At 37.7% G+C, this 72,089-nt stretch overlaps 1 long non-coding RNA gene across 1 annotated transcript; it reads right to left on the minus strand.

Annotated features, from left to right (window-relative positions):
* Nucleotides 1-27,355: 27,355 nt before the first annotated feature.
* LOC143883623 (uncharacterized) lies at nt 27,356-42,951 on the minus strand. Its single transcript, XR_013252445.1, has 3 exons — nt 42,408-42,951; nt 28,192-28,274; nt 27,356-27,596 (listed from the first exon to the last, which is right to left on the minus strand). It is a non-coding gene; the product is annotated as an uncharacterized LOC143883623 (long non-coding RNA).
* Between the last annotated feature and the right edge of the window lie 29,138 nt (nt 42,952-72,089).

The raw sequence follows: 72,089 nt of genomic DNA on the forward strand, positions 1-72,089 counted from the left end.
TCACTAAGGGGTTTTGTAAAGATATCCGCTAATTGTTCTTCAGTGTTGATATATTTTAAGCAAATATCCCCTTTTTGTGAGTGATCTCTGATGAAGTGGTGCCTAATCTCAATGTGTTTTGTTCTTGAGTATTGTATGGGGTTCTTTGTTAAGCTTATAGCACTAGTATTGTCACATTGGATGAGAATATTTTCCATTTTGATTGCATAGTCCATCAATGTGCTTTTCATCCATAGGACTTGAGCACAGCAAGCTCCAGCTGCCACATATTCTGCTTCTGTTGTGGACAGAGCTACTGAATTTTGCTTCTTGCTAAACCATGAAACAAGTGATTTACCCAAGAATTGGCAATTCCCACTAGTGCTTTTCCTATCTACTCTACATCCAGCAAAGTCTGCATCTGAATATCCGATGAGAGTGAAGGAAGATGATCTTTCATACCACAGTCCTAGACTTTGGGTTCCTTTTAAGTACTTGAAGATCTTCTTAACTGCCGATAGGTGAGATTCTTTAGGATCCGATTGAAATCGAGCACAGAGACAGACAGTAAACATAATGTCTGGTCTGCTGGCTGTCAAATAGAGCAAACTACCTATCATACCCCTATACAATTTCTGATCCACAGATTTGCCAAATTCATCTTTTTCTAGCTTAGCAGTAGTACTCATGGGAATTCTTGATGTCTTACTGCTATCCATGCCATACTTCTTTAATAACTCCTTTGTATATTTTTCTTGATTTAAAAATATTCCATTTTTGTATTGTTTAATTTGGAGTCCTAAGAAGTAGGTTAACTCTCCCATCATGCTCATTTCAAATTCATTTTTCATTAAGGTTGCAAATTCATCACACAATTTTTGATTAGTTGAGCCACAGATGGTATCATCCACATAGATTTGGACAAGGAGGATATCATGATTTTCTCTTTTGATAAATAAGGTTTTATCCACCTTTCCCATCTCGAATCCCTTTTCAACTAAGAAAGTGCAAAGCCTCTCATACCAAGCTCTAGGAGCTTGCTTTAATCCATATAAAGCTTTATCAAGCCTGAAGACATGATTTGGATGTTTGAAGTCTTCAAAACCTGGAGGTTGCTCAACATACACTTCCTCTTGGATATAGCCATTTAGGAAGGCACTTTTGACATCCATTTGATATAGTTTAAATCCTTTATGAGATGCATATGCCAAAAGTATCCTAATAGCCTCCATACGGGCAACAGGAGCAAATGTCTCATCATAATCTATCCCTTCCTCCTGATTGTACCCTTGGGCTACAAGCCTAGCTTTATTCCTAGTGATAATTCCATTTTCATCCAATTTATTTCTATACACCCATCTCGTGCCAATGACTGGATGATCACTAGGTCTAGGTACTAGCCTCCATACCTTGTTCCTTTCGAATTGACTCAACTCTTCTTGCATGGCCATCAACCAATATTCATCCTTTTCTGCTTCCTTGATGGATTTTGGTTCTAATTCGGATAGGAATGCCAAATTATTGCTCACACTACGATAGTATGATCTAGTTCTTACTGGCAATGTGGCATCACCTAAGATTTGGGATTCAGGATGATCAACCAATGTTCTCCTATCCCTAGGTAATGAGGCATCATCTTCATTTTCTACTTCCTCACTAGGTGGTGTATGACTAGTAGATGCATGAGGAGGAGCACTCAATTTTGGAAAAAGATGTTCAACGGGTTCATCCTCATCATGTGGCATTTCTTGAGGTGTTGGCTCTCTTTCATCAAATGTCACATGCATGGATTCTTCTACTACTAGGGTTCTCCTATTAAATACTCTATATGCTTTGCTATGAGAAGAATACCCTAAGAATATTCCATCATCCGACTTCTTATCAAATTTATGTAAATTATCTCTAATGTTCAAAATGAAGCATTTACATCCAAACACTCTAAAATAGCTTATATTTGGTTTCAAGTTTTTCCAAAGCTCATAAGGTGTTTTCTTAGAGATTGGCCTTAAGTATACCCTGTTTATGATATAGCAAGCGGTGCTAACCGCTTCCGCCCAAAAATATCTAGGGAGATCATTTTCATGCAACATTGTTCTAGCCATTTCTTGGAGAGTTCGATTCTTTCTTTCTACTACTCCATTTTGTTGAGGTGCTCTAGGTGCGGAAAAATTATGTTTAATGCCATGTTCATTACAGTAAGTGTCAAAGTGTACATTTTCAAATTCCGTTCCATGATCACTTCTAATGTGGGAGATGGCAACACCTTTTTCATTTTGAATTTGATTGCATAATGTTAGGAAGTTTTCATAAGTTTCATCTTTATGTCCTAGAAATATGACCCATGTGAATCGTGAGTAGTCATCAACAACTACAAACACGTACCTCTTTCCACCTAGGCTACTAGTCTTCATTGGTCCAAAAAGATCCATATGAAGTAGCTCCAAAGGGTAGGAAGTTGAAATCATATTTTTAGGTGCAAAAGAGCTTTTCAATTGTTTTCCTAATTGACAAGTTCTACAAATGTGATCCTTGATGAATTTGAACTTAGGCAATCCTCTAACACTTTCTTTTGAGGAGAGGGTCGAAATGAGATCCATTCCGGCATGACCCAACCTCCTATGCCATAGCCAAGAATCCTCACTAATGGCATTTAGACAAGTCACTTTTTGGAGTCTAAGATCATCTAGTCCAATTGTATAAATGTTATTGTCTCTAGACCCTATGAATTTTACTTCTCCATTTATCTTATTTTTAACAATGCATTTGTCGGGATTGAAGACAACTTCAAAACCATTATCACATAATTGACTAATGCTAATAAGATTATGGGACAAGCCATCAACAAAGAGTACATCATGTATGGGAGAGGTAGAGTTACCTATGGTGCCTTCACCTTTGACTTTTCCTTTCTTGTCATCTCCAAAGGTAACTTCTCCACCATCCTTGAGTGATAGGGATGCGAATTGAGTGAGATCTCCGGTCATGTGTCTAGAGCATCCACTATCAAGGTACTATGTGTTCCTCTTGTTGTGGCTTTTAAGGCATACCTATATAGGAATAGGCAAGTGAGATCCCTTAGGTACCCAAATCTTCCTAATCTTGCTATGTTCATTTGTTTTCACTTTAGAGTTCAATTTGATCTTATCTTGTTTAGCATGCAAGCAAGCAACTTTATAATGACCTAACAATCCACAATAAAAGCAAATTTTGGTACTACTAGAGGAGGTCTTTTCAAGTTTGTTTTTATAGTTAGATATTGTGGTATTCCATCTATGTCCAAGTCCACTTTTGTCACTTGACATTCTTTGAAGATTTACAAGTTTATCCAATTTTAATGAACTATTTTCAAATTTTTCAAAGAGTTTCTTGAGTTCATCATATTTAAAAGATAGTTTACCGTTTTCATGCTTTAGTTTGTTATTTTCAATAGAAAGATTTTGTCGATTTTCATTCAAAGTCTTAATGATAGCATTTAGCTCATGAATCTCTACTTTGCATTTTTCATTTTCATTATCTAAGAATTCATGATCCTTTTTTAACCAACCAAATTCTTTTGTCATGTTAGCAAGAGAATTTTCAAGTGATGCAATTTTATCAAATTGAATTTCAAGTTCATCATTTGCACTTTGTAAGGAATCTAAAACTTCTTGTAAGATAATGACATCATTTAAAGTGTTTACCTCATTGTTGTCATTTGTTGAGGCCATGAAGCACACATTTCTTGCTAATAGGCAATCTTCCCCATCATTTTGTTCGCCTTCGCTTTCAATCTCCTCATCCCATGTGGCGGACATTCCTTTCTTGCCTTCTCTTCTCTTGAAGCGGTTGTTTGAAGTAGGTTCATTGTTGAGTGGACAATCCGGGCGAATGTGTCCAAGCTTCTTGCAACCGTAACATCGGGGTTGAGAAGATCCATCACCAACTTCTTCTTTCTTCTTGAATGGAGGATTGATCCTTCTATTTCTCATGCCTCCCATGTTTCTTTGCAAGAACTTGATCCTTCTTGTTAGGAGAGCTACTTCATCCTCGATGTCTTCCTTTGCATCTTCACTTTCACCTACATTACAAGCAAAAGCAATTCCTTTTCCTTTTTCGATTTTAGTTTCGATTTCGGGTGCTTTTGTTTTGAAAATCATTTCATGTGTGATCAAGGACCCTATAAGTTCATCTAGGTTCAAAGTGTTCATGTCCTTGGCTTCGGTGATTGCGGAGGTTTTGGATTCCCAAGACAAAGGTAGGGACCTAAGAATTTTAGTTACTAAATCTCTATTGGAAAATTGTTTTCCAAGTCCCCTTAATCCATTTACAAGGTTGGTGAATCTAGTGTACATGTCGGCAATTGTTTCATCGGGTGTCATTTGAAAAAGTTCGTATTGCCGAAAAATATGGTTCATTTTAGATTCTTTAACTTGATTGGTTCCTTCATGGGTGACTTCTAGAGTGTCCCAAATTTCCTTAGCCGAATTCAAATTTGATACTCTATTGAATTCTCCGGGAGATAGAGCACAAATGAGAGAATTCATGGCTTTGGCATTATAATTCGAAGCTTGTTGTTCGGCTTCGGTCCAATCATTTAAATTTCTTGTGGGTAGGATATATTCATTATTAATTGCTCTCCACATTTGATAGTCTTGAGTTAAAAAGATTTTCATTTTAGTTTTCCAAAAACCATAATTTGTACCATCAAAATAGGGTGGCCTAGTGTTTGAATAACCTTCATGATGTTGAGGGTAGTTTGCCATTTTTGAATCTTTACTCTAAACCGGTTAGGGTTTTCAAAAAAAATAGAGACGAGGCTCTGATACCAATTGAAATACTCAAGAGGGGGGGTGAATTGAATTTAACTCAATATTAGGCCTTTTGAAAATTATCTATAAACCCTAATTGGAATTTTTCTTCACTTAAATAAATATTTGGTTAGTGCAAATATAATTGAAAGAACAAAGTGAAATGCCAAACCAAAACAATAATGGAAATGCAAGAGTGAGAAATTGACACACCGATATATAGTGGTTCGGCCAACGGCCTACTCCACTCTACTCAAGGTCGCACTTGAGGGATTCCACTATAGGAGACCTCCACGATGCCCGGCTCCGAGGCGGTTACAAATCCAAGGGATATTAAACAAGGATGCCCTTACACCTTTACAAAGACTCTCCTTCTCCGCCGAGTTCTAAGCGGTTGCTCTCTAGGGAATTAAAAAGGGAATGCCCTAGCCACCTACACTAGATTTGAAAGAGAATAGCTTGGCTTCTTCTTGAAAGCTTGATGCTCTTTGTAGACCCTTGATTGCTCTTCAAAGATGGTGATTTGCAAGTGAAAGCACTACTATATCCAAACTCAAAAGATTCACAAGTGAAAGGCAAGTTTGGGATGAAAAACAAAAACTCAAGCTAAAATGGATTGCAAATGTTTTTGATGCTTAAGGATGTTTTTCAAAGATCAAGAGAGAGTGAAAAACTTCTCTACATGTTGTATATATAACCACACCAAAGAATATGACCGTTTGGGGGTGGACATATCAAAAACCAACAATTAATTTGAATCCCAACGGCTATTTTTTAGTCTGTCGCGAGGTTCTCGGAGTTCCGAGAACCATTCTCGGAGTTCCGAGAAATATTCTCGGAGTTCCGAGACAACGGCCAGAAGAAATAAAATTTCTATTGGACCATTTCTCGGAGTTCCGAGAAATTGTCTCGGAGTTCCGAGAAAGTGTCCAGATGCTACTGGACCTTTTCTCGGAGTTCCGAGGGAACTCTCGGAGTTCCGAGCTCGGAGCTCCGAGAAAAATTCTCGGAGTTCCGAGAAGCCTAAAAATCCGCACTTTTTGATTTTTATTGCAAATTTGATTTTTAGCTTTTGGAACTCAACTCCTATGGTTATTTTGGAATGTTTATGAGGGTCCCAACATGTTGGTCCACCACATAACCATTCACTAATGCATTTTAAGTTCTTAAGTGTTCTTTGAAAAACAAGTTGAAAACACTTTGCCTTGACTTGGAAATCTAAAGAGAAAGGATGTACAATGATACCTATGCAATCTTCAACTTCTCTTTAGTCTTGGTCTTCAATTGATCTTCCATCTTGTGTATGCTTTGCTTGAGAGATGAGGTGAGCTTCACTTAGCTCCTTTGACTCTTGTATGGGATATCTCCAAGCATGACCATGTTGTGTGTTGGTTTCTTCAATGATCAATCCTATCTTAAACACAACACTTCAAAGCAAATTGATTAGTATTCAAAAACACAATCAATTATGTTTAGAATCATCAAAACAAGATAGGAGAGTAGACCCTTGGGCTTACAATATCCTACCCATTTGTGTCTAGATTAGGCTGTAGTCCATCTTCCAATGGCTACGATCGGTCCTTAGATACACGAACAAAGTCATGAGTCGAGATTCTCTCTCCACTCCGATAGATTAGGATTAGGGTTGATGCTTTCAGGTAACACTGTTAAAATGTGCGAAGATTAAAAAACTTTCCCTTTGGGGTTAGGATATAAATCCCATCATTTCCAAAGATCTCATAGGATTAGTCATTCATGATCTATCCGTTGAAAGCAATCTGATGCTATCTCATCTCATCTCTTGATCGTACGTCTGCCAATCTTCCATCATGTGATTCGATCATGTATTCATACTTTCTTTTACTGGCAGGAACTTATCCCAATCTCGTGTTCATATAACCCTGATCATTCTTGTATCCTTTCTCTTGGCTTACGGGCATAATGTCTACTCGTACAATTCTTGATTGGATCCGTGGTACATTAAGAGAATCTCACATCTATGCCATAAGTGAGCAAGAGAAGAATCCCTTCGGCTACGTGGCAACCATCAAGCTCGATTGGGGATTACTCTATGCCGCATCAGAGTGTTGGGATCCCGATCATCATGTCTTCCATTTTGGCAACCTAGAAATGTGTCCCACCTTTGAAGAATGGTGTGCCTTATTGGAATATCCTGTGGAAGGCCCTCTAGTGAAGCCATCCTGTGTTCCAGATTATCATCCTTTGTTCCTTCGCTTAATGAATAATCCAGATGAATCCATGAACTCTTTCATGAAAGGCCAAGAAGTGTCCATGCAACATCTGATTGACATTTACCCTCCTATTGGACACATTGGTGCTGTTGATATTCAAAAAGCCCGACGGCGCGCTTTGAGATTCTGCTCCTTTGCTAGGTTCCTCACAGTCCAGCCCTCTCGCTTTGCGTCAGCTGTTCTTCTGGACCTCGTCGATCAAATGGATCGTGGCGCCAATCCAATTCCTACTATGCTTGCAGAAACCTTCAATGGATTGGATGACATGGCTCGTCTTCGTGCCAGCTCAGGTCCAGGCTCATATGTTCGCTCCTTCGTTGGTTATTTCTCAGGATGTCCTGCTTTACTTCAGGTGTGGTTGTGCCACAAGCTAAAAATCGCAGCTCCTGTGCATTTCGATCATACGTTATACACCTTCAGTGAATGGCGTCATGATGTTTCTTTCGATCACAAAAACAATTGAGTTGAATGGTTAAATTCTCGCCAAGAAGATCCGATTTATTGGCAAATCCCTGGAATCCAAGAAGCCGTCTTCAACACTGGAGAAGCTAACTACGTTCGCCTTCTTGGTCTCAAAAAGACTTCCTTTTATGTTCCTGCTAGGATCCTGCGTCAGTATGGAAGGGAGCAATCTATTGTGCCTCCTCTTCGTCATTTTTATCTGCCCGAGGATCTCAAGCCCAAGATTGTCAAAGCCGTTTCATCTGCTTGGGATGTCAGGATCATCAAACCTCTAAAAGAGTCAGCTGAGCAAGATTGTCGTACAAAGAAGAAATCTAAAAAAAATGCTTAGTTCCATGTTTAATCTTATCCGTTTATCTTTGAAAGAATGAATCATGTACTCAAGCTTTAATGATTAATCAATAAAGTCCATCTTTCTCTTTCATTATCTTCGTCTATGTGTGTATCATCGTCTGTTCTTCTCTGTGATCTTAAAATATGTTTTTCAAATATTACAGGGCAGTAAACACCATAGCTAACCCCACTGCTCCTTGGGTTCAGGTCTCTTCACGATTGGAGAGGAATTCTGTCTCTCCACCACCCTCTCTGAGAACCCCAGCATCTCCTTCTTTCTCATCCTCACCAATGGCAGATAACCAAGATGGCCTTCCACCTGCTGCTATTACCGATGCTCTTACCTTGATTCTCCAGCAGCTTCAAGAACTCAAAGAAGAGAACCGAGTGATCAAGGCTCAGCTTTCTGAAAAGTTGGGACCGTCGTTGTCCAAGGATAAAGGGCCTATGCACCAAGCAGCTACTTCAGCAGCACCTGCCCAACCAGTGTTCATCAATATCCCTGATAAAGCCGAAGAAGACTTAGAAAAAGAGCAGTACAGCGAGGATCGCAGTAGGCCTTCTCAGTTCATGGTTGATAAGTCTGTTATGGGGAAATTAGAGACTCTTACCAGGAAAGTTCAAGACATTCAGTTTCAAGACCAGGGTAGTTTCAATCCCAGTGATCTTACTCTATTTCCCGAAATCCGCCTTCCTGCCAATTTTCAAATGCCCGATTTCGACAAATATGATGGTGTGGGTTGTCCAATCACACATTTGCAAATGTTCACCATCATGTGTCAGCCTCAAGGCTTATCTCCTGAGCAAATGGCTCAATTGTTCCCAGTTTCCCTAACCAAGGTTGCTAGGAGATGGTTCATGGTCTTGGACAAGACTCGTTACAGGACATGGAAGGATATCGGCGAGCAATTCATCAGGCAGTTCAAATATGATGATGGGACCGAAGTCACTAGGAAGGATCTTGAGAGAACCAAGCAGGACTCAAAAGAGTCATTCTTAACTTTCGTCAAGAGATGGAGAAGGTTAGCGGCTCAAATGATGCAGCGTCCCTCAGAAGAGGAGCAAGTCTAGATGATTATGAAGAATATATCCTCTCAGCTCCAATATTACATGTCTCTTCAGTATTATCCAGATTTTAAACACTTCATTAATGCGGGTATGGAAATTGAGGAAGCAATGGCACAAGGAGTTTACAATAGAGGAAACCCCAATTCAAAAGAAGTTAAGACACAAACTCTAGCTAAGATCTCTGAGGTTGATAATGTATCAATGGCTAACCCGTCATGGAACTCTATGGTATTCAAATATACTCAATCAGGGATTGCAGCTCAGCAAAAGCCTAATAGGGAATTCACCCCTCTCCTGTTTCCACCATCTGTCATATTGTAGCAAGGATTGGAATCCGGCGATATCTACTTGCCTCGCATTAAGGAACCTCCTAATCCGCTCCCCAGGACATGGAGAGCGGAAGAGCACTGCGATTTTCATCGAGGATCGGGGCATAGTACTGATCAGTGCATAACTCTGAGGCATGTGATCCAGAAGTTGATCGATGAGCGCAAGCTACCATTTCAGCAAGCGCCAAATATTGCTGATAGTCCTATACAAAACCAGGTTGTACCGCCGCTGGATGATGTTTAGGCACTTGGGGTTTGAGAAGCTCAGGTTCAGTTGCAGTGATAGAGAAGAACCAGAAGTTAAAAGGCACTTGTTATGATGATGATTCAGTTTTCGCCGAGCCTCTAAAGCCAGACAGTTGCAGCAGTCTTAGTCCTTTTGTTATTTTAATTAAGTCATGTCAGGATGTCGACTCCAGTCATTAAGTGCAGTCTTCTAAAAGTTTGAATAAATTTCTAGTCAGTTGAGTCGTTTCTTACTTTTATTTTTTGAGTCAAGAGTGTGAATTCTGAGTCTGTTCAGAATAAGTCTTATCAGATGTGGTTTTTTTTTTTTCAATTCAATGAAATTTGCTTTTTCTATACATTCCAGTGTGTGCTTCTAACTTTAATAACCAATAAGAATAATGCTCCCTCCTCAAATGAGGAAGAAGATGCCGACGAAACTCCTCTTGAGTTGCAGCCTATGCTCAAACAAGAGAAGGAGCGCCGAGCCCAGCTTCTAAAAGAGGAAATTGAAATGATAAACATTGGCACTGAAACTTTGATCCAGTAAATGGCTGTTGGAAACACATTGCCCTCTGAAGAGTGTGAAGAATTGGTAAACTCATTTGGAGGATAAAGAGATGGTCCAGTAAGCGCTACCATTAATGCCAAGAGAAAGACCCAGATAGAAGGTTCAAGAAAGAATAAAGTGAATATCACATGCTATATAAGGGGCATGGATTCGAAACAACTTCCATATCTCCAGTCAATGGCCACGGTCACAGGTTTCACCGGTGACAATGTAAAGCCATCAATTCCAATATGAAAAGTGCAAGAGCAATCATCACAGAGCGATCATCAAAATATCAAGGGCCACCGATTCAAGGATGAAATGATGTCCAAAAACCAGTATGCACCCTCAAAGTCAAATTACTTATCAATATCCAGAAGGAAGAAGAATCATTATCTCTTACCGGGAAATGCCGTCAAACTCCGTGAAAAAAAAAAAGCAAAAAAATAATCAGTACCAGAGGGACTCTAGTAACCTATATCGATTCCCAATCTGAACATCGGAAGGCCTCCTTTGGCCGAATAAACCCCAAAATCAGAACCCAACGTCAAAAGAATACCGGTTTGCAAACCCTTCGAGCCTGAATGAAATTTTCTTGAAAACCCATCAAACTAGGGGCATCCCCCCGAACTACGAGAGACCTGATCCCTACACTATGATACGTAGGCAGCTCGGTTAAACCAAGTTCAGCCGATTCAAAAAAAAAAGAAGAAGAAGAAAAGAAATTCAATCGTTTAAAAAAAAGAGACAAGTTCCAAAAGAAGAGAAGTCAATCATTCCAGAAAGAAAAGAAAAAAAGAAAAATCAATTAACCTTCAAACAATTTATCTTCAAACTAGGGGCATTCGCCCTGAACTACACACGACCTGATTCCTACATGGGGATATGGAGGCAACCTGTTCACAGGTTCGGTCGAAATCTTTGTTGAGCCTTAAGCCATTCTTTGAAAAGTCCTATCCTACCTATAAAGTCTTTCCGGTGTTCAGAACTAATGATCTAGGTCCCGAAACACAAAAAGTGAAAAAAATGATGAATAAGAAAAAGAACGGAGTTTGAAGATCTGCTAGACTGAAAACCTGAAAGGGCGGTCTAGGCAAAATTTAAGATCATTCCCCTGCTAAGTTGAAAACCCGAAAGGGCGGCTTAGGCAAAAGCTAAGGGGATAGCCTGCTGAATCGAAAACCTAGAAAGGCGGTTCAGGCAAAAGTTAAGGCTAGCACGGTCCGCCAAGTTAAAAACTCCGAAGAGGTGACTTGGTCACGGTAAGAGAATCATTATAAGAAGGCTACAGCCGGTATCAAGACTGAAGATCAACTGAAGTTCAAACAAATTCAAGTGACATCCTCAAAACTGGGGGCATTGAAGCTAAGCAATCTTAGGGGTCGTAATTAAATCCTTGAGGCATTACTGTTTTAAGGAAAAGGTCCAGTGTTTACCAATTGAAAAAAAAAAAAACATTCCTCGAAAGGATAGACTTACCAAATAAAGCGTTGACTAAGTCAGAAGCATTACTGTGTCTGTCAGTGTAGTTAGTCAATCTTTGTCATTCTATGTTCACTCCCTCAGAGCTCCTCAATCCTTTGAGTAGTGCATTTTATCTAAGTTTTCTCTTTAGAAAGAGTCAATCGTCGTCCTTGTGTCCAAATGATGCAACTGTCTCGGTGAAGGAGGCCCAGCCTCGTCAGCTCCCTCGATTGTACCTGAAAAAGCTCGAGAATCTAGTCAAACAGCTTCATTTCAAAGAAGATCAGCTCGGGAGAATTCAGGAGTATAAACATCAGAAAGCCCGGTTCTCGTAAGAAGATCATACCCAAGGAAGGCACCTTGAGCTTGGAAGAGCCTTAGATGCAATGGTGGTTGAGCCAGTTTCTCATAAAGATGAACCATTAAAAATCAGAATCTCCTTCCAGTCAGTTGAATATTTGTTTGAATGCTCGTCAAAAGAAGAATCCTCTGTACCAGTGTCCGAATATTCCGAGATCCCAGTTTATATCCCCAGTAAAGAAGATCTTAATCTAAGAAATTTCAAGCCCTGTGAGACTTTCATCCCCAGTAAACAATTCAAAATGCGAATAAACTTGTGTAAAAAACCAGTTTACTAGTTCATCAATTACCAATTCCTGATTTTCCAGTTCCAGTATCCAGTATTCCAGTTCCAGTTCCATTATCCAGTACTCCAGTTCCAGTTCCAGTTCCATTATCCAGTACTCCAGTTCCAGTTCCAGTATCCAGTATCCCAATATTCCAGTATCCAGTATTCCAGTATTCCAATATTCCAGTTCCAATATCCAGTATTCGAATATTCCAGTTCCAGTATCCAGTATTCTAGTATTCCAGTTCCAGTGTCCATTATTCAGTTTCAATTCCAGTATTCCAGTTCCAACGTCCAGTATTCAGTTTCAATTCCAGTATTCCAGTTCCAGCATCCTGTATCCAGTTTCAATTCCAGTATTCCAGTGTGTCACTATGCTAGTTCTAGTCTCCAGTTCCAATATCCAATATTCCAGTATCATAGTTCTAGTGTCCAGTATCTCTATCACCAATATTCCAGTGTTCCATTTTCCAGTACTTGTATTCCTGTTCCCAGTATTTCGGCACTCCAATTCCAACATCCAGCTCCAGTGTCCGAAAATTCAGTGTTTCAGTACTCTAATTCTAGTATCCGGTATGTCTTCGTTCTAGAGTTCCGGTTCCCGATGTCTAGATTAAGATTCCAGTCTCCAGTTTTCAGTCCTAACATCCAGTGATCAAATTCCAATCCCAAGTGAATCAATCAAAATGTCAATCTAATCTAATCCCCAGTTTACCAATTATCAAGTTTTGACTCTCCAGTTTTCCAGTAATTAAGTTCTACAATTCCCAAGTGAACTGGCTCCTTAACTCCTCAGTTCTTTGATTCTCCGGTTATCTGACTATTGAATCTCTTAATCATCCAGTTCTCCAAATTTTTAGCTCTGTAAATATCCAGTCCCTAAATTTTCTACTTCTCCAGTTTTCCAATTCTTCAGTTCATCCAATCTTCAATTCTCCAGTTCCAAGTCATCTAGTATTCCAATTCTCCGGTCCACCCATTGTTTGATTATTCAGCTCTTCAGTTCTCAAGTCCTTAAGCCTCTAATCCTCCGATAATCGATTCCTCCAGTGGTTTAGAATAAAAGATTTTGATATATGTTCAAGTTCTAGGGTTTCATCTAAGGTCTTTCATTATATTAAGTTGCATTGTGTCTAGAGAGTCCTTTGTTGATTAAAGCCACGCAAAATGGTTCTGTCATTTTTGCTTTGATATTCGATGACTACGTAATCTCTACCAAAGAGGGGCATCTGTAGACACCCCATTTTGCTCTGCTGTAATCAATAAAGAAGTTAGTGTTCTTGTTATTAGTCTTCTTCAGTATTTCCCATTCTCGTGTCCGTCCCTTATGCTTTCTCAATCTTTCCGATCATTTCCGCAATGTTCCGTATTTTTCTTTTCGCTAAGTGTTGAGAATGGTTATGCAGAAGAATCCAAGCCAGGGGAGAATTCGGACCCATTCGGTGGGCCCGTATTGAGCATTTATTGAATTTGGACTCATGGGTAGGCCCGCATTGAACATTTGTTTAAATTCGGATCAATCAGGAGGCCCGCGTATGGTTTTAATGAAAAATGAGTTTTGAGCCTGCTTCGATCTAATGAATAAAGATGTCCATCAAGGGAGCGGTCAGGATCTCAGCGACGTCGTTTTAACAACCAATGTTATTACGATCATCAAGTTAAGTTATTCGGATAAGCCTACAGAAATGATTTAGAGGGGCGTAGCCAATCTACATTATGTTGCATCAAATGAACAGTTCAGACTATTCCATGGAAGTGATTTTGGGCGCGCAATCTATTTGGGTCGTGACCCATAAATCGGACGGCTGAGATCATCCAATGCTAGTAATTGGGGTGCAATTTCTGTGGGCCCTTCATTCGAACGGTTTTGATCATCGTATGAAAATGACTTCATGAGGGGAGATAATCCATACATGCGCCCAATAATTGGAGGATCCTGATCATCTCATGAAAATAATGTATGAGATATAACTCGTTTGGGCCGTGACCACTTCATTGGATGGTTCCTATCCATTTCCATTCTCCCTTCCAGGTTGGTAACTTCCAATTGTATGTGAATTTGGTTGCTGTGTCTTCTCATTCTTAAATTCTAGTAATCGAGTGCTCCCATGGATTTAGAAATTTCACTTTTTACCATTTGCATGAATAGCAACTTGCTAGAACGTATGGCATTTGGGCGTACTGTCGCTCAAATTAGAGGACACTCAAATTGGAAAATCAATATGGTCAATATGGTATGTAGAAAGATTTTGTTTTATTGGTTCAATGGATCGAGTATATACGGTAGCTAAGATATTCTATTCTTAGTACAATTCCAAATCAATCGAACGTATGCATGGAAACCTTCCAAGACAACAATTTTCTTTGGACAATGAAAAAGGAAGATGAGAAGATTGCTTAAAAAAAAAGAAAAAAACAAGGAGGGGAGGGGATAAAAAAGGAGAAATCGATACTACAAGGGGGGGATGATTTTCTTCCTCAGTGGAGAGCTAAAAGCGGCAGACTTGAAAGGGAAACAGCCCTCATCTCTACAGAGAAGGTGATAAAGCTCGGACCTCACCCTCCTACTCTCTTCGATCCCTCCCCACTCTCTCAAGCTTAACAGCTCCCTCACGATCTCCCTCAACCTCTCCTTGCTGAAGCAATCTATCGATCTCTCCCAGATCAGAAGCTCTCTCTCACTCTCTGTTCTTTCCGCTCTCACCACCATCTTCTCTCCCAACAACGATCCCTCTCACAGCAGCCTCATCTCACCACAACTCTCTCACCCTCTAAAATCTCTCGGCCATCTCTCACTCTCCTCTCTCCACACTCCCCACAGCCCACGTCCATCTCCCATATACCCTTTCCCTCAACACCCCGTGTAAAAAAAGAAAAGAAAAGAAGAAAAACTGTAAAAACAGAGTAACGCATTTACGTGTTTTTCTTACTCTCTGTTTTTTTTTTGTTTTCTTTTTCTCTGCAAATCTCTCTCTCTCCACCACCTCCCTACGTCCCTCTGTTTTTTTATCTCCTATCATCTCTCCCTTGGTTTCCCTCCCTACGTCCCTCTGTTTTCCATCTCCTCTCACTCTCTTGTTTTTTTTTAATTCCCTTCTTCCGCTCATCTATTTTTCTCTCCCTCTATCTCTCTCTCAACTACTCCCCTCATCTATTTCTCTCACTCTCATCTCTCTCGATCCATAAAAAAAATATATATAAATAAAAACAGAGCATCTTGGATACCCCCCCCCCCATGGTTCTCTGTTTTCAGTTTGCCTCCTCCTCCTACCCTCTGTTACTCTCTATATCTCTCCCTTCCCCTCTATCTCTCTCTCTCACTCTCTGCAAATCTCTCTCACTCTCTCTCTCGTTCTCTATTCATCTCCCCCACTCTCTCAATTGAGAAAAATAAAAGAAAAAAAAAACAAACAAAAAGAGAAGAAGGAAACAAAGCGGATCGAGCGGCGGCGCGATTTTTCAAATTTTTCGGCTTTTGGATTCGGCGAGGATCTCCATCACAGGTTAGTACATTATTCTCGGATTTTTTCAGAATTATTTGGTATATTTTTAGATTTTTGCATGATTTTTAAGCATTTAAATGAATTTAATTCAATATTAAATGTGTGTACTTAAAATCCTGATCTGCACGAGTGTTTCAAATCCGTTTCGTCCCGAAATTTAATACAATGTTCTACTTAAATAGACTAAAATAACTATCGGATCGGATCGGACATTGGATCAAAGGTTGTCGAAAATTTGAGTGAAGAGTGGTATTTTATTTAAAATATTGGCTGAGTAATTACAAAATTCGAAAAAATAGCCATCTCAGGATGACCTATTTTTTGGAATTTTAAAATTTTCTTGTGTTCATCATATCAGAACAAGATTAAAGGATGTTTTCCGGAGTCGTAATTTTCTCGGAAATCGTGTTTTAAAAATAGAAAACTCTTCAAAAATATCTTTTTGACGAAGAAAAATAAAATATATACTAAATAAATTCCAAAATTAATGACATTTAGTGGGAAACTAATATGACACTGATACCTTCTACCATGAATTTTTGAGAATTTTTAGAATCTGTTTGGTATATCATTTTATGCTTTCTTTGAAAATTATCAGATTTTGGGAGACTTTTTACAGACATCAGATCACAGATAAAATTCCCAAAATTTTTACATTAGTCTTATATTCCGTATTTCTAGTTTCTGTAAACTTTTCAAGTGATTGAGATCTTTTTTCATATGGGATGTAGTGTTAATTCATAATCTGGTCTAAAAATTGAAAAATCCGAAATTGATAGTAAATAGTTTCTACAATTCATGAAAATCTCACAGCATGCTATTTTTACTCATACCTTACTACTGTAGAAATGTGATTGAATTTAGATTTCTATTTCTAGTAGTTTCTGTGTTATTTTTGCAATCTGGTCTTATTGTTATTAAATCAAAATTAAATATGAGCTTAATGTAAAAATCTGTAAAACTCTTTTAATAAGCTATATCTCATCATATATTGCTGTTGTAGAAGTTTAAACTCATTTCGAATTCGTTTGCAACAGTTTCACTTGTAAAATCACTCATATGTTTAAAATTGATAAAATTCATTAAAAATCCGAAATTAATTGAAAATCATCTGAAAATCTCTAAAGAACCTTAAATCTCTGTCACATATTAACTCCTTAATCCATTGAAACAGAAATCTTAGGATCTTTAGATTTCCCTGGAAAAATGGCCAGCGCATCCATAATCGTATCCCTATTGCACTCGATCTTTGACAATTTGAATATTTAAGCTATAGCACGTTGTTGGCTCCGAGGTTACTGTCCACGGAAATCCTGAGATATGCCAGGCAATAAGGTGCTATAACCTAAGTATTAAATTGCGCAAGGAAAGAGCGCACGATTCCCTTCCTTGGATGCTATTCTGGGCCGAAATTGGGGAACCCTAGAACCATTGGTAATCCTTGAATGTCCAGAAACTGAAAATCCTTGAAATCTGAAATTCATTAACCTCGAGAATTTAAATCGATTTGTCTTGTGTCTTTCAGAACCATTGGATCGCGGTTTCCGTCGTAAGAACCATTAGAGCCCAATTTAGGAACACTGGTGTCAGGTCGTGTCCTAGGTTTTAGGGAGTCCTAGAGTTAGGAGTCCAGCCTCATCACGTACGTTTGCTATAGATAGCAACCGTACCATAGGTCTAGTTACACTAGTCACCCAATCTTTCCCTAGGACAAGCCTAGTGAACTAGGATGTAGGCTAACCTGCATTAGTCTAAGGAACAACTTGCATTTAGATAAGAATCATATAGCATCTTAGATGAAATCCTAGGATAATAAAATCTTCAACTTCAATTAAATAACTTCTCCTAAAACTGTTGAAACAGTCAATCCCGTCTAGGTCGGTGTCTTAGTTGAGTTAGGCATAAGTAGCTTAGCTTAGGTGCACCGAACTACGTCGACTCTGATCCCAGTGAGGCTTGGGTACGTAGGCAGCTTGGATGTCTGATGGCATACCAACCGCGAGTCGGCACTACAACAAATTGTGGTGTTTTGTATATTAATTTTCTTGTAAATGCTTAATCAAATCACTTAGGATTTTCCATGAAATTAGAATTTTAGGAGAACTTTCACTTAGATTGAATCCAGACAAATTAAGAAATCAAGATACACATTTAGGATTCACATTGAAATTAGATCATAAGATGCATGTCCCATAGTTAGTACATTAACAGAGAGTTGAATGAGCCATTTAAAATAAATTTAAAAGAGTTAGCTTTTGGAATCGAAGACCGATTATCGGACAGGAATGGTGCATGTGGTGGATAAATCCCCATACCTTCCATTCTTGTAACCAGGTAGCGAGTCTAGATTTCTGGTTAATTATGAGTCCTAGATCTCACATCTAGGTGGCGACTCTGTCACTATCTTTTGTGTGGAATTCGGATTGCCTTAGTGATCCAAAGTTCACATAAAAGACGAATAAAACTCAATAAAAAAAGAGCACACGCCAATCGCGTGGGTACGAGAGAACAAGAGAGAGTGTGGCGGCTCGCGCCCCACCCCTCTCTCGGGATCGGGTCCCACAGCAGCCCTTTTCAACACCCTCATCTTTTTAAAAGATAAAGCCAAGCAAATTTTGTGAGAAATTTAAAAAGAGTTTTGAGATGGATTGAAATGTCGTAGGTGCTAACGAATAACTTTTCTAAAAGCTTGATAGAGGGGATTAATATGACACGTGAAGGGGTGTCAGAACATGCATGCACAAAATTTTGGATGTCGTCAAGAAGATATACCCATATCATATATTGGACTCCCCATTAGGAAGGATATGGTATTCCCAAAGCTCATCTTTAGGAGCCGATGGTGGAGAGGATTGAAAGAAAGCTAGCAGCACGGAAGTACCTTTTACTGTTGGTGGTCGTAGTGGTGGTGGGGGGCAATGTTACTGGGATCGCCCTCCCACCCTCCGATCCGCGATCCGGGGTCGCCGACCCCAAACATGGATCGTTTTTTACCCAGATCACTAAAAATGGGAACTCGGGTGACCCACGGGAAAGGGAGAGGTGCATAGAGAGAGAGGGAGGAAGGGGGGAAGAGAACAAAAAAATAACTCTCATTTATAGCTTTAATTTAATCATAACTTATTGAAGGTCAGAAAAAAGAAAAAAAGAAGAAACTTAGAAGAGGTAAAGAGACTAACTTGAAATAGATGTTGTTCTGATAGAGACTTCCACTGCAGATCGCCAATCGAAATACAATCCATGTGCAGTATTGTAAAACTTCATTCCCTGCTTCCTTGATTTTGCAGAGAGGGGGGTTTTCAAATGGCATAAGAGAGGAGGGATAAGGGAAATCGTGGAAGGCATGCGGCTCCTAAAACATCCTAAACAACCATAAGCCTACTGATTGGCACCACAAATTTTAACCTCTTTTTTAAATAGTTGTCAAATGTTATTACCTTTCTGAACAACTGATATTGGCACCACAAGTTTTAATCTCCTTTTTAAATAGTTGTCAAATGTGGTTACCTTTCCCAAAAACCGTCTGTAGCCACCTGTTGATATGCTTGACCGTCATATTTAAGATGAGGCCTAACAATGCTTAAAGCATTGTTAGAAATGGACTAGGTTTAAAGAGAGGAAGAGGAAGAGGAAGAGGAAGAGGAGGAGAGACGGATGGATAGTCTCCACTAGGTTATGAATATGATGTATATATAGTTCCATCTAGGGCAACATAAGCACAAAGACAATAATACCCTCTATCTTAGATGTAATGACTAAACTACCCCTAATACATGTTATTCAACACTCCCCATCAAGCTAGACTAAATCTGCTATGGAACTCCAGCTTGGTACAAAAAAAACTATAACAACGATGACAAATAACAAAAATTACATAATCTCATACACACATCCAACTTGGTATAACACTCATCCTCAAGTTAGGTGGTGAATACATAATGAAAGAATAATAATAAAAAGGACAGCATCGGCCACAGTAAATCGCATCGAGATCAATGGCCATAACAAAGAGTATCTCTCCTGAAGTAGCGCAATAGCGAGAGTGATCAAACATGGCCTCCCCCTGAATGAGAGCACGACAAACAGATCCGCATATCACGACCAATGGAGGCGCCATGGCAGGAACTACGATCCAGCAAGCAAAAGGGGCACACCAACGGTGTGCACAATAAATATCAATGAAGCAGTACAATGCTAAGTGAAGAGGACGACAACCAATGGGGAAATCATCGGAGACAAGGTCGACGGGGAAACGTGTTAGCCCAAGGTTCCCCATGGGTTCAACTAATCACCTTTTCCTTGTTGTTTTAATGCTAGCAAACCCAAATTGATTAGTTATTATGGATTAATGTGTTGCTTTGTAGTATTGTGCCTTAGATAGGAAAGTCATATGCCAATCCAAAATTAGCACATTAGCACAATACAATACAACACATGGCTTGAGGATCAACATGCACAAATGAACAAAGTGAGCTTGCACACAATGGTGATATCGTCCTTGGAAGATGTCAAATCAAGAGCTCAAATTGAAGATCCCACAAGCATGCAATTACATAATCCCAAGAGGAGCTTAAACATGAACAAGCATTGGTGACCTACTCATTCATCCAAAGTGAAGATCCAGTCAAAAGAGAGCGTCACATGGTCCAAAGCAATTTAAGGGTTCACTTCCAAGCCCAAGAGCCCAAGGAAGACCTTTGAAGCCAATACGATCAATGTGCTTAGTAGTATTACTCTTTAGATTGTATTGGAGATCTTTTTCATGTGGTTTTGCATTTCAAAGAGTTTTTCATACGTTTTTCAAAACCGTCATTGAGACCCAATTGTATTTCATGAAAAACCATTTTCAAAATTCCTAAACAATCTTAAAACACAAGGCCATAGCCTAAGAACCAAAGCCTAAGTACCAAGTTGAGAAATGACATCAAATTGGCACTTGAATTGTGGACCATAGAACTGATATTGGCACCACAAGTTTTAATCTTCTTTTTAAATAGCTGTCAAATGTGGTTACCTTTCCCAAAAACTGTCCGTAGCCACTTGTTGATATGCTTGACCGTCATATTTAAGATGAGGCCTAATAATGCTAAAGCATTGTTAGAAATGGACTAGGTTTAAAGAGAGGAAGAGGAGAGTAGGATGGATAGTCTCCACTAGGGAGCTCCTCATGAATATGATGTGTATATAGTTCCATCTAGGGCAACATGAGTACAAAGACGATAATACCCTCTATCTTAGAGGTAATGACTAAACTACCCCTAATACATGTTATTCAACACCCCCATCAAGCTAGACTAAATATGCTATGGAACTCCAGCTTGGTACAAATAAAACTATAACAACGACAACAAATAACAAAAAATACATAATCTCATACACACAGCTAGCTTGGTATAACACTCATCCTCAAGTTGGGTGGTGAATACATAATGAAAGAACAATACTAAAAAGGACATCATCGGCCACAGTAAATCGCATCGAGATCAATGGCCATAAAAAGAGTAGCTCCTCTGAAGTAGCACAACAGCGAGAGTGATCAAACATGGCCTCCCCCTGAATGAGAGCACAGCGAACAGATCCACATATCACGAGTCATGGAGGCGCCATGGTATGAACTACTACGATCGAGCAAGCAAAAGGGGCACACCAAAGGTGTGCACAACGAGTATCAACCAAGCGGCACAATGCTAAGTGAAGAGGATAACAACCAATTGGAAAACCATAGGAGACAAGTTCAACGGGGAAACCTGTTAGCCCATGGTTCCCCATGGGTTCAACTGATCACCTTTTTCTTGTTGTTTTGATGCTAGCAAACCTAAATTAATTAGTTATTATGGACTAATGTGTTGCCTTGTAGTATTGTGCCGTAGACAGGAAAGTCATATGTCAATCCAAAGTTAGCACATTAGCACAACACAACACAACACATGGCTTGAGGATCAACATGCACAAATGAACAAAGTGAGCTTGCACACAATGGTGACATCGTCCTTGGAAGATGTCAAATCAATAGCTCAAATTGAAGATCCCGCAAGCATGCAATTACATAATCCCAAGAGGAGCTTGAACATGAACAAGCATTGGTGACCTACTCATGCATCCAAAGTGAAGATCCATTCAACTAGTCACATGGTCCAAAGCAATTTAAGTGTTCACTTCCATGCCCAAGATCCCAAGGAAGACCTTTGAAGCCATTACGATCAAGGTGCTAAGTAGTATTACTCTTTAGATTGTATTGGAGATCTTTTTCTTGTGGTTTCGTATTTCAAAGAGTTTTCATACGTTTTTCAAAACCGTCCTTGCGACCCAATTGTATTTCATGAAAAGCCATTTTCAAAGGTCCTAAACAAAGTTAAAACACAAGGCCATAGCCTAAGAACCAAAGCCTAAGTACCAAGTTGAGAAATGACATCAAATTGGCACTTGAATTATGGACCATACACCTTATTTCCACGTTAATAGGTCCAAAAAATTTTCAAATATTTTTGAAAATATTTTAATCATATTCCTCTCGTTCTTCTAATATCCATAAAAAACAAGAACATCAAAATCCAACGAGAAACAAGTGAGATATGAATTTTACAAAGCGGGCTGAAAAACTATCTTTTGCAGGCCCGGTCGTCCAAACCTGTCTCGGTCGACCTCCACACTAAAAAAATCTATTTTTGAAAATTCCAGCAGCCCTACGGCGAGCAACCTAGCCACAACGGGCTACTGGCTCTGCAAGAAAAACTAGCCATTGGGGCATAACTGCTAGTTGATTTTTTGACCCATTTTTTATCTTTTCTTGCCCAAATTACCCCCAAACAGTCATGAATTATTGTGGGCTAAAAATATGATGTTTTCTCATGGATTTAAAGTCTTTTGGACAAATTGAAAACCTTATTTTGAGCTTCAACCTTCAAATCCATTAGTTTTCTTCAAATGCTTTGAACTTGCAAATCATTTGTCATTGTGATCTTTTGGAGAGATCAAGAGTTATCATCTTTGTATCAAGCCGAATCAAGAGGCTAAGAAAGTTTCTCATTCTTCTTCTTCATTGTAATCAAGGGTCTCCGATTTGGCCCATAAAGAAAGGTGAATTTGTTTTGTATTACAAATAGGGTTTATTCCCTCGGAGGTGGAGAAGGCGATTGTATGGCTTGAGGATTCGCCTATAATGGAATCCCACATTAGCGAAGAAAATCACAAGGAAAGACCAAGCACTTGGGTAGTGGAGTAGGTCCTCGAGGTTAAGGGACCGAACCACTCTACATCGTTGCGTCGTCTCCTATCTCTCTCTCTCTCTATCCTTATACACCTGGGTGCTTGGTAACATCTATCTCTTTATTTTCTTTGAGTTTAATTGAACAAAGGTTAGATTTAACTAGGATAATTTTCAAACCCCCTTGAATCTAGGTAAAAATTTTTAGTTATCCAATTCATCCCCCCTCTTGGGTTGCCCTTTAGGATTTCAATTGGCATCAGATCTAAAGGCTCTTATATAGGTTTTCACTTGAAAGTCTCTGAGAGAAAAGATCTTTGGCAAGCAATGGCATCTAGACTCCCTTTCTTTGATGGTACCGACTATGGATCTTGGTCGATCAGTATGAAGTCCTACCTAGAGGGTCTAGATAATGAAGATAATTGAAAAAGGTTTTGTGTTAATCTCTAAATCCAAAAGAAATTAGTGATTATGATAGAAAGATGTTTTATTTGAATTCCATAACTATGATAGTGTTGTGTTGTTCATTGCCACCCTACATGTTTGACACTGCTTCTTCAAGTAAAAATGCTAAAGAAATATGGGATTCAATTGAAAACTAACATAGAAAATGTCTATCTTTCAACCAATGCATTACAACATGTTATGATGCTATTGAAATATAAAATATGTCTTATGAAAAGTTATTTGAGAATTGTGAAAAATGCATGATACCTTAATGGAAAAAGTTTCTAAAAATATTAAACTAACAAAGGAAATGGAAAGATTGAAAAATGAATTTGACACACTTCTAACCAAAGAAGAAAATCTATTTGAAGAAAAAGAAAAAGTAGAAAAGACAAAAATGAACTTCTTAAAAAATATAGAATGTTAAGTGAAGAAGAAGAAGAACTAAGATCTAGAACAACTCATCAAATAAACTATTTGGAAGATACAGTAGAAGAGATGAAACTAGAAAAAGGAAAACTTTTATTGGAAAATCACACCCTACAACAAAATGTTAAACTTTTTTCAATCATAAACATTCTTGTAGTTTATCTTGTTGTTCACTTACCTACTTTTATGATCATGTGACTACAGTGGTAGAGTTGGACATTACAAGTCTAAATATAGATTTAGATTTGTATAGAGTAGTAGGGTTGTTTGGATTAGAAATGACTCATTACACAGAACAACCTCCTTTGGAACCAAATTAGTTTGGGTTCCAAAGACCCCTGCTTGATTCATATCTAATCTATATTAGATTTAGGGGTGTGCTTCACTGTTATATTATTTATATGCTACTAGATACCTTGCACTTAATGGTGATGAAAAATCTTGTATCCAGTCACTTTGTGTTTGATTGTTTATATTTCTTATAATCTTGCATACTGATGCTATATCCCTAAGATAGATTGAATCCCTTGCATGTAGTTGTTTGTGCTTCAATGTTTAAATCATTTAAAAATGAATTGATACATGTGCATATTCGTTATTATCTTTTTGTATCCATATTATGCTTAAAAGTTATATCTTTTGATCTTGTTTCCTAGATACTATGTACTTAATCATGATATAAAGAAAGTCATTGTGTCTAGTGAATTGTGCCTAACTTGGTAAAATTATATGAACTCATTTAGATACACATGTTGATCTTGCTTAATCTTTATGTATCTGTAATGTAGTGTTCATACCATTTTGTGACATGATACACTATCTTTGATTAATCTTATAAACTCATGTCATTGTACCTAGAAGATTACCGTCACTTATAATGCTATGACCATTTACTTAGGTCTTAGTGTTTTGTATCTCACTTGAAACTTATTCATACACTTAGTACCCTTATTGACCCATAGGATCAGTCTAGATGGTTCAAGATATGATTCTAAGTTTAGATATCTTTGAAACTTAAATCTAAATAGGTTAGATTTAGTGTTTGCTAGATCCTAGGATGTTCACCTAGTTTATCATACTTTGTCTAGCAAAACCGAAACAAATATATGGAATTTGAAAATTAGGCTCCTACTAAATCATTTTTAAAATCCCTAAAGAACAAAATATTTTTGAGCTAAAATAAGAGAATTTAGATAAATAAGATGAAAACTGTAAACATGTAAATTGAAATATTAAACTACTCTTCTTAAAAATCTAGATAAAAGAAGTTGGGTCTTAATAATTTTCATAACATTGGGTTAAAATCATAAAGATATTCATAAGCTAAAAATGAATTGATTCATTTTCTCATGGACTAACTCCCCAATGGTAATTTTTCAAGATCCTTGGCTTTTAAGAATATCTCTTTAAACTTATAGAGTATAATTATTAAGGGAAGTTGCAAATGTATCCTTACGCTTGAAAGAAAATTACTTGTTGTAAAGAACTCTAAAATGAACATAAAACATTCAAACAAGTGAAAATGAACTCATTAGTGTATGTGAAGTGATAAGAACCTTTAATCATCTTAAAACCCTTCACAATAAACCTATGTACACTAGAAAAATGAAAATCTAGTTAAATTCTACATAAGTGTACACATTGGAATGCATTGTCACTATGGAATGCCATAGATGTTTGAACATCTATATCATCCATAAAATTCGATAAGTTCACAAGAATTACTTGAAAGACACAAATGGTTGTGAACTTCAAACTTAAGAGGGTCCATTAATTGTAATAATCATTGAAACTCTTTAATTAAAGGCATTTGATTTGAATTGATATGTGTTGGGCCTATTATATACATGTGATATATGTACATCAATATTTAAATATTCTCAAGATAGATCACTATAAGAGTTTGAGCAACTTGAAATTATGAAGAGTCTAAAACGCTCAAAATTGTATCTCATCAGATGAAATTTAAAGTTTTTATGAGAGTGTGTGCATATCTTAGATTTAGGGCTATACATTATTTGGTGCTAACCGAATTAACCGACCGAACCAAACCAAATTTCGGTTTAGTTCTCTAACGGTTCGGTTTTGGTTTTAATACCATTGAAATTTCGGTTTCCGGTTTCGGTTTCGGTTTAAAACATATTAAATACGGTTTTAACCAGAAAACCGAATTACACAATTAGGCTTATGGCGCAATATCGTGAAGAATCTCACTGACAATTATTAAAATAAAAGATATCCTGACGTAGCACATGTTAAAGTATATGCCCTGAAAAGCCAGTAGAATGACATTTATTAATTAATAAAGGTTTATTTCATGACATGAATGGGTATTTACATTTATGAATGTGTGTGATGTGCTTATTTTATTGACACATGTTCGTCCTTAGGTCACGTAATAGAAATGCCATGCTCAAAGGATTCACAGATCTAAGGGAGCAAGGAGATATGGCATCTCGGTTCTATATAAGCCTTAATAGTTCCTAGTTGGGAAAGAGACTAGACATCTCTTTCTGTATACAACTAGCACCAATCTTGCCTACATGCACGTGTCGTGAGGTGACTTATCTCGGTCATCTGGGTAGTGGACCCTAAGCAAGAAGAGTGGGTGCGAGGATTAGATCGCGCAATCGAACCGGATCAAATAAAGAACAACTTCTGGATAAGAAAGCATAAAGTTATTTTTCCAGATAGGACCCTTCACATGTCCTTAGACCTGAGGGATCTTATTGGTTTGTCGGCTCGTTCTAGGGTCTTAGTCTATCTTATAGTGATTCTATTTTAGAGTCACATTCAAATAGAGCTATATCCTAGAGTAAACCCTCGAGACTAATTGTGATACTCAACAAGGGATTCTTCGCCATAAAATTTAGGGCTTGACATCTATAATTTTGTCAGAACGGTAGGCCTATTAAATAGCCTGGCCAGGCGGATTTGACAAAATATTTATCGGAAAGTTTTATGACATTGAATTATTTTCAAAGGATTTTACAAATGCATTTGCAGGCCGAACACCGCTTGACCAAAATGGTATACCAAGAGTGGGTCAAAGGGGGCAAATGATGTCAACTTCCCGTATGACTCAACTCAGTAGATGTAGTTACGAAGAAAGGACTTGTAAATACATGATGTAATTGGGGGTAAGATGATCTGACGGTCATCATCAGGGTTACGTCTTTATGGAAGCCACTGACCTAGTGCGAGTGTTAAGGGTTGTTATTCGGTTATAATCAAACCGATTTACCTAAAAAATACTAATCGAATTAAATTCGGTTATCTAAATCTTATAACCGAAACCGTAACCGAAATTATCCATAACCGAACCTAACCGAATTTTTAGTTCGGTTAATTGGTTAGTTCGGTTATAACCGAACGAGAAGTGATTTCCCTTTCTAGCCCTAATTTAACTGGACAAGTGGACAACTACTTTTGTTATATGCATGGTACTGAAAAACTGATACACCAAGCCAGCAAGGCCAAGGTTCACATCCTGTTCCTAATGAACTCTGTTTTTGGAAATAAGTAAAGGCTTACATAGTCTGCCTATTAAACACTAGAATAGAGTTCATTAGGAATAGATAACTTCCTTTCACACACAATCTTAGATAACAGGTCTTAACAGCTCACTGTACCAAATATTGACCAATTAAACACGAAGCAGACAAAATTAAATAATAACTGTGCTAGTTGTTAAGACCTGTTCTCATTAGGCAAAGGGAATCATCATTAAAAAAATGAAGGACCTACATTAATATCAAAGATTTAGAAGTCCAAACTCCAAAGTGTCAAATTGTCTCAGGCTCTCAGAGAAGCTGCATGATCAATGACTCAATGTGCTGTCCTTATACGATTCTTGACCCAGAGTGTCCAAACTATCCAGTTTTGAGAAGACTGAGATAGCTTCAGCCTTCATCAAAAGCCTTCAAGTCTGCAAGACTGCAACCACACTAGGTATCATCATCATGTAAGAGGGCAGAAATAATAACCCTAAGCTAAGCAGACATATGTTTTCTATTTGTAACAATCAACTGGAAATAGAATGGGAGGGCAAAAATAAAATGAACTCAAAAGGCAATTCCAAGCAGCAAATATGTAATAATAAGTATTTGTCTTGATACAACACAGTAAACTTCTCAAATCAATCCATCGACCTAAGGAAGCTTGAATCAAGAGACCAAGAAGAGATCAATGTCTTAATGCCTAATGGTAGTATTCACTTGGCACCAGAAAAAAAAAATGTTTGATGATCACAGTCATGGGCTCACAGCAACAGCAACATCAACCACATTATTACATTATCAAATGTTCAGATTAGTCTGTTGGCTGTTGTTGTGCCCTGTGTTGACATCAATTACAGATAATCAGATTAGCCACATTGAATTGATTACATGAGTACATTACTTGCATATCAGTAAGCAAGAATGCAAGATCATGAAAATTTGGATCATTCCAGTAAAACACCACACCAACTAACTAGTGAAGAAGCACATGAGTACTGAAGATGCAATCAAGCAAAGCAATGAAAGCATACCTAGTGAAGAAGAACAACTGCATTGTGGAGTAAGCAAACTCATTACTCGCAATCACATTGGTATTGGATTGTTTGAATCTCATCTGCATGTAAATTTGGAATAATTAATTAAAACACCAACTTGACAACTTGAAATCCCACTAGGCAACCCAAGAGGGGGGTGAATTGGGTGTCTTTAAAAAAATTATCATCTTTAAAAACTTTTGTAAATTAGTTTCAAAATCTTAAATGAATATCATCTCTTAGACCTTTTGTCAAATATTTGTTAGATGGCTTTTGAACACCCTAGTTGATTATTTCTTTTTTAATCTTTCTATGAAAATACTTGGTGGTTGATTAAAGATTGTAAATCACACAATAAGATAAAGAAATTAGATGAATAGTTTCTTTTAGGCCTTTTATCAAACACTTGGTGGAAGGTTCATGCAAACCTAATTAACAAGATTAAATGGGCTAATTAGCAAGGTACTAGATAAGCAAGTTAATTACCAATGCTAACTACCCACTCAATTCTAAGTGTATAAATGCAAGCACAAATAAGAGTGAGGGTGAGAGAGATAAATACCACACAAGAGACACGAAGATTTATAGTGGTTCGGTCTTAACCCCAAGACCTACTCCACTCTTTTCAAGTTTTGTCTCCTTGAGGAATCCACTATCTTTCAAGGAACTTAAATACGGCGTTCCTTTCGCCTTGTACAATCTGAGCATCCAAGCTACAAGGGTCTTAAATACGGCGCCCTTTGTTTCCAAGTTTACAATGAAGAAGAAGATGGAAGCACACTCTTTAGCCTCTTGAAGGCTTGATACAATGTAAAGCTCACAAGAGTCTCTCAAAGATAATTACAAAGATAAGCCTAGGTCTAATCCCTTTAGATATTCCTGAATTGAGGCACAAAGGTGTTTTCTACTCTCTAATATGTTTACAATAAGTTTAGGAATGAGACAGATAAGTTCACATGCTTAGGGAATCCATACATATAGAGAAAACCCAAAACTAGCCGTTACAAAGGCATTTCTGTAATTCTGGGCAACTTCCCAACGGATTTATTTCAGGGCATTTTTGGCATTTTTTAGATTTTCGACCCGGTTTTGTAAAATTCATATCTCACTCGTTTCTCGTCCGATTTCGTCCTTATTATACTCGATATGAACGGAAACGATGAGATCTTTCTGTTAAAAATATTTTCAAAAATATTTAAAAATATTTAGGATCAGTTATGATAGGATTTGTGCCATGATCTCAAAATTCAAGTGCTAAGTGTGCCGATTTGAATCTTATGCAATTCTAAGCTATCTGTGGCACTAGGGCTTTGGTCCACGGGTCTTTTCCTTATATTCTAATATTGTTGGGGACCTTATTAGTAACTTGATTATGCCTCAACATGAGATACCTAAGTGGGATTAAATTATACAATCTAACACAAGATTCATTACTCATATCTTCAACTTTAAAGCTCATCTTCAAGTCTTGGTCTCTTGCATGTATCACTTCTTCAAGTTGGTTCAAGCTCCTTGATAAGTTGTTGATCCCCAAGCTTTGGCCTTCATTGATCTTTCTTTGTTTGTTTAATGCTTTGAGATGACTAATGTTGAGCTTCTCTTTGGTTGATCCTCCAAGGTATGATTGATCCTTGGTATGCTCTAGCTCCTTTGACACATGTTTGGTTTATCTTCAAGCATAGGCCATAAATGGTGTGTGCTAGCACGGATTGACCTGTGAATTTCCTGTCCACAGTACAACACTCAATGCAAACAATTAGTCCATAAAAGACTAATCAATTTGCGTTTGTTAATCATCAAAATAAGGTGATTGAATGAACCCATGTGGAACCCTTGGGCTAAAATCTCCCCCTTTTTTATGATGACAAACCAAATTGATTAGAGAGGTGGGAGGATCCTCTTATGAGGATTAGATAAGAAAGATGAGTATGACTACTCCCCCTCAACATATGCATAAGATAAATTTAACAAGTTTTAGCATACATGCATATGGATTATGGACAATGTAATCAATTTCATACTTCTCTCCCTTTTTTTCATAAGTAAAAAGGAAAAATACACAATTAAGCACAAAAGCAATGCATCAAAGATTTTCAATCAAACTAGATGCTCCCCTAGCTTCTTATCATGATTTACCAATTAAAATCAAAGTACATATGGCATGATAAGAGCATAACAACATAAGAGATGAATAAACTAATACAAATCAAGCCTATGTTAGAAAAACAAAGAGACATACCAATTTAGTACAAATTTTAGGGTATATCTTGGTATATATATAAATCCAATATAAATTTACCCTATGACCATAATACAATATTAGATTAGCAAGTTAAGGCTTGTATTTTACTTATCATGAAAGACAAATAACAAGATTTAGATCTAGCATGATAAGCCCCTGAATTTTTTGAATTTCTATTAGAATCTTATCATGAAGAGATGAATAAAATAATGCTGAACCCATCATAATAAGCAAGAATATATATTTTCAAGTTAAAAATATTCTCTGAAATTGACATGCATAGAAATGAACATTTGATCATAATATTGCATGACAGACAAACTTATCATGAAGTGAAATGACACATGATAAGCAATTAAATCCATAGGAACTAAGATTAGCAATTTCAGTTCACTCCTATGAATGAATATCTAGAATGATATGCAATTCTTAGATCAATTAGAAGGGATATGTTTGAATGGACAATGTGAGCATCTCACAATGACCCATATAAATATGAAGATAGTAAAGATTAGCTCTCCCCCTAGGTCTATGTCATTGGCCTTAGGTGAAACCTTTATGGCAAGGCATGACATGACACAATAGGCCAAAGGAATGAAAGTGAGTACATGGCCAACAAAACTTATCCTTGGAATAGATGATAGCACATTCGATTATTCACGATAAGTATGAAGCCTAATAGGATATGACCTTAAAATCTAGGCAATGGCCTTACTTTTCTTAAACTCAAAATACACATACAAGCACAAGACAATGCCAAAACAACCCATATGAAGCAATCATGGTCCAAATGAGTGCACTTATCATATGTAATGAAGTATACATATTAAACAACATATGATAAGATGAGAAGGACATATATTACATATATAGTACCCCATTTGTTAGAGATTCATACAAAGTATGAATCCAAAGGGCTGTCCAATACATAGTTACCAAGGATTTTTGGATATATTTTCCAAAAGATACCAAGTTAGACTCAACCCTTGGGCTACAATGACACTTACTCTCTAAGTGTCGGTTTATCATGATAAAAATGATAGCCATAGTCTAGCTCATCATGATAAACAAGCATAGCACAAAAGATTTGCAATTTTTGGCTCATGCTCCCCCTCAGTGTGATATCATTTTCTACAATTTTAAAATTTCTTCGCTAAGTATATAGCATACAAACAATCTAGGGAGATCACACAAATATATATATCTATTCATGATTGAGATGGTGGCACAATGCCAATTGATTAAGTATTTTAATTATTGTGAAGGTGCTGACTCCCCCTTTGGTCAAAGTGGGCTATAGGCACCAATTGAGTAGCTTTTAAGGTTAAGGTTTGACATCTCAATTATGTAGATACTACCAACCAGGGGTGATAACTATAGATTATTTAAATATACCAATTTGGATCAATTATATAGGATTTAGACATAGAAGAATGAACAATAAAGTACCATGTCTAAGAGAGACATCCATGGCTCATGAGTGAGGGTATACCACTATGGATAATTATGAGGAAGATATAATTTATATCAAAACATCCATGGATAGTCTACCATGTTTGGACATAAAGAACATGACATATAAGGTGCATGGTCCAAATATTTGCATTTACATCCACAAACCACCAATATAAAGACAAGGCATTAGGCACAAAGTGCATAACCCCATAGGAAAACCAAAATATGTGGGAGACACATGTTCCCATCACAAGGTATAGGGTATCAACCACCAAGGTGAAATATGCCAAAATAAGATACTAGATTCACAAGATGTTTTCAATTTTACTTAAATATATTGAATCTAGACCATTTTTAATTTTTCCTATAAAATATATTCTATAAGAATCTAAGGATGGATCCAAGGACTCTAAGGATAAATATCAAGTGAACACCTTGGACATATGCATTCCAAAAAGGATTTTCAAGATTATATGAATAATTTAAATTACTTGTAAAGAGCAAGATTCACATTAGTTATGAAAAAATATCCAATTAAAATCTTTGAAAATACATATATTTACAACTCATCAAAGACTTTACATATAATGATAATCATTTAGGTATAATAGGAAAGCCTAGTGATAGTAAAGGATAACTAGGTGCACAGAGATTTTCAAACACATTTTCTCACCTAGGGCATAAAAAGTTGTTTAAGAAATGATTTGAATTAATTTTCATAGACATGACATTTGAGCACATAATTTTGCTAGAAGAAATAAATAAATCAATTCCAGTATATACTAACCTAGCAAATGCCATTTTTATCCAAATTAGAGTTCAAATATGAAAGATATACTCTTATGAGTTTAACTTGAACTCATGGGCAATGAAGATGTTCATATTCATGTAAGATCAATCATGGTTTTCACATTAACTGCTCGATTGTGGTTTTACATATGGATGACTACTAAGTGAAAAAGGATCTAAGTCTTAGTTAGTGCACTTAGAGTAGTATATATAGATACACAAGAATAAAACAATATAAGTCTAATGTATCTATAAGTTGTTTCTTTTAAAAAAACTGTGATCTTTAAAACACATATGAGGCTAGATGCAAGAAAATATTAATGTGACATCTAGCACCCAAATAAACTCAAGGGATATGGAATTTAAGCTCAAGATTAACTAGATACATGGGAATCAAGCATATTGTATCTAGAAGTATACATTCCATGGGATTTGACAATTTTAGCTCAAACATAAACTAAACATCAAGTGAGATATCTAGGGAACCTTTTTCCAATAGATATAATAATTTAGTGCAATGTGTCAAAGTCTAATACAAATCAAGTTTTAAGCATATAGACTTTGGATTTTCAAAAAGATAAACATTTAAGCACAAAATATGGATACATGGCATTCATGCAAGATAGACATTTTTGTATCCAAACAACCATTTTCATATGATATAATCATTGAAGCACATCCCTACATCTACTAAGTCATAAATAAATCAAGTAGAGAGTTTTGGAACCCAAACCATCTTGGGTTCATGCAAGTTTGTTTTATGAAATAGATCATCTTTTCTAATCCATACATACTTGCAAGATTTCACCAACCTAAGTCTACACATAGATTTATGATGACCTAATCTACCACAATAATCACATGAATTATAAGAATAGGTAGATGATCTAGATGAACAATTACAAAAATGCATAGGCACACAAACATGTTTAGCATTCATTTCTTGTAGGGATTTATTTTCCAACTCAAGATTTTCATTTTTCAATCTCATTTCTTCAATTTTTATTTTCAAGTAATTTATTTCATGAGATGGAGATATTTTTACTTCATCTTCTTTTTCCATCAAGATTTTGAGTTCCTCCATTAATTCAAAATTTCTCTTTTTCAATAATATTGTTATCTTCAATCAACTTCTTTTCTTCATTTAGCAAATTTTGATAGTCATTTTCAAGGTTTTCAAATTCCTTAGAAATTGAGTTGAGAGAGTTTTTAAGTTTTTGATTCTTGGAGACTTCAAGATTTAAGGCGTTATTTAGTTTCTCACATCCATCAAAAAATTCATCAATTGTAAGAGGCTCATCCATATCAAAATCATTATTTTCTTCATTGTTGTTTTCTAATGCCATAAAACATTTAAAATTAAAAATATTTTCAAGTGAGGTCCATATTTTTTTGGCATTTTTACAATTAGCTATTTTATCAAACATATGAGAAGATAAGGCACAACATATAACATTCATAGCTTTTGAGTCCAAGCAATATAATCTTTTATCATGTTCACTAATTCTCTTAGATTTGGAGTTTAAGACAAAACCATTTTCAATCACTTTCAGTAATTCACTATCTAAACTCTTGAGATAAGACCTCATATGGATCGACCAAGATCCATAATTAATTTTATCAAAACAAGGAAGTCTAGAAGCCATTAGATTACCAATATAGATCTTTTCTCTTGAAGAAATTTGAAAGTTCAAAAATCTATATAAGAGCCTTTAGCTTTGATACCAAGTGAAATCCTACTAGGCAACCCAAGAGGGGGGTGAATTGGGTGTATTTTCGAAAACCCTAGTTGATTATTCATTTTTTAATATTTCTATGAAAATACTTGGTCGTTGATTAAAGATTGTAAATCCCACAACAAGAGAAAGGAATTAGATGAATGGTTTCTTTTAGGCCTTTTATCAAACACTTGATGGAAGGTTCATGCAAACTTAATTAACAAGATTAAATGGGTTAATTAGCAAGGTACAAGATAAGCAAGTTAATTTACCAATGTTAACTACTCACTCAATTCTAAGTGTATAAATGCAAGCACAAATAAGAGTGAGGGGGAGAGAGATAAATACCACACAAGAGACACGAAGATTTATAGTGGTTCGGTCTTAGCCCCAAGACCTACTCCACTCTTCTCAAGTTTTGTCTCCTTGAGGAATCCACTATCTTCCAAGGAACTTAAATACGGCGTTCCTTTCGCCTTATACAATGTAAAGCTCACAAGAGTTTCTCAAAGATAATTACAAAGATAAGCCTAGGTCTAATCCCTTTGGATATTCCCGAATTGAGGCACATGGGTGTTTTGTACTCTCTAATATGTCTACAACAAGTTTAGGAATGAGAGAGATAAGTTCACATGCTTAGGGAACCCATATATATATATATATATAGAAAACCCAAAACTAGCCGTTACAAGGGCATTTCTGTAATTCTGGGCAACTTCCCAACAGATCTATTTCAGGACATTTTTGGTATTTTCTAGATTTCAGACCCGGTTTTGTGAAATTCATATCTCACTTGTTTCTCGTCGGATTTCGTCCTTATTATACTCGATTTGAACGAAAATGATGAGATCTTTCTGTTAAAAATATTTTCAAAAATATTTAAAAATATTTAGGATCCGTTATGACAGGATTTATGCCCTGATCTCAAAATTCAAGTGCTAAGTGTGCCGATTTGAATCTTTTGCAATTCTAAGCTATCATGGCACTAGGGCTTTGGTCCACGGGTCTTTTTCTTATATTCTAATATTGTTTGGGACCTTATTAGTGACTTGATTATGCCTCAACATGAGATACCTAAGTGGGATTAAATTATACAATCTAACACAAGACTCATTACTCACATCTTCAACTTTAAAGCTCATTTTCAAGTCTTGGTCTCTTGCATGGATCACTCCTTCAAGTTGGTTCAAGCTCCTTGATAAGTTGTTGATCCCCAAGCTTTGGCCTTCATTGATCTTCCTTTGTTTGTTCAATGCTTTGAGATGACTAATGTTGAGCTTCTCCTTGGTTGATCCTCCAAGGTATGATTGATCATTTGTATGCTCTAGCTCCTTTGAACGTGTTTGGTTCATCTTCAAGCATAGGCCATCAATGGTGTGTGCTAGCGCAGATTAACCTGTGAATTTTCTGTCCATAGCACAACACTCAAGGCAAACAATTAGTCCATAAAAGACTAATCAATTTGCATTTGTTAATCATCAAAACAAGGTGATTGAATGAACCCATGGGGAACCCTTGGGCTAACACAACTTGTTACCCAAACGAAAGGAAAATAAGATCATGAAAAAAGTCTTACATAGTATCTCTTATCTCTTGTTCAGTTGTTCCTTTTTTATGGGTCCTAGTGGGCAGTGGACAGTGCCATGGCCATGAATGAATCTCCATCTTTTAATAAGTCAAGATCATGAAAACAAATAGAAAGTAGAAACAGGAAAAGAAGAATAATGTCACATAAAAGATTAAACCATAAAATAGAGATGCATAGCAATTAGCATTTAGCATTATAGTATAAGAAGGTGTTCCAAAAGAAGTGTACCAAAACAAAGTTCAATAGATAATTAGCCATAGCCACATACTCCAACATAGGTTTAAAATGCTACATGGCTACTTTCATAACAATACTGATGCACAGAACAATAATGCCAACCATAAGAACGCTTGGGTAAGAAGATTTTGAGGGTTGGCGATCCTCACAATCGTGGATCTCCTCCTTGCGGTCTTCTTTAAGATCCTCATGAGTTACTCGTGCTCCTTGCTCAACATTGTATTGTAAGAACGTATTCAAAGCCTCTTCCCTGCTTTATAGGACCTGTGGCATGCTCCACTGTACCCATTAACTTATAATTGGCATTCTGGCCAATTGTTAAAAATGCCTACTTACCTTTCATTAAAAACGGCATAAAACTTCTTAGCCATTAACTAACCTCATGAAAACATTGAAAAGGAAAAGGTACTGGATAACTTGACATACCAAATGAATGATACTACAACTAAAAATAATTAGAATTACGACGATCATTCTAAATAAGAAGAAACGTAGAAATTTCATAGCAATAATTGATTAGGTCCTATGGACCTATTCGGCTATTCCTAGTTTCCTACACATGAATACATCATCATCCAGAAGGACAAAGAACATAATCCATGAAAAGTTGGAAACTAACACAAAAACCAAATCCTGAAATAATATAAAGATCAAGTACTCAATGTCTCAAACCAACATGAAAACAAAACCCATAACATAGCCATTAGCCACCACGCCCACCACCAATAGCAAAATCCACCTCCAATTCTCCAAACCTCAGTCTTTCAGTCTTCAAATCTCAACATTTGAAGAAACATCTCCAAAATTTCCAAACACTAAAAAAAATAATACAAAAAGAAAACAAATATCAAATTTGAAGTCACTTGAGTCATTTGACATAGATAGAAGTACATACTCAAAAAATCTAAAAAAAGGAAATAAATTACCGTTTTCAACATATTCAAGATCCTCTAATGCCTCTTCGACGTTAAGAGGCCTTGACGATGAATGAAGCCAATCGTGACCACATATAAGAGCCTGTACAATCTTAGGAGTCAAAGAACTCCTAAATGCATCAAGAACACGCCCCCTGTGCTAAATGTAGACTCAGAAGCAACAGTAGAAATGGGAACCGCCAACATACATTGAGCCATTTGAGACAAAATAGGAAACCTAGAGCTGTTAAGTTTCCACCACCCTAAAATATCAAAGTCCCCAGTATTATCTTCTTCGCATCTTCACTCAAATTTCTATTCAGCTCAGATTCGTTATCCCCACCTCCAAATTCAATCTTATGCTTCTTAAACTTTTCCTTCATCATCTTCATCACATGTTGTTTTGGTGAGGATTGAGAAGTTTCACTTGAAGTTGATTTCCCCAAGTTCACTTGTTTGTCTTGAGGTGTGTTGGTTGTGAATGTAGTGTTAAACTCATTATACATTTCAACTGTGGCATTAAACACCTTTTCCACCAACTCATTGCCCTTTTCATCTCCATACATATCAATAAGAGCACACCTCACAAAATCAAGTTTGTGTCGATGGTCAACAACAACCACAATATAAATCAACTTGTTCATCTTCTGAATGTCCCCCCAATACTTCTCATATTTATCTTTCATTCTCCTTGCCATCATCACCAACTTTAAGTCGTGACTCTCACTCCATTATTTTAAAAGGCATTCAACCTCTATAATTTCAGGAAATAGGGTGTTGGATGTAACATACAATAACCCCGAAATCCGTATGGTGAGGTCATAGAAGTTTTGAAGCAAGGTCGCCATCCTCCTTACTTTTTCTCAATCTTCACTATCGGGCTTTCTAATCCCATCCACATCCCCTGAATCAAGCTCGCTACTAAAAGAAGGATCTTGATCATCAAACCTATTAATTTCTTTCTCAAATTTTCAGTTGCCTTTAGCATCAAGTATGTCGAGTTCCATCTAGTAGAAACATCAAGACATAACATACTCTTGCTTTGAATCCTCTTAGCCACTGCACACTCTTTGAAGAGCTTCAACCTAGCTGGAGAACTCCTCACATATTTGACCGCCGCCCGAACACTGTCAACTGCAACTTCCACTTATTTCAATCCATCACATACAACTAAATTTATTATATGCGCAATACACCGTATATGAAGGTATTTCCCTTGTAACACACTATACCCCCAGTTTACTATTTTTCTCCTCAAATATTCAACCGCAATGTCGTTCGAACTTGCATTGTCTATGGTAATGGTGACCACATTATCAATCCGCCAGTCAAGCAAACATTTCTCAACCGCCTTACCAATGGCCTCACCTTTGTGACTACAAATTGGACAAAAATTTAAGATCTTTTTGTGCAATTTCCAATCATTATCTATGTAGTGAGCTGTGAGACACAAGTAGTTAATTCTTTGCAGAGAGGATCATGAGAGAAACTCTTTGAGATGAGTGTTTAAGAAACCTTTTCAACTTCACCCTCTCATCCATGTAGAATTGAAAGCAATCTCTTGTCACTATCGAACATGATGGAATATGGAACCTAGGACATGCAATTGACATCAATTCTCTAAACCCTTCCTTCTCCACGAACTTGAAAGGAAGCTCATCAACAATAACCATACGGGCAATGGTATTTCTAATGGCCTCTTCATCAAACCTCCAACAACTAAGAGTTCCACTACCATCCCCCTCTTGACCCCTAATAGCTTGGTAATTCAATTGTGTCTGCTTCGTGTTTATATTGACGGGGAATTTCTTACATGTCGAAATATGATTCTTAAGTGCCGTAGTTCCATTCTTCTGTGGATCACAACATAACTCCTTCTGATAGTAGCTACATCTAGCCTTATCGTTACCATCCTCCTCCACAAATCTCGTAAAGTGACCCCACACCTCTGACCTTGGCTTCATCCCCTTTCTCTTGCATGATGTTGCAACCGTTTGGCTTGAGTCTGTGGGGTTTGAAGATTCCTCGCTCAAAATAACATTAGGAGCATCTCCTCCTTGCGACGACATCTAATAGATAAAAGATACCCAACACAGAATAAGATAAAGATACCTAACAAATTGAAAACCATGATTGCACCAATTTGAAACAAAGCTCTCAAAATAAGAAAATCTAAATAGTAAATATATGAACTGATGAAACATGAAAGAGGCAAAGAGCCAGAAAACTACAGAACAACTCCTCAATGTCCTCATATTTCAATCTGACAATCTACACAAAACAAGAATAAGGGGAAAAAACATAAAGTAAGAAACCATAAATACATGAGAATAGAGCCAGAAATCTACACAAGGATTCCTCATAATCCAAATTTTCAACATGTACAGGATCAAAATAAAACCAAATCTACAAACTACCTACTACAGAGTACAGAGCAGAGAGGCAAACAAATTAACAAATCAGAGATGTAAACTTAGAGAGGCAAACAAATTAACAAATCAAAGATGTGAACTTAGAGAGGCAAACAAATTAGAACAAAAATAAAACCAAATATACATAGATTTTAAAAAGAGTCAAAGTTCTTTTTGTTAAAACTCAGTATATTTTGCATGTTAATAAATAAAAGTTTATTTTCATGACAATTATGGGTAACTAAAAGTTAAATATGTGTGACATGCTGCGGGATCCGATCCCTCGAGAGGGGAGGCGCGACCCCCTCACCCTCTTTTGGTCTCTCGTACCCACGCGATTGGCGCCTCTTTTATTATTGATTTAATTCGTCCTTTCTGTGAACTTAGGATCGTTAAAGCAATTCGAATTTCACGCAAAAGAGAATGACAGAGTCGCCACCTAGATAAGAGATCTAGGATCCGTAAATGACCAGAAATCTAGATTCGCTACCTGATTACGAGAATGAAAGGTATGGAAAATTACCACCACAAGGACCATTCTTCCCCGATAATCCGGTCTTCAATTTCAAAAGTTAACTCTCTTGAATTTCTTTTAAATGGCTCATTTAACTCTTCATTAATATGCGAACTATGTGACATGCATCCTAAAATCTAATTTCAATGTAATCCCTAATGTGTATCTTGATTTTCATAATTTGTTTGGATTCAATCTAAGTGAATATTCTCCTAAAATTCTAATTTGAGGAAAGTCCTATATATTTTAATTAATTTAGTTAAGAATTTAGAAAAAACCAATATACAAAATCCCATCCTTTGTGATGGGCTGACTGGTGCTTGGTATGTCATTCAAGGCATGCAGAGCTGCCTACGTATCCAAGCCTCACTGGAGTCATAATCGATCGTAGTTCGGTGGCCTAAACTAAGCTATATGCCTAAGACATATAGGACACCAATCTAGACTGGATTGGCTATTTCAAAAGTTTTCAAGAGATCATTTAATACAAGTTAAGTAAAGTTTATTATCCTACGACTCCATCTAAGATGCTATATGGTCATATCTAAGTGCAAGACATCCATTAGACTAATGCAGGTTAACCTACATCCTAGGTAACTAGGCTTGTCCTATGGAAAAAATGGATAACTAGGGTAACTAAATCTACGACTCAATTGCTAATAATAGCAATCAGTCGTGATGAGGCTGGACTCCCTAACTCTAGGACACCCTAAAACTTAGGACGTGACGTAAGTATTCCTAATTGGTTCTAAAGGTTCTTACGAAGTGATACCGTTATCCAACGGTTCCAAAAGACGTGGGTTAAATTAATTTAGTTTGTTGAAATTAATGATTTTCAATTCTTTAAAGGATTCCGACTCCTAAAATCTAAGGAATACCAAAAATTCTAAGGCATGACAAATTTTATGCTTAGATTGCATTCATGGATGGGAATCGTGCGCTCTTCCCTTGCGCAATTTAATACTTAAGTTATAGTACGCTATTGCCTGATATGTTTCTCAGGATTTTCGTGGACAGTGGACCTCGGAGCCAATAACATACTATAATTTAAATACTCAAGTTGTCAAAGATCAATTGCAATTGGGATACGATTATGAATGCAGTCTCGACATCTAAACTATCCTAGCATGGCCATTTTACAAAGGAAATCCATGACTCCTAAGATTTCTGTTTCAGCGGCTTAAGGAATGAATAAGTGACAGAAAATTAGAGTTCCCTGGATTTTTTCATAATGTTTTTGGTTAGTTTTCATTTTTAATAGATTTTATCAATTTCAGATCAAATGGATGATTTTACAAAGAAACTCATTGCAAACAAATTCTAAATAAGTTGAAATTTATACAGTAACATGACATGAACGAATATCACCTACCGAAAAATTTTCATAGATATTTATATTAACTTCCTATTAATTTAGGATTTAATAATAATGAGACTAGATTGTTAAAATTACAAAGCAACCCTTAGCAATAGAACTCTAAATAAATTGAAATGTTTAAATTAATAAGGTATGAATGAATATAAGTTACTTTAAAAATTTCATGAATTGTGAATATGATTTACTATCAATTTCTGATTTTTAAAGATTCAGATCAGATTATGGATTTACACAGCATTCCCTAGGACGAAAATTCCAAATCAATTGAAACTTTTATAGTAACATGATATTTGTAATATAAGACTACTGTAAATTTTTTGAGGATTTTAATTATGATTTTATATTCATAAAAAATCTCATGACATCTGGCTTTTTCAAAAGAAAACATCAAAAAACATACCACATAGAATTCTAAAATCATGAAAAATCCATGGAAGATTATATCAGTATCAAATTAGTTTACTACAAAATTTTATTAATTTTAGAACTTATTTGGTATATTTTTCATTTTTCTTCTTGAAAAAGATGTCTTTTAAGAGTTTTCTATTTGTTAAACATGATTTTTGAGAAAATTATGACATTGAAAAATGTCCTCTAACATTGTTCTGATATGATAAAGACAAAGAAATTATAGTATTCGAAGAAACATATCATCCTAAACTTCATTCAAATTTCCTAATATTTAGGCCATTAATTCAAATTAAATCTTAAACTTCATTCAAATTCCATAAATCCTTAGGTCTAACGTCCGATCCAATTCGATAGCTCTTTTAGTTTAATTAAATAGATCCTTGAATTAAATTCTGAGACGAATCGGACTTGAAACACCCATGTAAAACATGATTATGAGCCAACCTATGTAATATTGAATTAAATAAGCGTATTTCTATTAAATACTAAAACCATGGAAAAAATAGGTAAAAAAATACAGAAAAAATCTAGAATAATCTGAGAAGAGAGAACATACCTTTGGTGGCGATCCAATCTGCGTTCGAGAGAATTTGCCTACACAAAGACGAAGTTTCAGCCTCCGAGATAAACACCACACGGATTCAACCACAAGAATTAGGCCCAACAAGATCCAGCCACCAATGATTTAATCATTTGGAATTGCGGCTTCCAAGTAATAACTCCCAAAGTATCTCTGTCAGGATCAAGATTTGGCCTTGAGTAGTCGGGCAAAAGAGAATTAGTAGAGATGATAGAGGATGTGAGGGTGAGAGAGACACAGAGTTCGGCCAAAAATTATAGGTAAGAGAAGAAGAGAACATTGCTGTGGGACATGTAGAGGACTGTTAAAAATGTGGGAAGGGGAGATGGCTGCAATTGTGTGAGTTGAGAAGAGGAAAGGGATGGCTTCCTCAATTTTGCAGGAGATGGCTGCTAGTGATCAAAGATCCGTGCAATATGTTCCTCCTCTCTTATTATAATAATAAGATTCCTTTTCTATGAGAGAGAGAGAGAGAGGCATAAAACGAGAGGGAAAGAATGGGAGAGTCTCGAAATCATGAGACGTGGGAGAGCCGAGAGAGTGTGTTCGGCCAAAAATCCTCCTTTTTATGCACAGAGAGAGAGAGAGAGAGGCATCAAAAGAGATTGATAGTATTGGACGAAATTAGGAGTATCCTCTATTATTTTTTAGGCATTGGCGCATGTGGCAAGTTACCATGTTAAGCCGTCTAAAGTTAGCGATATGGACAGGGTCTTGCTTTCTACTAGTCAACACTACAAAGCTTGTCTTCTTCCTTTTTTTGCAATGCATGCAAGAAACAAACAACAGCACATGTTTCCTCCAACTTGGAAAGTGTTGTTGTCCTTTGTTAAAAAATTGTGATGACTTTCTCTTTCCACATTTACCACATACATATGATATCTAAAAATAAACACTACTTCCACTAAAGTCCAAACGATTGAGGTAACCTTCCACTTTTAGCAATTGCTATCTCTAATCCCACTTGCACACGTCACTTTCATAAACCCCTCTTTTTTTTTTTTAATAAACTGAGTGCATTAGAGAGGAGTAATTAAATTGGTAACTTCCCATATATATTTGGTTTTTGAATATCATAAAGATCCTTGGATTATGAGAGGGCCCACTGTACAAAATTGTAATCCAAATCATATAAGAGGAGGTGGGTGGCATGGAGTAATCCAAACCACTGAATCGATGTGCTTGTAGCATAAATAAACTGTGCTCCATTAGTCTCATAGGGACGATCCTAATTGTTAATTGTTGGGCTTTCACTCAAGTGGATGGTGACCCAAATTATATGCATGAGATGATCTAAATGGTCCTATTGATGGGGCCATGATACAAATCAGTACTATATGATCCGAATCGTCCATTTGATGGGCGAAATTCCCAATGGATTAATGTCTCCGAAATCATTTCCACTAGCCACCTCACATCATGATATCATCATGCCCATCTCAACCCACATGCATAGTAATATATTAATCAATTGGGCCATTGGCTCGTCTAGTGGACCCCACAAAATGATGAACGAATTTGAGAGTTTTTCCAAATTGACCAAATCATGGTCATACCATCCAACTCATTTACACTTCCTACATTTAATTAAAGTTAAAATCAGCAGGGACTCTTCCTCATTCAATAGTTGTTATTTAGATAAGAACAACTTTTGGTGGGGCCCACTAGCTAGCATAAGTTAGGGACCCTAAGAAAAGTCTACCAAATGGTGACACTAGGGTTTTATAAATTCCATATTGCATTGAGTTCTCTCCCAAACTAGCCGAATATCCATGGAAATTCTAAATTTCAATAGCAGGCCACTCTTGAATTTGGCCAAACATCAATTGATTGAAATTTTGCAACTTTTGAAATACAAATTGTAGGCCCTGCTTTAAATTACCGAAGCACCAACCATTGTCAAGTAAAATTTTTGAAAATGATATGCACCACCTCTTGGCAGAAATTTATGAATAAAAACATATGGCGGGCTCCGAAATTCCAACTTCTTCAAATTTCCATGAAAATGAACTCCTAAGAGAAGGATAAGAAAAATGAGATAGAAAGTGATGGAAATAGAGGGAAAAGGAATGCTATGGAGAATATGACTTAGGACATAGGGAAAAGCTCGAGAAATGGGAAAGTGGTCCTCAAATGAAAAATGGTAACGAAAACCTTTGTTAGTTAAAGCGGAGCAAAATGGGGGTGTCTACAGATGCCCCTCTTTGGCAGAGGTGACGTTGTCATCGAATACCAAAGTAAAAGTGATAGAGCCATTTTGCGCAGCTTAAATAAACAAAGGACTCTCTAGACCTAAATGCAACCTAACCTAATGCAAGACCCTAGACTAAGTCCTAGAACATAATCATTTATTCCTACCACCATGAACTGGTAGTTCAGAATAACGGAGAAATAAATTCAATCCAAGAGTGAAGATCACGCAGCTTAGAATAAAAGATAATTATGACGTAGCACCGTTTTCAAACGGGCAATGAGAAAATGAGAGATTATTTTTGAATGGACTCACAGAGAATGAAATGCCGTATTTATACAGATTCCAAGAAAATAAGACATCATATTTATACGATGCTCAAAGGGAAAAGACCATTTTTAAATGGACTCAGAAAGATTGAAACACCACATTTATACGGATTCCAAGGAAATGAGACATCATATTGATATGATGCTCAAAGAGAGAAGACCATTTTTAAATGGACTCAGAGAGAATGAAATACAGTATTTATACGGATTCCAATGAAATGAGAGATCATTTTCAAATGGGCTTGGAAAGAACGAGATACCGTATTTATACAGGTTCAAAAGGGATGAGAGACCATAGTCGTATGGACTCGAAGAGAATAAGAGACCATTTTCGAATGGACTCGGAGAGAATGAAATACCGTATTTATACGGACTCTAAGGAAATGAGACATCATATTTGTAGGATGCTCAAAGAGAATAAGAGACTATTTTCGAATGGACTTAGAGAGAATGAAATACCGTATTTATACGGGTCCCAAGAAAATGAGACATCATATTCATATGATGCCCAAAGAGAATAAGAGACCATTTTTTAATGGACTTAGAGATAATAAAACACCGCATTTATACGGATTCCAAGGAAATGAGACATCATATTTGTATGATGCTCAAAGAGAATAAGAGACCATTTTTTAATGTACTTAGAGAGAATGAAATATCGTATTTATACGGATCCCAAGGAAATGAGACATCATATTTGTATGATCTTCAAAGATAATTAAGAAACCATTTTCGAATGGATTGAGAAAAAAATAAAATACCGTATTTTTACTGATTCTAAGGAAACAAGACATCATATTTGTATGATATTCAAAGAGACTTAAGAGACTATTTTTTAATGGACTCAGAGAAAATAAAATACCGTATTTTTACAGATTCCAAGGAAATGAAACATCATATTAATATGATGCTCAAAGAGAATAAGAGACCATCTTTGAATGGACTCAAAGAGAATGAAACACCGTATTTATACGGATTCCAAGGAAATGAGACATCATATCCATATGGTGCTCAAAGGTAATGAGAGATCATTTTTTAATGGACTCAGAGAGAATGACATACCATATTTATATGGATTTCAAAGATGAGACATCATATTTGTATGATGTTCAAAGAGAATTGAGAGACAATTTTTGAACGGACTGACAGAGATTATTAGAAAAAGGAAATTGAACTCTCCATTTAACAACTTTGGAAGCAAAGGGTTTAATAACACCATATGATAAAGAACTTTCAAGGCCTGAATATGAGATGCCACTTCATTAGCAACCTGCCCCAGCTTGAGGCATTCTGACCTTCTTCTATTCTTTCACCAGAGGTCATTCTTCAAAGATCTTTCGCCATTCATGACAGTCTTGCCTTTTCCAAGTTTCTCAGAACCTATTATTGAACCTGTTTTCAGAGTGATTGCACCCTACAACAATTCTTAAAATATAATTTGTAATAAATTTTCTAAAAATAAAACCACATACATTTGTAATGAAATGACAAAATAAGAAAGATTACTCAAGTAATCTCGTGATGCTTCTGACTTATCAGTATTCTCTTTTGGGTTAGGCTTAGCCTCTTTTGAAGAATGTTTCTCCATTGATAAACATTTTCACTTATTATTTAAGACAGTATGTATTTTTCTATCAACCTTCTGATTGCTAGAAATTAATGCCCCTAGTTTCAGGAATCATTGTTATTAGCTTTGCCTGACCTACTGCAATTTCAGAGATCAATGTAATTCTTCTGGCGTGAACCCAATCTTACCACGACCAAGTTTCCTTTTTGGATTTTTAACTTGGTGGACCGCTCAACGTTAACTTTTGCCTGAATCGCCTTTTCAGGTTTTCGACTCAGCAGGCCACCCCCTTGACTTTTGCTTAAGCCGCTCTTTCAGGTTTTCAACTTAGCAGGGGAATGATCCTAAATTTTGCCTAGATCGCCTTTTCAGGTTTTCAATCTAGCGGATCTTCAAGCTTTATTTTCTTTTTACTTGAACACCGAAAGGACTTTATAGGTGAGGTAGGGGTTTTCAAAGAATGACTTAAGGTTTTACAAATTTTTTGACCGAACCTGTGAACAGGTTGCCTACGTATCCCAGGGTAGGAATCAGGCCGTGCGTAGTTCAGGGCGGATGCTCCTAGTTTGAAGGTATTTTAATTTTTCTTCTCTTTTCTTTTCACTCAATTTTTTTCCTTTTTCATCATTTTTTTTCTTTTTTTTTCTTTTCAACTTCTTTTTGGACTGATTAAATTTCTTCTTTTGAAACAACCGAACTCGGTTTGACCGAGCTGCCTACATACCCCAGTGTAGGGATCAGGTCATGCGTAACTCAGGGCGGATGCCCCTAGTATATTGGATTTTTGAAGGGAAATATTATTTAGGCTCAAAAGGGTTCGCAAAAGGTTCTATATATATTTTTATCTTGGGCTATGAATTTGGAATTTATTCGGCCAAAAGACGGCCTTCTGGTGTTCAAGCATAGAACCTCTTGAGTTGATTAAGGTTTGCTGGTTCTCGTAATATTTCTCCATTTAAATTACTGAGCTTGACGGCTTTTCCAGGTAAGATTTGTTCTACCATGTATGGTCCTGACCAATTAGGTTTGAACTTGCCCCTTGGGTCAAACACTGGTGCTCGGTTCTCTTTCAGAACAAGATTGCCTTCTTCTAAATCTCTGATCTTAACCTTTTTATTAAAAGCCCGAGCTATTCTGCGCTGGTAACCCTGTACATGGTAAAGCGCCTTTAACGTCTTCTCATCTAGCATGTTCAACTCTTTATATCTGGCATCTGCCCATTCATTTTCTGGCAACTTAGCCTCAGTCAACACTCGGAGCGAAGGTACACGGATCTCAACAGGTAGCACTGCTTCCATCCCATAAACAAGAGAGTAAGGGGTTGCCCAGTTGAAGTTCTAATTGATGTTCTGTAAGCCCACAAGGCATACGGTAGCTTATTCGACCAATCCTTATAAGTTTCTGACATTTTTCTAATGATAGCCTTGACATCTTTGTTTGCAGCTTCTACTGCTCAATTTGTCTGCGGCTGATAAGGTGAGGATTTATGATGCTTAATCTTGAACTCTTGGCAAAGAGTGATTACTTCCTTCTTGAAATGAGATCCATTATCTGAGATAAGTTCATGGGAAATCCCATATCTGCATATGATATTGGTGTGTATGAACTTAGCAACTGAAGCAGATGTAAGCTTTGTGTAAGAAGCAGCCTCAACCCACTTTGTAAAGTAATCAATCGCAACGAGTATGTACTCGTGACCATTAGACGACTTGGGAGAAATCTTGTCAATAATGTCAATTCCCCACACCGAAAACGGCCAAGGAGAGGTAAGAGAATGCAATTCAGTGGGTGGTACATGGATAAGATTCGCATGTATCTGACATTTATAGCATTTCTTCACAAATGTGTGACAATTTGCTTCCAATGTCGGCCAAAAGTACCCCAGACGTAGGATCTTCCTTGCCAATATCTTTCCATTCATATGAGGCCCACACACCCCTTCATGAACATCTGTGAGAATTTCTTCTGCTTGATTTTTAGTGACACATAAGAGTTGAATTCCGTCGAAAGACCATCGATACAACTCCCCTCCACAAATGACAAAATTAGCTGTCAATCTCTGCAAAGTCCTCCTTTCTTTATTCGAGGCCTCGTCGGGATGCCCCTGGCCTGAGATGTAGTTCTTTATGTCCGTATACCATGGCTTACCATCGGGACATCTTGCACCTATTTCTATAGCATCAACATATGCAGGAGCTCATTGCTCCTGAACCGTGATGGGTCTCATCTTCATATTGTGAGGTATGTCAATCATAGAAGCTAACGTCGCTAAGGCATCGGCGAATCTATTCTTCAACCTTGGTAAATAACTAAAAGTGATGCACCAGAATTGTTGAACAAGAACGTCCAAGTATTCATGATACGACTGTAACTTTTCTTCTCTAGTTCTCCACTCTTCCTGAGTTTGGCAAATGATTAACTTCGAATCTCCATATACGTCAAGATCCTCTATGCCTAAGGCCAATGCGGCCTCAAGTCCAACAATGCATGCTTCATACTCTGCCATATTGTTGGTGCAATTAAATTGTAACTTAACGACAAGGGGAATATGCTCATTTCGGGGTGACACAAGCAATGCCCCTACTCCTTGCCTGTTTGGTTTGCTGCTCCATCAAAATAGAGGGTCCAACCAGTTTCTGGATATTCATCTTCTATCATCATGATCTCTTCATCTAGGAACATCGGCTTGAAGGGCTGACTTTCTTCTCGAGGTGCTTCTGCCAATTGTTCAGCAATGGCCCGACCCTTTACTGATTTTTGGGTTACATGATTGATGTCAAACTCAGACAATAACAATAACCATCTGGCGGTCCTGCCTATCAGGGATGGTTTTTCGAAGAGATACTTCAGAGGATCCATCCTTGACAAAAGCAGAACCTTATGTGATAAAAGATAATATCTGAGTCGCTGAGTAGCCCAAACCAAGGTTAAGCAGGTTTTTTCTAGGACAGTGTACTTCTGTTCATACTCCAACATCTTCTGCTAAGATAATATACAGCCTTTTCATGCTTGGTTTCTGGATCTTGCTGTGCTAACATACAACCCATGGTGGTTTCTATTACTGATAAGTAAAGCAGCAATGCGTGCCCCGGTATTACTGGTGCTAATATCGGTAGTTCAGACAAACTTTGCTTTATCTTCTCAAAGGCCTGTTGACATTCCTCTGTCCATTCTTTGGAAGCATTTTTCTTTAAGAGCTTAAAGATAGGTTCGCAAGTTGATGTAAGATGAGCAATGAATCGTCTTACGAACTGTATCCTTCCTAGGAATCCTCAAATTTTCTTCTCGGTTTTAGGTGGCGACATCTCCCGGATAGCCTTAATCTTTTGATGATCTACCTCTATGCCCCTTTGGCTCACCATGAATCCTAGCAACTTACCAGAGGTAACCCCGAATACACACTTGCTAGGATTCAGGCGAAGCTGGTATTTGAGTATTCTTTCAAAGAACTTCTTAAGGTTCGGGATATGATCTCTCATTTCCTTGGCTTTTACAATCATATCATCAACATAAACTTTGACTTCTCTATGTATCATGTCATGGAGTAAGGCTGTACCTGCTCTTTGGTATGTCGCACCGGCATTTTTGATACCAAATGGCATTACCCGATAGCAATAGGTCCCCATTGTGTAATGAACGAGGTCTTAGTCATGTCCTCGGGTGCCATCTTAATTTGATTGTAACCGGAGAAACCATCCATGAAAGATAGTAATTCATGTCCGGCTGTATTGTCCACCAAGATATCGATATGTGGTAGAGGGAAATCATTTTTTGGACTTGCTTTGTTCAAATCCCTGAAATCTACACACATTCTCACCTTCCCATCTTTCTTTGGTACAGGCACTATGTTTGCAAGCCATTCTAGATCTTTCACTACTTGTAGAAACCCAGTAGTCAACTGCTTAGTAATTTCTTCCTCTATTTTTAAGATCCACTCGGGCTTCATTCGCCTTAGTTTCTGCTTTTTAGGTTTAATTTTTGGTAACAAAGGCAGCTTGTGTTGGACGATGTCTTCACTCAACCCAGGCATATCTTTATATGACCAGGCACAAACTTCTTTATATTCCCTAAGTAGGTTTATTAATTCGCCGCGCTCTTCAGGAGATAGAGTATTTCCAATTCGTATTTCCTGTATTAAATCTTCTGTTCCAATATTTATAATTTCGATTTCATCTTTAAGAGGCTGGGCTCGGCGCTCCTCCTCTTGTTTGAGCATATGCTGCAACTCAAGGGGAGTTTCGTCGATCCCTTCTTCCTCGTCTGAGGAGGGAGTGTTATTATTATTATTAAAGTCAGAAGCAAACACAGAGACATACTGATAATCGGATTTCATTGAATTGAAAGAAATTACATCATCATCATTGGACTCATCCTGAACAGGCTCATGATTCACATTATAAATAAAATAAAAAAATGACTCGCCTGGACTAGGCACTGACACGCACTTAACCGACTTGACTGGACTTGACGTAGCAATAAGATAAGCAGGAAAAACATTAGAACTCCAGTTTGGAAGATTTTCTGTTGTGGGTGCAATCTGACTCTGAGGTTCAGCAAAGGTAGAATCACTCTAAATAGCTTCTACTAGAACATCTTCACGGTCTGTATCTTCTTGTTCTTCAGAAAGGTCTAAAACCGGCAACTCCTGCCAAGCAACATCAGGCTCATCTTCCTCAAACAAGGACTCCAACATATTAGGCTCAAGGTAGACTAACCAGTCCTAAGCAGTTTTCTCAACATAATGCATCGGCGGTTCTGTTTCTGGGAGGGCAAGGCCACTAAATATTTCAAAACCAGGTATCATGATTCCTATCACCGAGTCATACCATGGTTCAGAAAACCCATAGTATGGTGAAGTTTCACCTTCTTTGACAAAATGACCATTCATGGATAAAGAGTATGGTGCCATTGGGAGTACTCCTTTAGTGCGACGGATTTCATCTCTTAATTTCAACAATTCTTCCATAGCTTCTTCCTCTTCCTCAGTAGGTACATATCCGAGACCGAAAGTTTCATGGTTTGCTTTGATTGGGCACTAGTGAGACTCCTTGCTCGGATCACGGCCCAAATTCATGCCAGGAAAGTAATTCATTTTTCTCATCATTTTGGCAACAACGGGATTGATGGTAAAAGGCAAACATAACTCCTCACAAGAGGCCTCTTCGTAGGAAATAGTAGCAACATCGAATGAAAAACCATTCAGATTGTATTCTTCTACTTTTGCCACAGGGAGAATCAGAATTTCCCTTGTTATCTGCCCTATATCTGGCTCTTCATCACCTCTGACAGTGATCAGCTTCCCATCTTTGATAAACTTTAGTTTCTGATGAAGGGTTGAAGCAACACCACCTTCCTTATGCAACCAGGGACGTCCCAGAAGTACATTAAACGAGGCCTTGATGTCGATAACTTGGAATTCATCTTCAAATTCTTGGCCACCTACAACAATCTTGGTGGTAAGGACTCCGACTACATTTCTGCGGGTGTTGTCATATGCAAGGATCCTAAGGGTTGATTCGGCAAAATCAGTGGGGCCGAAACCCAATGTAATGGAAGTTCTCAATGGACATACATTCAACGTAGATCCGTTATCTACTAACACAGATGATACTTTCTTGCCTTCGCAGACAATAGTGACATGAAGAGCTCTAGCATGATTCCGACCTTGAGGAGGCAGCTCCTGATCTGAGAAACTAATGACTCTGGCAGCCTGGGTTAGAGCAACAACTTTAGCCACTTGTTCTGGAGATATTTCTGAGGATACCTGTGTAGTATTCAATTCTTTTAACACGGCTTCCCTGTGTTTCTTTGATGCTATCAATAATCCGCAAACAGATATAACAACCTAAGTTTTCTTCAACTGCTGCACAACCTCATCATCTGGGTCTTTCATATACTGCGGTTCTTCTCCTCGAGCCAATGCCTCTGGATTTTCGACTCTCAGTTCAGCAGGTTTGAAGATCCTTCCTCCCCTAGTAACATGTCTCCTCCCCTAGTAACATGTCTGACCTCATCTAGGTCCGGCTCGTCATAAGTAATAACTTGAGGAACTTGTGGCTCATAGGTGATCACCAAGGGAGATACAGACTTTCTTAGGTATGACTCATCACAGAAGATGATTTGAGGTTTAGAAACGGGTTCTAAGGCATAGATAAGGTTGAGAGGGTCAAAATCAGAATCTGCTATGGTTATGGCATTAACGGCAGCAGGAGGGTTGGCATGACCAGGTAGCGGGTTTTGGGTAACATTAGGTCTTGGCTGGGATGCAATGCCTTTCTCATCAATGAGTTTCTGAATTCTAAATTTCAAGACAATGCAGTTGTCAGTAAGATGACCGGGACTCCTGTGGTACTCACAGTGTTGGTCAGCTCGCCAATTTGCAGGTAGAGGATTGGGGGAGGTCGGATGGCGGGTAAGGTTATGCGACCTAAGGCAAAACACTGCTTAAGTACCTCTGAAGGTGGAAGAGGACGAGGGGTAAATTCTACCTGGGGTCGTTGTCGAGGTGCAGCCGCAGATTGGGCATAGTCCATCACTAGAGGTTCCTCCATTTTTTCACGAAGGTTAGAAAAGATTCCTTTGAGTCATGCTTGGTTCTCTTCAAATCCTTTCTAATGATTTCTGTCCCATCATCATACTTGAATTGCTTGATGAATTATTCGCCAATGTCCTTCCATATCCTATAACAGGTTTTGTCTAGGACCATGAACCATCTCCTAGCAACTTTAGTGAGCGAAACAGGGAATAGTTGGGCCATTTGCTCAGGAGATAAGCCTTGAGGCTGACACATGATGGTAAACATCTGTAAGTAGGTGATTGGACAACCCACACCATCATATTTATCAAAATTCGGCATTTGAAAATTGGCAGGGAGGCGGATTTTAGGAAACAATGTAAGATCACTTGGGTTGAAACCACTCTGGTCTTGAAGCTGGATGTCTTGAACTTTCCTAGTAAGACTTTCTAATTTCTCCATAACCGTCTTATCAACCGTGGACTGAGAAGGCTTACTATGATCCTCGCTGTACTGTTCTTTTTCCAACTCTTCTTCGGTCTTATCAGGGATGAACACTGGTTCGGCAAGTGCTGCTGAAGTGGTTGTATGGTGCATAGGCCGTTTATCTTTGGAAGACGATGGCCCCAACTTCTCGAAAAGCTGGGCCTTGATAACTTGGTTCTCCTCTTTGAGCTCTTGAAGGTGCTGGAGAATTAAGTCGAGAGTATCGGTAACAGCAACGGGTGGAGGATTATCTTGGTTTTCTAGCATTGGTGAGGATGAGGATGAGAAAGAAGAAGATGGCGGGGTTCTCAAAGAAGGTGGTGGAGAGACAGATTTTCTCTCCAACCGTGAAGAAATCCGAACTCAAGGAGTAGTAGGCTTAGCTATGGTGTTACTTTCCTGAAATATTTGAAAGACATATTTTAAAATCACAGAAGAAAATAGACAATGATACACACATAGACAAAGATAATGAGAGAGAAAGATGAACTTTATTGATCAATTATTAAAGCTTGAGTACATGGTTCACTCTTATTAAATCACAGATAAAGTGACAGGACTAAAAAGACTAAACATTTTTTCTAGACTTTTTCTTAAGACGAAGATCCTCTTCAACTGACTCCTTTAGAGGTTTAATGACTTTGGTATCCCAAGCAGATGAAACAGCTCTGACAATCTTGAGCTTGAGATCCTCAGGCGGATAGAAATGACGAAGGGGAGGCACAATAGATTGCTCCCTTCCATACTGACGTAGAATCCTGGCAGGAACATAAAAGGAAGTCTTTTTGAGACCAAGAAGGCGAACATAGTTGGCCTCTCCAGTGCTGAAGACAGCTTCTTGAATTTCAGGAATTTGCCAACGAATCTGATCTTGTTGGTGAGAATTTAACAAGTCAACCCAATCATTTTTGTCATCAAAGGAAACATCATGACGCCACTCGCTAAAGATATACAATGTATGATCAAAATGGACAGGAGCTGCAATCTTCAGCTTGTGTCACAACCACACTCGGAGTAATGCAGGACATCGTGAGAAGGACCCATTGAAAGAGCGAACATAACGACCTGGATCTGAGCTAGCATGAAGGCGAGCTATATCATCTAACCCATTGAAGGTTTCTGCAAGTATAGTAGGGATTGGATTGGCACCACGATCCATTTGATCGACGAGATCTAAGAGAATTGCTGATGCAAAGTGAGAAGGCTAGACAGTGATGAACCTAGCAAAAGAGCAGAATCTCAAAGCGTGATGTCGAGCCTTTTGAATATCAAACATCACTAATGTGTCCAATAGGAGGGTAAGTGTCGATCAGCTGTTGCATGGACACTTCTTGGCCTTTTATGAATGAGTCCAGGGATTCATCTGGAATGTTCATTAAGCGTAGGAACAAAGGACGATAATCTGGCACACAAGATGGCTTCACAAGAGTGCCAGCTACAGGATATTCCAACAAGGCACACCATTCTTCAAAGGTGGGACACATTTCTTGGTTACCGAAACGGAAGACATGATGATCGAGATCCCAACACTCTAATGCGGCATAAAATAATTCCCAATCGAGCTTAATGGTTGCTATGTAGCCGAAGAGATTTTTCTCTTGCTCACTTATGACATAGATGTGTGATTCCTTTAATGTACCACTGATCCAATCTAAAATTTTACGAGTAGACATGGTGCTTATAAACCAAAATAAGGGATACAAGAAGGATCAGGATTACATAAACATGAGATTGTGACAAGTTCCTGCCAGTTTAAAGAAAGTATGAAGACATGATTGAATCGCATGATAGAAGAATCAAAGACACATGATCAAAAGATTAGATGAGATTGCATATGATTGCTTTCAACTGGTAGATCAAGAATGACTAATCCTATGAGATCTTAGGAAAGATGGGATTTATATCCTAATCTCAAAGGAAAAGTTTTTTAATCTTCTTACATTTTAATAAGTGCTACGTGAAGGCATCAATCCTAATCTTAATCTAGCGGAGTGGAGACAGGATCTCGACTCAAGACTTTGTTAGTATTTCTAAAAACCGATCGTAGCCATTGGAAGATGGACTACGGCCTAATCTAGACACAAATGGATAGGATATCCTAATCTAGTCTCACACACGTGATGCACGTGTGTCCGTACTATATGCATGTTTGGGATAATCTAGGGGTAAGGCCAAGAGTTCCCTTAGCGCGAATCCGTGCTCAATATACTGTACCAATGTCCGGCGTATCAGTACGTGAACAAGAGATCCCTTTACGCATCATAAAGGTACTAGGCTAAGGGTGGAATGCTTCTCTAGCACAGAGGCACCATGTGATGAAATCCCAGTCAACCATGCTAGATAACACTGTGTTCCTAAAATAGGATGTGTGTGCATGTGAGATGCAAGGATTTAGATGCAGGTGATGTAAGTGTGTGAAATAAGTTTGCGCAATCTATGATGCCTTCAAGTTTTGTTAGATTAAGTTTGAGTATGATGTTATGAGACTAATCTATCAAGCATATAATCGAGTTTTCATGAGCCAATTAAAATCAATTCAAATGAGTTATTCTTTGGAGTTTTAATGAAGTTAGGTAGCCCTAGCAGAGTCGCCAGTCTGTAAGACCCGATCCCGCTAGAGGGGCAGCGCGACCCGCCTCACCCTCTTTTGGTCTCTCGTACCCACGGTATTAGCGCGTGTCTTTTATTAGTGATTTAATTCGTCATTTCCGTGAACTTAGGATCATTAAAGCAATCCGAATTTCACGCAAAAGCGAATGACAGAGTCGCCACCTAGATAAGAGATCTAGGACCCGTAAATGACCAGAAATCTAGATTCGCTACCTGATTACGAGAATGAAAGGTATGGGGAATTACCACCACCAGCACCATTCTTACCCGATAATCCGGTCTTCAATTCCAAAGTTAACTCTCTTGAATTTCTTTTGAATGGCTCATTTAACTCTTCATTAATATGTGAACTATGTGACATGCATCCTAAAATCTAATTTTAATGTAATCCCGAATGTGTATCTTGACTTTCATTGGATTCAATCTAAGTGAATATTCTCCTAAAATTCTAATTTGAGGGAAATCCTATATATTTTAATTAATTTCGTTAAGAATTTAGAAAAAACCAATATACAAAAGCCCACCCTTTGTGATGGGCCGACTCGTGCTTGGTATGCCATTCAAGGCATCCAGAGCTGCCTACGTATCCAAGCCACGCTAGAATCATAATCGATTGTAGTTCGGTGGCCTAAACTAAGCTACATGCCTAAGACATCTAGGACACCAATCTAGAATGGATTGACTGTTTCAATAGTTTTCAAGAGATCATTTAATACAAGTTGAGTAGATTTTATTATCCTAGGACTCCATCTAAGATGCTATACGGTCCTATCTAAGTGCAAGACATCCATTAGACTAATGCAGGTTAACCTACATCCTAGGTAACTAAGCTTGTCCTATGGGAAAAAGGGGTAACTAGTGTAACTAGATCTATGACTCAATTGCTAATAATAACAATCGGTAATGATGAGGCTGGACTCCCTATCTCCGGATTCCAAGGAAATGAGACATCATAGTTGTATGATGTTCAAAGGGGATAAGAGACCATAGTTGTATGGACTCGAAGAGAATGAAATACCGTATTTGTACGGATTTCAAGGAAATGAGATATCACATTTGTGTGATGCTCAAAGAGAATGAGAGACCATAGTTGTATGGACTCGAAGAGAATGAAATACCGTATTTGTACGGATTCCAAGGAAATAAGACATCATAGTTGTATGATGTTCAAAGGGGATAAGAGACCATAGTTGTATGGACTCGAAGAGAATGAAATACTGTATTTGTACGGATTCCAAGGAAATGAGACATCATAGTTGTATGATGTTCAAAGGGGATAAGAGACCATAGTTGTATGGACTCGAAGAGAATGAAATACCGTATTTGTACGGATTCCAAGGAAATGAGACATCATAGTTGTATGATGTTCAAAGGGGATAAGAGACCATAGTTGTATGGACTCGAAGAGAATGAAATACCGTATTTGTACGGATTTCAAGGAAATGAGACATCATAGTTGTATGATGTTCAAAGGGGATAAGAGACCATAGTTGTATGGACTCGAAGAGAATGAAATACCGTATTTGTACGGATTCCAAGGAAATGAGACATCATAGTTGTATGATGTTCAAAGGGGATAAGAGACCATAGTTGTATGGACTCGGAAAAAAAAGGGGCACCGTTCTCAAACGGGCTCAAGGAGAAGACGAGACCATTCACAAATGGCCTCGAGAAAAGAGGCACCGTTCACAAACGGGCTCGAAGAATTTAGAGATTTTTCATGAACTTGAATTTGACGTAGGATTAGGTTTTTTTGAATTGGGGATTGGATTTGATGAATTTTTTTATTTTTGGGAATGAGGCACCGTTCACAAACGGGCTCAAGGAGAAGACAAGACCATTCACAAATGGACTCGAGAAATGAGGCACCGTTCACAAACGGGCTCAAAGAAATAAAATAGCTTTGATTTATGAATTCAACAACGAAGAGTTTAGATATTTTTCATGAGTTTGAATTTGACGTAAGATTTGATTTGATGAATTTTAGATTTTTTTTTTTATATATATTTTTTTTGAATTCGATGAAATCGGGGACATTATAGATCGTGCCCGACAAAGATATTGGAAATCAGGACTTTGACGAATGACGAAACGGCAAACCTTAGGAACGAAGAACCATTACTAACAAGAATGGATTAGGAACACTTTTATGAAACTTTAACCAGATTTTTCTCAAAGAGACAGCTGGTCTTGTCTTCTGGGGATTTTGATAACTGAAATCTTGAACAAGACACTTGAAATTGGTAATCTAGAACAACGGCTCTCTTGGATATAATCATGGAAAAGTGGGATTTGCTTCTTGACAGGTGTTTAGATAAACATTTTTTGAACAGGATAGTATTTAACTAACTGGAAGGAGATTCTGAATTTTAATGGTTCATCTTTTTGAGAAATTGGCTCAACCACCATTGCATCTGAGGCTCTTCCAAGCTTAAGGTGCGTTCCTGAGGTATAATCTTTTTACGGAAGCTGGGCTTTCTAATGTTTCTACTTCTGAATTTTTTTTTGAGTTGATCTTCTTTGAAATGAAGCTGCTTTACTAGATTACCGAGCTCTTTCATACGATCGCAGGGAGCTGCCGAGGCCGGGCCTCCTTTACCAAGACAGTTGCATCATTTGGACATAAGAACGACGATTGACTCTTTCTAAAGAGAAAACTTAGATAAAAGGCACTACTCAAAGGACTGAGCAGCTCTGAAGGAGTGAACATAGAATGACAAAGATTGACTAACTACACTGACAGACACAGTAATGCTTCTGACCTAGTTAACGTTTTAATTGGTAAGTCTATCCTTTCAAGGAATGTTTTTTTTTTTTTTCGATTGGTAAACACTGGACTTTTTCCTTAAAACAGTGATGCCTCAAGGATTTAATTACGACCCCTAAGATTGCTTAGCTTCAATGCCCCCAGTTTTGAGGATGTCACTTGAATTTGCTTAAACTTCAGTTGATCTTCAGTCTTGATACCGGCTGTAGCTTTCTTATAATGATTCTCTTACCGCGACCAAGTCACCTCCTCGGGGTTTTTAACTTGGCGGACCGTGCTAGCCTTAACTTTTGCCTGAACCACCTTTCTAGGTTTTCGATCCAGCAGGCTATCCCCTTAGCTTTTGCCTAAGCCGCCCTTTCGGGTTTTCAACCTAGCAGGGGAATGATCTTAAATTTTGCCTAAACCGCCTTTTCAGGTTTTCAGTCTAGCAGATCTTCAAACTCCGTTCTTTTTTTTCTTCATTATTTTTTTTTTATTTTTTTATTTTTTTATTACTTATTGTGTCTCGGGACCTAGATCATTAGTTCTGAACACCAGAAGGACTTTATAGGTAGGATAGGGCTTTTCAAAGAATGGCTTAAGGTTTAACAAAGATTTTGACTGAACCTGTGAACAAGTCGCCTACGTATCCCAGGGTAGGAATCAGGTCGTGCGTAGTTCAGGGCGAGTGCCCCTAGTTTGAAGATAAATTGTTTGAAGGTTAATTGATTTTTCTTCTTTTTTTTTTTAATTTCTTTCTGGAATGATTGGCTTCTCTTCTTTTGGAACTTGTCCCTCTTTTTTTTTTTCTGGAACGGTTGAATTTTTTTTCTTTTTTTTTTGAATCGACCGAACTCAGTTTAACCGAGCTGCCTACGTACCCCAGTGTAGGGATCAGGTCTCGCGTAGTTCGGGGCGAATGCCCCTAGTTTTGATGGGTTTTCAAGAAAATTTCATTCAGGCTCGAAGGGTTTGCAAACCGGTATTCTTTTGACATTGGGTTCTGATTTTGGGATTTATTCGGCCAAAGGGGGCCTTCTGATGTTCAGATTGGGAATCTATCTAGGTTACTAGAGTCTCTCTGGTATTGATTATTTATTTATTTTTATTTCTTCTTTTTTTTTTTCACGGAGTTTGACGGCATTTCCAGGTAAGAGATAATGGATCTTCTTCTTTCAAGATTCTACTATGTGCTTTCGACTTTCATAGAGCGAAACTTGTTCTTTTGACATCCTCCATCCATAGATTTGTAACTCTTGATATCTGATGATCACTTTTCCATGCTTGCTCTCGAACTTCTTATCTTGAATTTGTTCGCTTTATGTTATGAATTTGAGAACCAAGGTCATTGATTGGAAATATGAAAGTTGTTTCCACTCTATGCCCCTTGTACAACATATGTTTCTCACTTTCTTCATTCTCTTGAGCTTTCGATCTATGTCTTGCCCCTGGTATCGGTTGTAGCTTTTCTGGACAATCTTCTTATTCTTGAAATAAGTTTATCAATTCTTCATACTCTTCAGAGGGTAATGTACTTTTCATCGGCATTCACTGAATCAAAGTTTCAGTGCCAGTGTTTATCATTTCAATTTCATCTTTGAAAAGCTGGGATAGGCGCTCCTCCTCTTGTTCAAGTAATTGCTGTGACTCAAGTGGAGTTTCGTCAATTTTGTCTTCATTTGAGGAGGGAGTCTTACTTTAAGATCAGAAGCATACATAAGAAACAGACACAAGTGAACTTTTGGAACTGAAATTTTATTTAAAGAAAAGTTATTACATCTGACGACCTATCCTGAACATTCTCAGGATTCACAACTCTACATAAAAGGAAAGCAACAGATAACTTGCCACGGACTAAGCATTGACCTTGAACCGTACGACCGGACTCAACAACTGTACTGACCATGATGACTGACTCAACATAAAATAGTAAGTGACTAAAACTTTAACTGCTGCAACTGTCTGGTTTCGGAGGCTCGACGAAGGCTGGTTCGTTCTGAATCATCATTATGGCTGATACTTTCAATTTTGGATTCTTCCTGTTCTACATGCAGCTAGACCTGAGCTTCTCAAACTTCGATGCGCCTAAGCCTTATCCGGCGATGGTGCGGCATGGTTCCACACAACATTTGGCATTTGCTGGAATGATAGCTTGCGCTCATCAATCAATTTTTGGATCACATGCCTCAAAGTTATACACCGATCGGTGGTGTGCCCTGATCCTTGGTGAAAGTCGCAGTGTTCATCTGCCTTCCACATCCTGGGGAGTGGATTGGGAGGATCCCTAATGCGAGGTAAATAGACATCACCTGAAGCCAACCCTTGTTGCAATATAACAGATGGTGGAAGCGGGAGAGGGGCGAATTGCCTACCTGGCTTTTGCTGAGGTATAGGTCTTGGTTGATCATATTCGATTACCATAGGCTCCTGTGACCAGTTAACTCCCTTTTCCTTTTCCCTAAACCCTTTCAGGATACCAGATCGTGGGGTAGGCAAATCAGTGAATTCTTTTTTAAGAGTTTCAGATGGTGACTCTTGGTCATATTCAAGAACTAAGGGCCCAACAGAATCTTGCTGGTGCTGGGAGACAGAGTTTCCGTTAACAACATCTTGGACTTTGGTATTTTTGCCAGCGAAATGTTCAGAACCTTGGGACTGACAATACCAGGTTTGCATTTGTTGCTTCATCTGATGAACTTCTTCTGTTAGCGCCGCCATTTGTCTAGAGAGGTTCACAATTAGCTCTTCCGAACCCATAACCATGGAGAGGCTCAGATTTTTGCCCTTAGAAACAACAATGGTTGGACCAAATTTCTCAGTAAGTTGATCTTTGACGAATTGATTTTCTTCCTTCAATTCCTTCATCTGTTGGATGAGCTGGGCCAGGATTTCTATGACATGAAAGAGTTGAAAATTTTCCATAGAATCTGCTATAGGTAGGAAAAAGTGGATAGAGAGACTTCCAAAGAAAATGGAAAATTAGCTTCTTCACTGGCCACGAATAGATTCAAACCCAAGAAGGTTTCCCGGATTTTCAGCAGTGAACAATCCTGACATAGAAACAATAAACACGAGATGTAAGCTTGACATTTAGGAAATTTTTCCTTTCTATGATTGACATGATAATTATGATACGACTAGATAAGGAATGGGAACTAAAGTGATGGTTCCTCAAAACAAATAAACACAACAATGATGACATGATAGCACGCGGGGAATGCCCCTAGTTCAAGGATTATGAGAGTGAACTCTGAAGGACTTATCAAAATAATCTTGAAAAAGGTAGCCCCTAGAGGAGGAAGAGACTAAGGGTACAAGCAAGATTGGATCATCTGGACCAGGCATGATCAGATCATGAGATTGCATAATCGAAAGATTGTGAGATTCTGCTCCTGCGAGTTAGGGGATGGCATGAAAATACGATTGAATCGTATGACAGAAGAACAAAAGACGCACGATCAAAAGATTAGATGAGATAGCATAAGATTGCTTTCAATGGATAGATCATGAATGACTAATCCTATGCGATCTTTGGAAATGATGGGATTTATATCCTAACCCCAGAGGGAAAGTTTTTTAATCTTCGCACATTTTAACAGTGTTACCTGAAGGCATCAACCCTAATCCTAATCTATCGGAGTGGAGAGAGAATCTCGACTCATGACTTTGTTCGTGTATCTAAGGACCGATCGTAGCCATTGGAAGATGGACTACGGCCTAATCTAGACACAAATGGGTAGGATATCCTAAACTAGGCCCACACACGTGATGCACATGTGTTCGTATTCTACATGCATGTGTGGGTTAATCTAGGGGTAAGGCCAAGAGTTCCCTTAGCGCGAATCCATGTTCGATATACTGTACCAGTGTCCGGCGTATCAGTACGTGAACAAGAGATCCGTTTACGCACCATAAGGTGCTAGGCTAAGGGTGGAATGCTTCTCTAGCACAGAGGCATCAGGTGATGAAATCCCAGTCAACCATGCTAGATAACACTCCGGGTTCCTAAAATAGGATGTGTGTGCATGTGAGATGCAGGGTTTAGATGCAAGTGATGTAAGTGTGTGCAATAAGTTCGCGCAATCTATGATGCCTTCAGGTTTTGTTAGATTAAGTTCGAGTAAATGTGATGAGAAAATAAAGCATACAAACTAATCTAACAAGCATAAAAAAAAGATAGAGTTATTATAAGCCAGTTAAATTAAATTGAAATGAATTATCTTTTGAAATTTTAATGAAGTTAGGTGATCCCCAACAGAGTCGCCAAACTGTGGGACCCGATCCCGCGAGAGGGGTGGGGCGCGAGCCGCCACGCTCTCTCTTGGTCTCTCGTACCCATGCGATTGGCGTGTGCATTTTAATATTAATTTTAATTCATCTTTTATGTGAATTTGGGATCACTAAGGCAATCCGAATTCCACACAAAAGAGACTGACAGAGTCGCCACCTAGATGTGAGATCTAGGACTCGTAATTAACCAGAAATCTAGACTCGCTACCTGGTTACAAGAATGGAAGGTATGGGGATTTTTTATCCACCACATGCACCATTCCTGCCCGATAATCGGTCTTCGATTCCAAAATCTAACTCTTTTAAATTTATTTTAAATGGCTCATTCAACTCTCTGTTAATGTGCTAACTACGGGACATGCATCCTATGATCTAATTTCAATGTGAATCCTAGATGTGTATCTTGATTTCTTAATTGGTTTGAATTCAATCTAAGTGAAAGTTCTCCTAAAATTCTAATTTCATGGAAAATCCTAAGTGATTTAATTAAGCATTTACAAGAAAATTAATATACAAAACCCCACAATTTGTTGTGGAGCCGACTCGCGGTTGGTATGCCATCAGACATCCAAGCTGCCTACGTACCCAAGCCTCACTGGGATCAGAGTCGACGTAGTTCGGTGCACCTAAGCTAAGCTACTTATGCCTAACTCAACTAAGACACCGACCTAGACGGGATTGACTGTTTCAACAGTTTTAAGAGAAGTTATTTAATTCAAGTTGAGGATTTTATTATCCTAGGATTTCATCTAAGATGCTATATGATTCTTATCTAAATGCAAATTGTTCCTTAGACTAATGCAGGTTAGCCTACATCCTAGTTTACTAGGCTTGTCCTAGGGAAAGATGGGGTGACTAGTGTGACTAGACCTAAGGCACGGTTGCTATCCATAGCAAGCGTACGTGATGAGGCTGGGCTCCTAACTCTAGGACTCCCTAAAACCTAAGACTCCCTAAAACCTAGGACACGACACGACACCAGTGTTCCTAAATTGGGCTCTAATGGTTCTTACGACGGAAACCATAATCCAATGGTTCCGAGAGGACACGAGATGAATCGATTTAAGCTCTTGAAGTTAGTTAATTTCAGATTTCAAGGATTTTCAGTTTTTGGACATTAAAGGATTACCAATGGCTCTAGGGTTCACCAATTTCGGCCCAGAATAGCATCCAAGGAAGGGAATCGTGCGTTCTTTCCTTGTGCAATTTAATACTTAGGTTATAGCACCTTATTGCCTGGCATATCTCAGGATTTCCGTGGACAGTAACCTCGGAGCCAACAACGTGCTATAGCTTAAATATTGAAATTGTCAAAGATCGATTGCAATTGGGATACGATTATGGATGCGCTGGCCATTTTTCCAGGGAAATCTAAAAATCCTAAAATTTCTGTTTCGATGGATTAAGGAATTAATATGTGACAGAATTTTAAGGTTCCTTAGGAGCTTTGTGAAGATTTTTAATTAATTTCGAATTTTCAATGAATTTTATCAGTTTTATACCATATGAGTGATTTTACAAGTGAAACTGTTGCAAACGAATTCAAAATGAGTTGAAACTTCTAAAGCAGCAAGATATGATGAAATGTAGCTTATTGAAAGATTTTTACAGATTTTTACATTAAGTTCATATTTAATTTTGATTTAACAATTAATTGATCAGATTGCAAAAATAACACAGAAACTACTAGAAATAGAAATCTAAATTCAATGACATTTCTACAGAAATAAGATATGAGTAAATATAGCATTCTGTGAGATTTTCATGAATTTTAGAAACTATTTACTATCAATTTCGGATTTTTCAATTTTCAGCCTAGATTATGAATTAACACTACATCCCATATGAAACAAGATCTCAATAACTTGAAAATTTTACAGTAGTAAGAAATATAAAATATACGACTACGGTAAAAATTTTGAGAATTTTATCTGTGATCTGATGTCAGTAAAAAGTCTCCAAAAATCTGATAATTTTCAAAGAAAGCATAAAATAATATACCAAACCAATTCAAAAAATTCTCAAAAAATCATGGTAGAATCTATCAGCATTATATTATTTTCCTACAAAATTTCATTAATTTTGAAATTCTTTTAGCATATATGTTATTTTTCTTCGTCGAAAAGATATTTTTGAAGAGTTTTCTATTTTTAAAACACGATTTTCGAGAAAATTACGATTCCGAAAAACGTCCTCCAACCTTGTTCTGATGTGATGAACACAAGAAAAATTTAAAATTCCAAAAAATAGATCATCCTGAGATGGCTATTTTTTCGAATTTCGTAATTACTCAGCCAATATTTTAAATAAAATACCACTCTTCACTCAAATTCTAAAAAACCGTTGATCCAATGTTCGATCTGATCCGATAGTTATTTTACTCTATTTAGATAGATCGTTGTATTAAATTTCGGGACGAAACGGAATTGAAACACTCATGCAGATCTTGATTTTAAACACACATATTTAATATTCATTTAAATGCAATTAAATGCTAAAAATCATGCAAAAATATAAAAAAATACCAAATAATCCTGGAAAAATCTGAGAATAGTGAACCTACCTTTAGCCGATATCCTCGCCGAATCCAAGAGCCGAAAAATTCGAAAATCGCGCCGCCGCTCGATCCGCTCCGTTTCCTTCTTCTCTTTTTCTTTGTTTTTTTCTTTTATTTTTCTCACTGTGGAGAGAGAGAGAGAGATGAATAGAGAACGAGAGAAATAGAGAGGGAGTGATAGGGAGATATAGATAGAGTGAGATTGGGAGAGGACCCAGTGAGGGTTGTAGAGATTGAGAGAATGGTGAGTGGGCTGTTGAGATAGGGAGAGATGAGAGTGGGCTGTTGAGATTGAGAGAATGGTGAGTGGGCTGTTGAGATCGAGAGAATGGTGAGTGAGGGTTGGGCAGCCAGAAAGAGATGGACGTCCCTCCCTCTTCACCCTCGTTTTTTTTTCTTCTTTTCTAGCAAAAAAACAAAACAGCCCATATATCTCCTCCTTGTCACCTCCTTCCAATCTTGGACATATGGCAAGCAAAAGATTTTTTTACAAGGTAACCCACGAATTTTCTTTTGGGAAATCTTGTGAGGTCAGTAGAAGAGACCAAGAAATCATCATTGCATATGGACAAATTAACTCTTAAGAGGAAACCCCTTTGAATTCGTAAGTCTCCACCTACAGCCAACTTCCTCAAATTGCAACAAATGGCAATATTGCCTTTATTACTTTGACACATGGAATAATAACCTTTCTTTCTTTTTGTAAAATGAGGAGGAAAAAATTGCCATTTGGGAGAGAGATAACTTTTTCTAAATAAACCAAATTTGCATGTTGCTTCTTTGGATTCTTTGTACATCTCACCTTCCAAATTTAAAAAAACCATCCCTTTTTGAAACTTTCACAACTGGCATGTGAATCCACACATGTAAGAAAACCATCCTACACATGGGCCCTTAATGATGAACGAATTTACTATGGGTGAGAATATTTTAGGTTTCTATTTAAAACCATAAGGGCCCACTTCAACATGGCCAAGTAGTGTAGAATCGGCACACACATGTTGAGCGCATGGTAGCCCCCACCGTATGGCTAAAACACACAGGTTCATTCTATAGAAATTTTTAAACCATCCATTTTATTGGATCATAGTGTAGACAGATTATTTCCTTGCCCATGGGATGATTCTCACTTTCTGTAGGTTGCTCCTTCAAAAATGAATTCTATAAGGTGATCTAAACCGGTGATATATTAGATCATATTGTAAGTAGATTGCACCTTAACCGTTCTCCATGTAGTGATCCGAACCATTGATTTGATGAGCCACAATGTAAATTGGTGTATCCCCTGAATCATATTCGTAGGATGATCCAAACCGTCCAATCGATGGGTTGCATTGCGATTTGAATTGCGTACTCTTTAACCCCTTCTATAAGATGACCCTAGCCGTACAAGTGATGGGCTAAAATGTAAATTGGATGTGCCTCCTCCAACACTATTTTGATAAGATGATCCGAACCATCTAATCAATGGACCAAGATGTAGAATGGCCGCGCCCAAAAATTATTTTCCATGAGATGATCTTAACCATTCAACTAACGTGCTTCAATATAAATAGATCACACCCTTCAAATCCCCCCCATATTGCTTAATTGGTGCCCCATAAATCTTTTCTGTTAAATTTAAATATGGACCCAGAAGAATAGAATTGAATCACTTTGGGTGGGCCCCACCCATATTTAGTGGGCCACTCGATTTTGAATCCCACAACCAAATGCTAGGCCCATTCCTTAGCCGAATTTTCCATGAGATCCATTCATCAAAATTTTGGTGGGCCCGCTTGCTTTAACTTAGTGAACCCCATTCCATGTTAGACGAATTTATTTTTTCTCGAAAAATTTGATCTTTGAAAACCATAGTGAACCCTACAAATGACTTGAATGTTTCTTACATGGGCCAACTTGCTTGATCCAAATCTAACCAAAATATTCGATGTGGCCCCACCAAATGGGTCCAAATTCTCTCTTGCTTTAATTCTTGCGAACAGCCCCTCTCAACAATTATCAGGACGACGCAAAACGTGACAGAAATAACCGAAAAGATCGAGAAAACAAGAGAAGCGGACACGGGAATGGAAAACACTGAAAGAGACTGATAACAAGAACACTAACTTCTTTGTTGATTAAAGTAGAGCAAAATGGGGGTGTCTACAATGAGCCATATCATCCAATCCATTGAAGGTTTCTCGAAGTATAGTAGGAATTGGATTGGTGCCACAATCCATTTGATCAACGAGGTCCAAAAGAACAGCTGACGCAAAGCGAGAAGGCTGGACAGTGAGGAACCTAGCAAAGGAGCAGAATCTCAGAGCACGACGCCGGGCTTTTTGAATATCCACAGCGCCAATGTGTCCAATAGGAGGGTAAATGTCAATCAGTTGTTGCATGGACACTTCTTGGCCTTTCATGAAAGAGTTCATGGATTCATCTGGATTATTCATCAAGCGAAGGAATAAAGGACGATAATCTGGTACACATGATGGCTTCACTAGAGGGCCATCCACAGGACATTCCAATAAGGCACACCATTCTTCAAAGGTGGGACACATTTCCTGGTTGCCAAAACGGAAGACATGATGATCGGGATCCCAACACTCTGATGCGGCATAAAGTAATCCCCAATCGAGCTTAATGGTTGCCACGTAACCGAAGAGATTTCTCTCTTGCTCACTTATGGCATAGATGTGAGATTCTCTTAATGTACCATGGATCTAATCAAGAATTGTACGAGTAGACATGGTGCCTGTAAGCCAAGAGAGGGGACACAAGAATGATCAAGACTACATGAACATGAGATTGTGATAAGTTCCTGCCAGTATAAAGAAAGTATGAATACATGATCGAATCACATGATAGAAGAATGAAAGGCGTACGATCAAGAGATGAGATGAGATAGCATAAGATTGCTTTCAACGGATAGATCATGAATGACTAATCCTATGAGATCTTTGGAAATGATGGGATTTATATCCTAACCCCAAAGGAAAAGTTTTTAATCTTCGCACATTTTAACAGTGCTACCTGAAGGCATCAAACCCTAATCCTAATCTAGCGGAGTGGAGAGAGGGTCTTGACTCATGACTTTGTTTGTGTACCTAAGGACCGATCGTAGCCATTGGAAGATGGACCACGGCCTAATCTAGACACAAATGGGTAGGATATCCTAAGCTAGGCTCACACACGTGATGCACATGTGTTTGTATACTACATGCATGTGTGGGTTAATCTAAGTGTAAGGCCAAGAGTTCCCTTATTGCAAATCCATGTTCGATATACTGTACCAGTGTCTGGCGTATCAGTACGTGAACAAGAGATCCGTTTACGCACCATAAAGGTGCTAGGCTAAGGGTGGAATGCTTCTCCTGCACAGAGGCACCAGGTGATGAAATCCCAGTCAACCATGCTAGATAACACTCCGGGTTCCTAAAATAGGACGTGTGTGCATGTGAGATGCAAGGGTTTAGATGCAAGTGATGTAAGTGTGTGCAATAAGTTCGTGCAATCTATGATGCCTTCAGGTTTTGTTAGATTAAGTTCGAGTAAAATGTGATGAGAAAATAAGGCATACAAACTAATCTAACAAGTATATAAGAGATAGAGTTTTTGTGAGCCAGTTAAATTAAATTCAAATGAGTTATCCTTTGAAGTTTTGATGAAGTTAGGTGATCCCCAGCAGAGTCGCCAAACTGTGGGACCCGATCCCGCGAGAGGGGTGGGGCGCGAGCCGCCATGCTCTCTCTTGGTCTCTCGTACCCACGCGATTGGCGTGTGCTATTTTATTATTGATTTTAATTCATCTTTTATATGAACTTGGGATCACTAAGGCAATCCGAATTCCACACAAAAGAGACTGACAGAGTCGCCACCTAGATGTGGGCTCTAGGACCCATAAGTAACCAGAAATCTAGACTCGTTACTTAGTTACAAGAATGGAAGGTATGGGGAGTTATCCACCACATGCACCATTCCTGCCCGATAATCGATCTTCAATTCCAAAAGTTAACTCTTTTGAATTTCTTTTAAATGGCTCATTTAACTCTATGTTAGTATGCTAACTACGTGACATGCATCCTATGATCTAATTTTAATGTAGATCCTAAATGTGTATCTTGATTTCTTAATTATTTTGAATTCAATCTAAGTGAAAGTTCTCCTAAAATTCTAATTTCATGGAAGGTCCTAAATGATTTAATTAAGAATTTACAAGAAAATTAATATACAAAACCCCACAATTTGTTGTGGAGCCGACTCGTGATTGGTATGCCATCAAGCATCCAACCTGCCTACGTACCCAAGCCTCACTGGGATCAGAGTCGACGTAGTTCGGTGCACCTAAGCTAAGCTACTTATGCCTAACTCAACTAAGACACCGATCTAGACTGGATTGACTGTTTCAACAGTTTTAAGAGAAGTTATTTAATTCAAGTTGAGGATTTTATTATCCTAGGATTTCATCTAAGATGCTATATGACCCTATCTAAGTGCAAGTTGTTCCTTAGACTAATGCAGGTTAACCTACATCCTAGGTAACTAGGCTTGTCCTAGGGAAAGATTGGGTGACTAGTGTAACTAGACCTATGGCACGGTTGCTATCCATAGCAAACGTCCGTGATGAGGCTAGACTCCTAACTCTAGGACTCTCTAAAACCTAAGACTCTCTAAGACCTACGACACGACCTGACATAAGTGTTCCTAAGTTGGGCTCTAATGGTTCTTATATCGGAAACCGTAATCCAACGGTTCCGAAAGACTTGAGACAAATCGATTCAAGTTCTTGAAGTTAATTAATTTCAGATTTCAAGGATTTTCGGTTTCTGGACATTTAAGGAATACCAAAGGTTCTATGGTTCACCAATTTCGGCCTAGAATAGCATCCACGGAAGGAAATCGTGCGCTCTTTCCTTGTGCAATTTAATACTTAAGTTATAGCACCTTATTGCCTGGCATATCTCAGGATTTCCGTGGACAGTAACCTCGGAGCCAATAACATGCTATAGCTTAAATATTCAAATTGTCTAAGATCGATTGCAATTGGGATACGATCATGGATGCACTGGCCATTTTACCAGGGAAATCTAAGGGTCCTAAGATTTCTGTTTCAATGGATTGATGAGTGAATATGTGAGAGAAATTTAAGGTTCTTTAGAAATTTTCATAATGATTTTTAATTAATTTCAATTTTTATTGGATTTTATCAAATTTAAACCGCATGAGTGATTTTACAAGTGAACTTATTGCAAACGAGTTCGAAACAAATTGAAATTTCTACAGCAATAAGATGGGAATGTATGTACCTTACTGGAAGAATTTTGCAGATTTTTATATTAAGCTCCTATTTAGTTTTGATTTAATAACAATATGACCAGATTGTTAAAATAACACAGAAACTATTAGAAATAGAAATTTAAATTCATTGAAATTTCTACAGCAGTAAGATATGAGTAAACATAGCATGCGGTGAGATTTTTATGAATGTTTGAGACTATTTACTACCAATTTCGGATTTTTCAATTTTAAGACCAGATTATGAATTTACACTACATCCCTTAGGCAAAAAGATCCAAATCAATTGAAAATTTTACAGCAGCAAGAAATATGAAATATAAGACTACTGTAAAAATTTTGTGAATTTTAATTGTGATCTGATGTTAGTAAAAAATCTCACAAAATCTTATTGTTTTCAAAGAAAGCATCAAATAATATACCAAACCAAATTCAAAAATTCGTAAAAATTAATGGTAGAATGTATCAGTACGATATTATTTTTCACGAAATTTCATTAATTTTGGAATCTATTTAGTATATATTTTATTTTTCTTCGTCAAATTTACATTTTTGAAGAGTTTTCTATTTTTAAAACATGCTTTTTGAGAAGATTACGACTCCGGAAAATGTCCTTTAATCTTGTTCTGATGTGATTAACACAAGAAAATTTTAAAATTCCACAAAATCAATCATCCTAAGATAGCTAATTTTTCGAATTTTGTAATTTCTCAGCCATTATTTTAAATGAAATTCCATTCTTCACTCAAATTTTTGAAATCCTTTGATCCAATGTCCGATCCGATCCGATGGTTATTTTAGTCTAATTAAATAGATCAGTGTATTGAATTTCGGGACGAATCGAAATTAAAACACTCATGTAGATCATGATTTTTAGCACACACATATAATATTGAATTAAACTCAATTTAATGCTAAAACCATGCAAAAATATATATAAAAAATACCAAATAATCCTGAAAAAATCTGAGAATCGTGCACCTACCTGTAGTTGAGATCCTCGCCGAATCGAAGAGCCGAAAAATCCGGAAAATCTCGCCGACGCCTCGATCCGATGTCTGCTTTCTTTCTTTGTTTTCTTCTTT

Source organism: Tasmannia lanceolata, unplaced genomic scaffold (assembly GCF_043159265.1).
Source record: "Tasmannia lanceolata isolate RefF3 unplaced genomic scaffold, GAP_Taslan_0.1 ptg000008l, whole genome shotgun sequence".
NCBI classification, from domain to species: domain Eukaryota; kingdom Viridiplantae; phylum Streptophyta; class Magnoliopsida; order Canellales; family Winteraceae; genus Tasmannia; species Tasmannia lanceolata.